Source organism: Vigna unguiculata, chromosome 5 (genome assembly GCF_004118075.2).
Source record: "Vigna unguiculata cultivar IT97K-499-35 chromosome 5, ASM411807v1, whole genome shotgun sequence".
Taxonomy (NCBI): domain Eukaryota; kingdom Viridiplantae; phylum Streptophyta; class Magnoliopsida; order Fabales; family Fabaceae; genus Vigna; species Vigna unguiculata.
In genome coordinates this window covers 7667123-7731609 of record NC_040283.1, presented here as the reverse complement: position 1 = coordinate 7731609, position 64487 = coordinate 7667123, and the positions used below count along the sequence as shown (strand labels likewise).

Here is a 64487-nt window from a genome sequence, read left to right as displayed (position 1 = left end):
GTTGATAGCTAGTAAAAACGTGTAAAAGTATAACATTTAAATACTTACAATTCAAGAACATTTTAACCTTTTAATCAGAACTTTATTTCACTATGTGTGTGGGCTGCATAATAAACTTTCTAGAATCATGTCGAAATGTGTTAACGTGATTTTAATTAAACTTTAATATGCTTGATTTCTTGCTCCGAAATATATTTTAGGTTTAGAATTAACTTTGAGTGGAGTTAATTTTAATTGAATAAAAAAATTATATTTAATTTTAAAACTAGCTTGTGTTTTGTCAAAAAATATTTAAACATAATTCATGTTACTATAAAATCCATTTATGAATACCTTTTATTTAAAACTGATTCTATTACCACTCATTCGAATAAATACTTATTCACAGAATAATACAAAAATGTCACGAGTCATAAAGTCGTGAGGAATTGAAAGATGTGAATCTTGAAAACAAACTTGTACCTTCCCACCTAACTTTCATAGATAACGTTACTATTCAAATAATTTAGTTTCTATTTGTTTTAACCTTTTTCAAAGAAAAAATGACGTAGGAGTAATGATAACCCTAAAAATTCACCCAAAGAAAAAAAAAATAGGGCATTCAAAGAAAGGAAGTGAATACTTAAAAAAAATGTTTTTCCTATATTTTAAAATTAAAGTTTTCAACAATTTTAGATAATTTTACTTTTTCATACAAAATTTTAACTCAATCTTCAACAATTGTAATAAAATGATAAAAGAGACACAAATCACAATGTGGTGAACTTGGGTTATAAACTTCACTTTTTGCTTTGGGATGGAAATGTGAGAGAAAGCATAACATCAAATATTTAAATAGTATGCATAAAATATATTCAGAGAAAATTAGGGTGAATATGGAAGTAGTTTTTTCACCTTTTGAGGAATATAAATTTCTATTTATGTTGAGTTTATGATGTCTATTTATGTTTTGGAGCATGTTTTGATGCATGATTTTCAAAAGCATTGGTTGAAGAGTGATTATTCTTTAGTCTCTCATGATTTTTTGGATCAATAAGTGATTCATTAGAATATTTTTAATAAATTTTCACGTGATGACTAATGATTGATGGACTTTGAAACTTAGTTAAGACGTTAAAATTTATAGTGATGATATGACCCTATTTGAAAAATATTCTTTTTATCTAAAGATTATAATTTAAGAAATTATCTCTATTACAATAAAAATCATATGTTATAATATGTAGCCCTCACTAATTTCTTTTAATTAAGTAAAAAGCCTTGTTTCATCAATTTTTTTATTAAAAATTAATTAAATTTATATATAAAAGAAATTTATTAAATATATTGTATTGTTTAAGAAAAATAAAACACTCTCAAAATAAATAATCCTAAATAAAAATCTATAAAAAAAAACATAGGACAATGTTACTTTTTATGAAACACTCGGTCAAAATGAATTTTACCTTTTCATGAAAAGCAAACAAGTACTCACTGAATGAAAAAATTAAATATATACAAAAAAAAAATTAAAAGCAAAAAATAAGTCATAAAAGATTTCGAAAAACACAAATCATACCTTAAAACGCGACATTTATTGAATAAATAAATAAAAGTAGTATAAAAATGCAATTTTTATCAAAAGAATAATAAAATAGAAGTAGTACATATGTATTCTCATAATCAGGTCAAAAGGTTGAAGAATATTAATTAAATTTTTTTATGTTATTCGAGTTAAAAGTGAAAATAAAAAGAAGATTGTGCATAGATTTTTTTTAGTTTTTGTAATTTTTTATTGAGTATTTAAAATATATTTTTGCTAGTATATTAAAAAAAATGAAAATACTTCAAAACATTAAAATTGATCTCCATCGATACAAATAAAGTATAAAAAATTCAAAAAAAAAAATCTAAAAGAAAATATGCATAATTACAGTTAAACATAAACTAGAAAGAAAATATGATTTCTTATCAAATAATTTGGTTTTAGCTTTTGAGAGAAAAAAAAAAAAAATAGGTCATAAGAGGTTTGATGCATGATTATACCTAACACATAATAGTGAAGTTACATAAAAGTAATGTAGACCCTATGGCACAAGCTTGGTAACAAGAAGTCTCACACCATATTTCGGCATTAACATGAAAACATGCACAGGACAATGACAGTGCAAAGGAGAAGTTGCATAGAAGAAGAAACACCACTCTCTTCATTTCTAGAAACTTCGATTCCCGAGGCCAAAGGAAATGTAAGGTTGAGAGTACTTACATGCCGCACAAAAAACCAGCACCAAACCTTTCTGGTATCTTGTCTTTATTGTTTGAAATAATTTAAGTGTGAGTTAAAAGTTTCATAATAAACAAAGTTAAATAATATATAAGAATAAAAGTTTATAACATCATTGTTTTAAAATTTTAAGATAAAATTTGTATCAAATGCTAACAGTGGTATCAGAGTTCATAGTTCAGATTCACGGAGTGACTGACCACATAACTATAACAAAAATAGATAACCATACATCTGAAGAAAAATATATTACATGAAAAAAATCCCTTATATATGTAAAACTAGTATATATATAATCACAATCTCTCGATAACTATAATTTAATCATATGAAAAAAAATGTAATTCCAACATCCGATTATGAGAGTAGTGTCGCCATTGTTGAAGGCTTGTAAAGACGAAGAGAATCTTGCATCACCAATATTGTTAGCTGCACAAGACGATACATACCACATGTCTAGCTACCTCATACTATATATTACTATTGGGAATCCAAGAATAACTATAATATTGAATTTTCCTATTTTATTTTAAAGGTTGTTTCATCGGGTTATTCTTTGTGAATAACTCTTGTATTTATTTATTTGTTTATAAGTTTTGTTTTAATGATGAGCTGTTATAATTCAAACAGCTCAAACTTAATTTTCCAATTTTACTTTTATGTAACTTACAAATTATTTAATTATTATAACTAAATACTAAACTTAATATAGATAAAAGTATTTTTTTTTAATTAGCAATATGCACATTTGTTTTTGTATTGTTAAGTCATATCCGTTTCTTCTATAGTGCCATTTGAAATGAAATAAACAAAATATACCAAAAAGCATGGGCGTTATGTGCAATCTGATGTAAAAGGGACTAATAATGTCATTCACGTGCAATTTTCTCTTTTGAGTGATGGGTTAAATAACATAATAATGTGATGTAAATATGTCACACTCATCATCCAATTCACCATTTTTTCCTTCTTTACCTACTGTCCAATTCCTTTTTTCTTTATTCTCTCTCATGTCCACTTATCGTTAAAAAATATATTTAATTCAATTTTACAAAATTAACTTATAAGATAAGATTTACATATACTTATGTATGATAAATTAGTTGTATCTCTAATTAACGTGGATTTCAACACACAACTCTTATTCCAAAAGATATATCCGAAGTGTAAGACTATAAATTAATTGTCGATCTCGTAACGAATGACACAAATAATTAGAATAGACTCATGCCAAGAAATATACATCTCGAATGTGAAACTAAACATTAATGGGTGGTCCAATAATAAATTGAATAATAGATTCAATAAAAACAAATATAAATATAACCCATGATTCTCATTAGAAACGGACTTAAAACCTAAATCAACCTTATAATAAAATTAGTTTATAAAATAATATTTACACTCACTATTATTATTATTATTATTATATATATATATATATATATATATATATTATAAATAGGTCTAATTTCTAGTATATATATGTTTTTAATGAAATACATTTTTTATTGGGCTTTATTTTTCATTCAGGGGACTAATTTAAATCTGTTTACGACAATTGAGGCTATTATTAACATTATCATAAACATGATCACATCATCATCATCTTTAATTATTCAGAAAAAGTAGTATTAGCTAAAGACTAGGGCTATTTGGATAGAATAGATTTCACCATAAGTCTATGTCAAAAAGTAAAAAGATATTAGTGCTTATCGGTATTTAAAAGAACCAATCAATGAGGGTTGTTTAGAGGGTTATTTAGAGTTAGAGCTATCATGTGACATGAATTGGCTTAATGGGCTATTAAAATAGAAAAATGATATTTTAACCAAAATTTTTTTGATTCATTTTTAATCTATTATTTCAATCACCATTAAATCATCTTTTTTTTATTCTTTGTAATGATGTAATGTAATAATCTAATAATGATCAAAATGATAAATTAAAAATAAATAAAAAATGAATTAAAATAACATTATCCTTAAAAATATTTATATTTATATTAGACAAGTTCGAATAATTCTCTAGAGACTTTGCTTCCTACACTATCCTTCTTCATTCCATCACATCACAACTACCACCGTCGTTGGTTCCATCATCATCGCTGCATGCAGCAGAGGAGAGTAGAGAGAAAGTTGCAAAGGAAAAGGAGAATGCGAAAACAGTTTCATCTCGAAAAGATTTTGAAACGTATTTTCATATGAGAATGTTTCGAAAAATTATTTGCATTTTAAAAAATTTATTCTAAAAATCCTATTTCGGAAAGCTTACTCTGGCATGCAATTCACGCATTTCGAGATTTTTGTTCCAAAAATCTCATTCTAGAAATGTTATTTCAGAAATCGTATTTCGAAAATCTTATTTTGAGAAATTTCGGAACTTGTTTTGAAATCTAGAACTCACTTTTATAGAGGATTAAATGGTCATTTGAAATTTTAGTGGGTGCACAAAGAAATTGTGGGAATGCAAAAAGTAAAAGCCTTGATTGCAGTTTTTGGGACCACCGGTTATATATTAGAATAACGGGTCATTTTGGTTCATTTAAAAAAATTAAAATTAATACGATAAATTTAATAAAAAATAAATTTTTTAATTATAGTCATGTTATCTCTAAGATGGTAAATCATCCGAGAACACACTAAGAAAGTATTAATTACTCATCAATGTACTTATTATCTGTTAGTTAGGTATTATTATGTTTGAAGTAAACTAAGATAAAGAAAGTGTAATACATCTCTCTTTTGTACTTCATAGCAAAAGATGTCATAATATTTGTACTTCATAGCAAAAGATGTCATAATATCTGTACTTCATAGCAAAAAGATGTCATCATAAAAGCATGACTTTCTAAAAAGTTCTATTACATGATTTCCTAAAAGTACCCAACCTAGGTTCTCTCTAGAAACCTATACACAATAATGATTTCCACACATAAATGAATAAAGTGGAGATACAACAAGTGAGTCAAGTGTATGTGAAAAAGTCTTTTAGTGCTTAATGATTTTCAACATAATACTCTTCATATTATGTTCTATATTAGTAAGTAGAATAAATTTTACTTTCATTATTTTGAATGAGAATCTTGCAATATTAAAATCTTTATCATTAACTTTATTATTGTATAATCTGAAACACTATACTTCACTTAAAAATATGCTCTATACTCAAAATTAAACGTTGAGAGAGTTTTAACAAATATTCTTCACTTAACAAGGAGTAACTTCATGCATTTATTATTATTCAAAAATAACAAATAATACTTATAATAAGTCTGAATAGAAAAAAACTTTTATGAGCTGAGATGAATTGGATGTATATCAATTTGGGAGGAACTGATATAAAAAGTATAGTATTTTCTTTTATTTTTTTCTTTTGATTAACACCTTTAAAAATATTTGTAAATATGTTTAGAGTGACAAACATCTGGCAATGTTAAGTGATTTATTGGATTGGCTTGGCACGGTAGCTTCACTCAAAAATTGATTTTCACAATTGTATCGTTTAGGGAATAATCAACCTTAACATGATCATTTTTATTTTGACTCAATAAAAAATTTTAAAAAAATAATGAGTTTTAATAAAGATTTGTCATGAATCAAAGTGACTATTTAAGATTTAGAGCAAGCAAGGACTCAAATCATCATTTTGGTCAATCCAAAGAAGTCTCTCAAATCCTTGACTAAATATGTAATAAGTAACTCATTCTCAAAAGCTACCAACAAAATTATGGACTGACCCTAGGATAGCTAGAAAACCGACCTTACATAAGTAATAAACAATAAACAATATTTTCAAAACAGAATTAGGGATCGATCCGAAATAGATAAAAGAACACGACTTTATATATATATATATATATATATATATATATATATATATATATATATATATATATATATATATATAAACAACCTATTCCTAAGTGCTATTAACAAAATTATCGAGTTGGTCTTAAAATGGATAGAAGTCAACCTTAAATAAAATCGTTGACGGTTACAAAACCAAATTTTAACTCCTATTCACAAGAGAAAGATAATGACATTCTTGTAAACTATTTTTCTATCCGTTAACTTTTTTTTTTACCAATGATTATTCTTTTAGTTGTAGCAGGAATCTACCTATCCTGAGAGAGGTGGAAATAAGGATGTAAACTTATTTTTTTTCGACATATAAATATGAAGGTCCTAAGGGGACAAAGTAATCTTTGACTTTTTTGTATTTTGGGATCGATTTTAACTCAAATTTGTTAAAATAGATTCGTTCAATTTTTTTTTTCAAAATAAGATCAAGTCGTCGTGGTGGAGGACGACATTAAGTCGTCCTCCACCAAATCAGTTTCCTTTATTTATTTTTTTCAGAAAGTGAAATCGTGATGTGAAAGGCAGGTTTTTATTGATGTGAAGAGTGAAGTCGATCTTGTAGATAATGACTACACTTTTCAGTATTTTTCTCTTTTTAATTTTTGTTTATTAAAGTTGAACACATCCAACTTTACAGCGGGAACACCAAAATAAACAATAAGATACCCATTGTCCCTGCTGGGATAGAAGCCTCCCTCGTGCTGCAACTATGCTCATACACTTTCCCAAGCCCAAAATCCCCAAGCTTTGCATTGAGATCAGCATCAAACATTCTGTTGCAGCTCTTCAGCATCAAACATTTTGTTGCAGCTCTTCACTCTCCTGTGAATGATTTGCCTCTCACACCCTTCATGAAGGTAGGTTACAACAGCTGCAACTCGGATAACGATATTCTCCCTTTGCCTCTACGAAAAAACAATGGAAGAATTGAAGTTGATGTACGATGACTTCACTTTTCATATAAATAGAAACCGGTGTTCTTTAAAAAGATTTTATTTTAAAAAAAATAAAATAATTCAGTGAAGAATGATTTCATCTTTAATATTGTCCTTTATCGTGATGACTTAACCCTATTTTAAAAACAAATTCTAACAAACTCATTTTTATAAATTTAAATTAAAATCGACCCGAAATACAAAAATGCCGAAATCTTTGCTAACGTCTCACTTCAATATAAAAATCACCATTTACTGTTCTCCAATTAACTATGCTTTAGTTGCGGAACAATAGTAATTAAAAGCGGTGAAAGAAACAATTTTTTTTGTTCAAAATAGATAAAATTTATTGTTGAAGTTGAGACAATGGATGTACCTATTAAGTGTCAAATCAACTATAAATCATTTCTCCAATGCAATGTATTTACTTGGTGATTTGAATGTTACATTTTGATAACTATGAATACTGTGGTTGTGCAATCATTCTAAAGCTGGACATTGCATGATGTGAGATTATGGGCCAAGAAGAGCCTCACTGAAGAATGTAGTCTCATTTACCATCGTTACGGAAAAAAAAAATTTACTTCTTGAATAACAGAAAAAAAAAAGGCATAAAAAAGGGAACAACATGAGTAGCCGCCGGTAGAAAACAAAAACTACTGCACTATTGAACCGCATGCAGCAACGTTGATTGAAACCTAGGAGTTGGAAACAAATGTTACAGTGACACAGAGATGTTGGCGAAAGAGCGAGTAGTTAATGAATGTTGTACAAACGAAGGTGGGAGGCCCTAAGATCGAGAAAAGTTACATTTAGAAACTACAGAAGAAAATCAAGAAGTGGGGAGAATGGTGGCGCGCATCATCTCCTTGAACTCGTAGAAATCGACGCGGCCATCGTGGTTGGTATCGACGGACCCAATCATGCGGTGGACATTGTCGATCATGTTGCCTTCCACCAGGCCGAGTTTTCCGAGGACGACCTGAAGCTCCTTGGCGGAGATGTAGCCGTCGCCGTTCTCGTCGAACACCTTGAAGGCCTCCCACAGGTCCGACTCCTGCTGCTCCTCTTCCTCGCTCTGGACGAAGCCGAAGTAGGTGTCGCCCAGGCTCTCGTGGAGGCTCACGAAATCGTCGTAGGTCAAGCCCTCGTTCCCGGGGCGGATGTACGACTGCGTCATCGTCTCCAGCTCCTGCATGTCCGCGTCCAGGCCCAGCAGGCTCAGCGCCTGGCTGATCTCGCTCACCGTGATCATGCAGTCGCCGTTCTTGTCGAACATGTCGAAGATGCGGCGGAGGCGGAGCGAGTTCAGGCTCTTGCACCGGAGGCGGAACGAGGGCGAGGGCGCGGCGAGGGTGATCTTCTCCGGTCCCATTACCATCCCAGATGCACCCTGCGGAGTGGCTGCGCGTGGAGGAGAGTTTTTGGGATTCGTAGTTGAGGGAGAGAGGTCGCTTTTCGTTGCGTTAATAGATCATGGATTTGTATTTGTTCGTTAAAATTAACGTTGCTCTGTCTTCTTGTTTGTTGTATAGGGATGTTCCTTAATTTGGGTGGTTAAGCTGAACGCTATTTTATATGAGACAACGCGCGTTCGGTGGCCAGCCAAACGGGACTCTTCCTTCCTTTCCGTTCTTCGCGACCTTTTCTCCATACCTTATTTATTCCCTTCCTTCTATTTATAGCATTTTCATTTAATTATTCAACATATTCTTTCTTTTTCATGGTTAGATACACGCACTCTCATCTTTTATTATTTGAAGGAAGACAAAACTCTTAAAAGCGCTTTGCATGATATACATATATATATATATATATTTGCTATTTAACAACGTGTCAAAGAGTTCTTTGCATAAATTTGTCTTGATAAATTAGTCGTGGTATTATATAGACCAGAAAAGTAATAAATAAATGAATAAAAAGAGAGGGAGGTAAAAACTCAAGTGGGGTGATATTAAAAATGGTTCACATTGATGGCTTTAATATTGGTCCTCGTTGACTTTGATAAGGCACTTGAGTTTTTTTTTTCTTATCTAGATGAAACGAGAGGCTTGAGTTGAGTTAGGTTTTTGAAAATGGGTCATTGACTTGACGTAAAGTCATGAATGAAGCTTCTCACGTTGTTGGTCAAGTTATTCATCTAAAACATTTATTGAATTCATATGCCATATTTGAATTCTCACTTATACTAAAGGGTGTATTCGTTGTAGCGGAGTTGAAACAAAACGGTAGCGATTCAAGAATGGGTAAAGGATCAAAAACAGCCCAGAAGTTGGCCCATTCTCACCAACAACTATTAACTAACCCTAAGAATATGTCAAGTTATAAACTTTATAGGAAAATTACAATAAAAAACTTTTATAAAATAAATTTAATTCCGGTACAATTTTAGATAAACTTTTGAAATTTTGTAAATTAACTTATACACAAATGAATAAAAAACTTAATTTCTTAAAAAAAATTATCCAAACATGAAAGTGGGGTTCTATGACTTTCATTACATGAAAGCAAACGACGCTTACGTGTGGAAGTGGGATAATGAATAATTTATGATGGGTAAAGGTTTTTAATCAAACGGCAAAGGACGGTGTTTTGGATGGATTATCGCATATAGTGTATTAGAATTGGCCTTCATTCATTATAAATAAATGCCAACTGTTTCCAATAATCTACCAATAAATGGTGTAAGGTGTGTATCCTTACTTAGTGTTAGGACAGAAAGTTTGATAAATTCTATAGGAGATTTGAATATATTAAATTTTAATGATTTTCATGTTCAATTGTCTAAGTTTTTAAATATTTTATTTAAATAAATCAGTTTAAATTTATTAAATTTTAATGTTTTTCCTTTGATCAAATATTTTAATTAATAGAAAATATTTACACTACTAAAAATTATCAAATTTTTCATGCAAATTTGTTAAAAAAATTTGTCTTCTGCTATTTTCTCTATGAATCTTAATTGATAAGTAATTCGTTTGTAGGTAATTATTTCCTACAAAATTATAAAATTTGTAAGTATTTTTTACAAAATTGATTGTGAAAAGTATTTTATACAAAACATTCTACAAAAGAATTGACAATAATTTCCTACAAATTTTATTTCATCATAAAATTTATAAGTATTTTTTATAAAAAATATTCAAAATAAAATTGGTAGGAAATATGAATTTTTTTAGTAGTGTTATATTAGTGTTACTTAAAAAAAATCTTGTCTTACATCTATTCAAAAATATTTTGAATGAAGTCGATAAAAAAAAAATCTTAGTTGCAATCGGTTAGAAAATAGCAGTGATAGAGTTGGTCAAGAAAATCATTTTGATAAATAATCTTGATCTATGTCATTATTTGAGAAACAATTCCAACTTATATCAATCGAAAATAATTTTAATAAGTTGAGTGAAAAGAAGAATATTTTGTATCAACCCAAAAACACCTTAACAAAGAAAACATTAGTTATACGAAAAAAAAATCTTATAACAATGACAATTAAAATTAGTCACAATCAATTTCAATCTACCTTCGTGGAAAAAAATTGTTGAATTGACAGTGTTGTGATCTTAACATCACCAACAATATTTCAACTAAAGTTGAAATGATAATGTTTCCACCAAAACAATATGTAAAATTTCAAATCCTTAGGTCTTTACACAAAATTTGAAATTCACTAATTTTAGATAATCCAAGTACTCTCTTCAATTTAAATTCTCATTACTAGAAATTCTTATATTATACGAGATTTTCTTACAAATTTATTAAAAAAATTTACAAAAGAATATTTTTTTTTCTACTATTTTTTCTAAAAATTTTGATTAACAATAATTTTTTCGTGAAGAATCATTTCCAATAAAATTTACAAATATTTTTTACAAAATTTGTTGCAAAAAATTTTTAAACCAAAATATTTTGTGAGAAAATTAATAGCATTTTTTTGCAAATTTTTATTTTCAACAAAATTTATAAGTATTTTTTATAAAATAAATTGTATTTTTTTTAAAAAAAATTTATAAGTATTTCTTACGAAAAAAAATTTAAAACAAAATTTACAGAAAATATGAATTTTTTTAACAGAGTCTCTATCGAACCACATATTTTTTTCAAAACAATATTTCAAAATTGTTTATATAACAATGAAAATTGATTTTTTATCGACTATATCATAACAAAATTTTCTATCTCTTAATAATATTTTTTAAATATTTTTTCATTTTTTATATTTCAAAATTCTTATAGTTTCATTTTAAATTAGAAGAGAAATTTGTAAAAATATTATAATCAGACCTCAAAAAAATTTCTCCCCAAACCGGAAATGAAGAAGTTATTAGCCTCATCACCTTTCTGGCGTTGAAGCTTACCCTTAAGGCTTTACCGATCATATGTGTGTTTGAGATTGATCTTCCTATCAAAATAATCAGCTTAGAACCTCATTCATTCAACAAGATTTTCCCTTTTTGCAGGAATCACATAACTATTCAAAGAACTGAATTAACAGGCACAAGATATAAACAATACTCCCGGAAACAGTGTTCTCAAAAATCCCAAAACTGAAACCAACTTCCAACAGACAAAGCATAAAACTAAAAACTAACATGTATACACATGTATGTATGCAACTATTATTTATGTAACAAAATCCTCACAGTGAGAAACTATAGTCTGAACTATCAATACGACCATATATGTGTATATATATAACCTACGAATCTGCTCATAACTTGGCCTTATTCCTGCAACTTTGGCTTGCAATCTTGAAGTCAGGAACGGTAACAGTGAATTGGCAATAGGACTTTGCGACAATATGTTTTTTGATGAATCCGAGGAAGGTAACTCTCCCAGGAATCCTAGTAACGGTGTCCATAGAGATATCTCCTCCAACTACATCCCCGAGAAGACCGGTGATGTTGGAAGCAAATTCATCTGCCTGAAGTGTGAGTCTGCATGAAAGTATTGCAGACCCTCTTGAAGGAACCAAACCAGGGTATATGTCTGTCTCTCCAACCTCTTTTCCCTTATACAGCAACACACTCTTTCCTCCATCATGCTTGAAACTAGCACGGTTTCTGTTCTCAACCTGGACCTTCAGATCAAGAGTCACATTGATCTGTATATCGATGTCAGGAAAGGAGACACGTGGACTTATACCCTCCAAAGTGGCAGACACAAGCTGAGTTCTTGGATCTTTGGTCTTGAACAAGGTAAAGGCCAAGATGATTACCACAACGACTAGCACAATCAGCAGTAACAGCACTGCCCCGGTCACCATTACACACACTCTTCTCCTCTTCAGCTTTTTCTGTGACACCACCACCACTTGCTCATGGTCCTGGTTGTTTTTTGCTTCTGTCATGATCTCTTCTTGTTTTGGTGCTGATTCGGACATTGTAACAGAGGTTGCAGATGACAGAGAAGTGTGAAGATTTGATCTTGAAATGGGACTTTGTTGGCCATGAATGGCCTATATAAGGAGTTCCAACCAGAATAATAATAGTGTACTAATTACTATATCTTAAGGTAGTTGGAAGTTGTGGGGGTCCAATGATGTTACTGCTTCGTATTAATTAGCAGTATGAAGAATTGCAGACTCAACTTAATGGCCATGCCGTGTCGCAACTGTCAAAAGAGTTTTTTTCTTTGATAACTACAGTAACAGTCTCTTCTATTATATTCATGCATCTCATCAAATTCGAAAATTTTCAACTTTAGATTGTGATTTATGATTAGAATTTAACATATTCGAATCTAAGCATTTAAGTATTGTTTAAAAGAATAAACTGAAAAAAAGGAATACTAAATACGACTTTTATGTATTCTTGGTGTATACAGAGTTTTCTTTCGGTAAGCATTTAATATGAACCTTTAGTATTTATCATTGAAATAGCATTCTAATTTTAATCAAAGAATAATAGTGAAAGTATCTAAAAAAATGTGTTTAAATTAGCAGTACTGTATATAGGTCAGCTTGTAATGAGCTTATTCGATTTCGGTTTGATCTACTGTAACTATAAGTATGGAGACGACTGACTTTTAAATATGAAAAATAGCATGAGTATTTAAAATATTAAAAAAAATATAATCAAATATATGATAAGTATTTTGGACATTGTTTTTATCACTTTACTTTCTGACTCTTTTAATTAATCTACAGGAATCAATAAATTAGTTAGTTTAATCAATGTTTTTAAATTCCTTAAGGATTTATATTATTTTTTCAAAATTAACTTTTTTATTGTTGAGACTCGTCGTCTGATTCTCTTCACTCAATTAATGGGTTAAATGTGGAGAGACTAATACTTATATAATTTATTTTATTATTTGGCTTAATTATCATTTTGGTCCCCTAATTTGTTGGGTTGGTTCATTTTGGTCCCCTTATTATTTTTAGGTTCAATTTGGTCCTCTAATTCTTTAAAAGGTTCAATTTGGTCCCTACCGTTAAGTCAACTTTAACACCGTCTTCGTACATGCCACGTGTAATTTTCAAATTTTTTTTTATTTTTCTTTTTAATTTTTTTAAATTTTTTTTTTAAATTTTCTTTTTAAAAAAATTAAACTGCCACGTGTCACCTTATGGTTGTGACACGTGTAACCTTATGGTTGTGACACGTGGCAGGTCACGATTGTGCCACGTGTCAAACTAACATTGGTTGTTTTCAATTTAGTCCCTCTTTTTACAATTTTGATTCAATTTAGTCCCCCAATTTTTTAAAATGATTTAATTTTGTCCTCTCCAATTTGAGACCAAATTAATAATTAAGCTTAATTACAATTTATACATTCATGTTTAAATAATTTTTTACCATTTGTACATCAAATCACTCCCTAAATACTCATGTTATTTCATTTGTTATATTTTTCACTTGTAATTTTTTACACTTGAAAGTTTCTATACATGTAAAAAAAATAATAATTTGAATAGTTAGATGGAGTAATTTAATCTATAAATATAATAAAAATTATTTTAATATGTATATATAAGTTGTAATTAAGCTTAATTACTAATTTGGTATCAAATTAGAGAGGACAAAATTGAATCATCTTAAAAAATTGGGGGACTAAATTGGATCAAAATTGTAAATAGAGGGACTAAATTGAAAACAACAAATGTTAGCTTGACACGTGGCACAATCGTGACCTGTCACGTGGCAGTACATTTTTTAAATAAAAAATCTCAAAGTAACACGTGTCACAACCATAAGATGACACGTGTCACAACCATAAGGTGACACGTGGCAGTTTAATTTTTTTTTTTAAAAAATTAAAAAATTAAAAATAAAAATAAAAATAAAAATAAAAATAAAAAATTGAAAATTCCACAAAATGACACGTGGCATGTACGGAGACGGTGTTAAAGTTGATTTAACGGCAGGGACCAAATTGAACCTTTTAAAGAATTAGAGGACCAAATTGAGCCTAAAAATAATAAGGGGACCAAAGTGAACCAACCCAATAAATTAGGGGACCAAAATGATAATTAAGCCTTATTATTTTTGTGATTATCATATTTTTGGTGTTCACAAGAGAATTTACAGTATTTACTATTATTTATTGAGTAATTGAGTAAAAACTATTAAAGAATTAAGAGTATAATGGTAAAAAATAATCAGCAAAGATAATGTCATAGAAAAAAAAATCCTTTATATTAGGACAGAGGTGGTGACAAAAAGAAAACGACACACTTTAGTAGGTAGCTTGTTCAAATTTTATTTCCCAAAAAGGTATGGTTCAAGTATAATATAATTACTTTGATGAGGTAAAATTTCTCTCTTTTCTCATTGGTTGGTAAAATGTATTTACATCATTTTTTAAAATTTTTCTAACAACAAATTCTGTCACGTATGTTAAAGTGGGAGAACATCGATTAAAAGAAAGATAACAATTCACACGAGGGTAACTGAGATTGAGGGAACCTCTACAGAGTTGAGTGTTTGAAAGATTACAGAATTGAGTTGTTTTTTCTTTTGTTTTCTTCAACCTAACATACAAATCAAGCTGAAAGCACTGCCTTGGATAAGCACTTATTGTCCACAATTGTTTTGTTGGAAATATTGAGGGTGAAATCACAAGATGTGGTGGAAGCCACATGGAATCTGATAAAGCCTAAGACTTTGACCATGCCAAACATTCTCACAAGGGTGCTGAGGGGTATTAAACCTGATGCAATGTCACTGGTGACCCCATTGCTGGTGGCTAAACGGTCAGCCATAATAGTTAGTGTCAAGTTCATTCCCATGGTCTCACCCCCTGATACCTCTCCATCGGGGATAGGGCCTTCTCCAATCAATAACCCCTTATATTTGAGTATTGCAGAGCTATTGTGGAACTCAAATCCAAACTTATTTCTGTTTTGAACTGAAACACCCACATCCAGTGTCACATTCACATTCACACTCATGCTAAAAAAGTCCATGCCGAGGTTCATGTCCGCAACCTTAATGGTGTCCACTCTGCTAACAGGCTCGTGTGGTCTGAACACTGTAAATGCTAAGAGCACCATTACCAACAAAATTGCAATAATTAAGCATAGTGTTAGCACCAAGCACATGGTCATTCCGCCTTTGCTGCCAGATCCCTCTTTCATTCTGCCTTTTTCCTTCTTACACCAGAGTGGATCTACATCATCATGCAAATCATCTATCAGTTATACTTGTTGCAATTTTAGTATAATTTCAAGTGTAAGAAACTTAAGAACAGTCATTTCTGCCTCAAATGCATGTTGAGAAATCCTTGTATTGTACCAAATTATTTGTTCATCTGTCAATCTACACGCACATCGACATATATAAGAGCATGATAAACTATATACCAAGCAAGTTCAAGTGAGATGAGATAGATGTGTATATTCAAATTCAGAATAGTACTAAGCATTAATATCAGTATTCATATTCTTGGTTTCTCTTGGAATCAGAGGATGAGACACCCTTGTAATTATAATAGGGAAAGTCTCAAGCCAGACCTAACTTTCAATGATCCACTCTGATATTATGTTGTCTATTAAGAACATGCAAGATTTCTTGATATATTTCGTGTGTGGCTTGATGAACAGGAGGCCTAGGATAAAATTGTTGAGAACTTGATTTCTTCAGTGACTCAGTATTTTGTTTTCTGTCCTATTATTATCACTTCGCTTGTTTTCCTGGCTTAAGAACCTGTCAAAATCTCTACTTTTCTTATGTCTCTGCTTGTTCTGTTTACCTTGTCTATTAAGTTTCGGTTAAAGTAAAAGATATCTCATGATTAAAAAATTTGCATTTTAAAAATTAAAATAATCTTCTTGAATAAAAAGGAGACATTGGAAAATACGTTATCTGTATAAAAATATGATATGATAGTTAACAACTAGATAACACAATTACATTGTAATTTTCCTTATTAAATACAGTAAATGTTATACCAAAAGTTAACAGTTTCGATTTATTGAGCATTTGGCTTACCTGGACAGCAAATGCTTGAGGAAGTTCAGTTGTCAAAAGCACCTCTTGATAACTTTTCTTCGCTAACCAACTGTATTTGAAATTAAACATCGTATAGTATCAGGTTTGGTGCAATTGTGGAACAGTAGAAGCCTCAAATTTTATATATCAAACAACATATCTGTGCATTTGTGTGTCTGAGTGTCTATACACACAAGTCAAACAGAAAAGAGAGTATGAAATAAAAAAACCTATATAATTATTTTGGCACAGAGGTGATTTCTGAAAAAAGAAAGTAAAAAAAATAACACATTCCTGATTTGTTTGTTTATGCTTCAGGGGTCATTATGATTAACACCAATGACCAACCAATCAATACTAGCAAAGATTTGAATTTGTCAAAGTTTTCCGAGGAGGAAATTACCTACCTTTTCCAATTAATGAAGCAAACCATGAATCTGAAAATGATGCCATTACTTTCCCCCTATAAAATATTACAGGATTAACCCGCATTGATTCATACACATGTGATGCAGGTTTTGATAACGTGAAAATAGGATCGCTTCCAACACGTTTTGTTACTGTTACCTTTCTTGTTCATTATAATTATGTTCCGTGTCCGCGGTTCACGACACACAGAGAACCAAATTCTTGATGTCTATTCGAAACACGAAATCATGTCGCATTGATGAAAAAATGAATACAAAATGGAAGCGAAAACGATATGTGATTGATTGCAACAATTATGTAACATGAAAAAGTTGTTAACGTGAGTACCTGTTGATTGGAGGTTGAACGGAAGAGGGTCCTCTCAGAAATGTTCAGACCTCTCTAATTGCAATTCAACAGAAATTGCAAGATTTGAATATACAATTGGCAAAACCGAACGCACCTTCGGAGGTGCGGTTTGCCAATTGCTTCAACCAATCTTTATTGGCTGGCGAGTTAGTAACAATTCAATTTAACAAATAACAAATAAAATGAAGTTATGATCATGTGAGTTGGCATTTTCTATTCTAGTCTATACCATCGTGATAAACGATTGCACTTAGGTTTAAAACATGAATCTTGTGTTTCTGTTTTGTAGGACTGTACCAACCGCAATGCATGGACAAAGAAACCACACAATCATTGGTTGATTTTTTTTTTCCATGTAAAGGAGATTAAAAAAATGTATAATTTAAACACAATTTATAATTTAAGGTTTGTCTATTAAAAAAATTCTTTAATTAATGCAATTGTTTAATTGTCGTAAAAAGATAATTTTTCAATTAGTTATATACTATGTATTATAACTGAATTGTGATAATTGTGTCGGTTATATATATAGAACTGTCAAAATGGATCGTTCGACCTGGTCCGACCCGACCCACTATGGGTTGGCCACTTAGTAGGTTAACTCAAACCGGCTCACTTATAAGTGAGCCAAAAAATTTTGAACTTGACTTGACTCGACCGACCACGGGTTAGTGGATTAAACGGATTGACTCACTAACCCATTTAATTAAAATAAAATATAATTTTTTTAAGTCATAAATTATAATTCGAATTAAAATTTATATAAACTTCAATACAATCTAAATACAATCCAAAATGATATTAAACTCCAATACAAACCAAAATTAAAAAAAAAAATACTATCTAAGATCAAAGCATCCTTGTCACTTATCCAACTATAATATTAGAGTCTTGAATGGATAAATCCACAACATTTTCATCTCTTGAAGCATCTTCTTTATCCCCATCTATTTGGAGTTGAAGATAGGTTTCCATTTGCCAACACACTAATGTGTTTGGTTAAAAAAACAGCCCAACATTGCAAAACCCAACATAATGTGTGTGACCATACGGTTGGTGGGTCAACCCGGCTCACCACGGGTTTAACTTCAATGAGCCGAGTTCTTAGTGGGTCGGGTCAAAAATTGACCCATACTGACATTTGTAACAAATTTTCAACCCAACCCGGCCCAGACTCGTGGTGAGTCAGGTTGACCCACGGGTTTTGACTCACTTTGATGGCTCATTTATATAATAATTGACATTTTAATTTTCAACATTGAAATTATATTTAACGATTCATGTACACTAAATTATTGTGATAATCATTATTTTATGAATAATTTACTCATTTTAGAACATGATTGGTTATCCTTTGCATGTATGAGATTATGCTATTTGAGAACTAGTCTTTGTATTGCCATGGTTGAAGTTTAAAACAATGAAATGTAGGAACATTGCGAACATTTATAATCATAAGCATTGCATCATGCTTCGTATTTTAAAAGTAATATTATTTATTTTTTAAATAATTACTTTTGAAGGGGAAAAAGTCTTATTATTTCACAAGTTGAACTTTCAACCCATTATTTAGATAATTGAGAACCTTATCTCAACTTTCATTTTTCTAGCAAGAATATTGTGTTAGGACTTTTAGAGATTAGTGTGAGTTGATTAAGCAAGATTTATAGGATTTTTAGTTAATAAGATGATGACAATATAATTTGTAGAATTGTTAGATACACTTCAAAAGTAGAATTCTTATAAAATACAAATTATGGTTGATTTTCTCACGAAATTGTCCAAATTCAATGAGCAACACGAATGATGATCTTTACATATGGGTGACTTCTCAAACAAAAAGGGTAGTGGAGTCAATATGATACTCAAAGATGCAGATGAGATCATCTTTGAACAAACATTATCATGGTAAAGAGATGCCCAACAATTAGGTTGAATATGAAACACTTATAACTAGATTGGAATTATCTGAGAAAATGACAGTTCAACAATTTAAATGTCAAAGTGACTAACAACTGGTCACCACACAAGTGAATGATGAATATCATGTAAAAAGTTGACATTAAAAGTATTATCATCACCAAAAATGTAATTTATCACTTTAATAAGTTCAACATCATCCACATGTCAAAAGAACAAAATTATTGGAGTTGATCTCCTATCATAACTATTAAAAAGGTGTGACAAAAACAAACTTTCATACACAACACTCTTATATCACTAAGTTAAAATTATGACAATGTATTGTAAATAAATTAAGGATAATTGAAGGTGGATGACATTATAGTCGGCAACATGTTGCCTAACAACCCACATGAGAATAGAATGATACATTAACAAACATTTTATTACATTATGTTCAACAAATATCTCTTCACAAGGGAGATTTCTTTTCTACAACTTAAATGTTTAGATGATGGTCAAGTCAAATATGTCCTAGTTGAGATGCATTGAAGAATTTGTGGAATGCATCCGGATGAAAGAAGTATTACCTTTTTAGTGCTCTAAATTGGATATTATTGATTAACTCTTTGAAAGGGTGCGACTCTTTTGAAACAAGCCAAGAATGTCAAAAGTTGAACCATTAATAAGATTAAGTGAAGTTCCTCATAGTAATTATTGATTACTTTACTAAATAGATTGAAGTTGAATCATTAGCAACAATTAATGCGCAACAAGTACAAAAGTTGTTTTGGAAAAATATCATATGTCAATATTACCTTCCTCATTCAATTGTTATTGATAATGAATGACAATTCATTGTCAAATATTTTAAACAATTCCTAAGGACGACTCAAAATAAAACATAAAATATCATCAAGGAGAGAATGACCAACAAAGATATATTGAATAAGCTTAAAAAGAAGTTTGGACATGCTAAGGGTTTATGGTAAAAGAGATATTGAATATCCTACAAAGATATCATTACACCCATCAATCTTCCACCAAAAACACCTTATTTTGTTTATATATGAGTCAAATAATAGATTTTAGTTGAACTATGCAACTTCAGGTCAAAGACAATTATTTCATAAATAAAGCTTGAATATTAGTTGATGATTTAAACTCCACCTAATCCAATAAACTCGGGAATAAACAAATATAAAAGGAGAAGAAGTAACACAAAGAAACTCACCACTACAAAACACACACCCAAAAGTGAGCCTTCCATAAGAGTGACTTTAGTATAACACAAATTTAGTGAAATCCAACATGATCAAACAAATGGAATGTTGACATAAAATTAGGATGAACTTAGTATAGTTAAGGTGTTGTCTTTTTATCATGACATTGTGTACTAATTTCCTTGATTAGATGTTTATCTCAGTGAATATTTCCTAACAAGATTTTCATGAGTTACATTTCCTGAATAACTTCTTGGCTTAAATATTTTTTTCGTCCTCATTTTCGTAGTGTTTGTTGCAGATGGTCCTCATTTTGACAAAATGTTTAAAATGATCTTCATTTGTACCGAATGTTTAAAATGGTCTTCATTCTCGCAATTCGTGTTTTATTTGGTCATTTTTTGTGGCGCCGTTTAAATCAGTAATGGAGCACTGTAAGGTACACGTAACATACTCCAATGCAACGTAATACAAACAGTGCCACTTTTACAGTGCTCCATTACTGATTTAAACGGCGTCACATAAAAGGACCAAATAAATCATGAATTGCGAAAATGAGAACCATTTTAAATATTTGGTAAAAATGAGGACCATTTTAAACATTCTGTCAAAATGAGGACCATCTACAACAAACACTACGAAAATGAGGACGAAAAATGTATTTAAGCCTAACTTTTTCTATTAAGATATTATATTATTAATGATTCATTAAAACATTCACACACATATGTATATTATTCTAATTAATAACACTAATACTTTTTACTAATTTATCAAATAAATGTTCTAACAAGTCAGATAAATCACATACATATATGCATATTATGTTGATTAATAATACTAATAATACTTTTTACTAATTTATCAAATAAATGTTTTATTAAGTCAGATAAATTTTTCACTAAGAAAAAGACGATTGAGTTGAATATTTTTTTTTATAATATAATAGATTAAAATTTCATAAAGTGGGATCAAAGTTTTTTTTAGATGTTACCGCATCAATTTTAATCTCTTTTAATGGTCTTTGAAAGTTCACTAATGCATTTCTCTAAAATGTTGGAGTCTGATATTTACATAAATCTCCATGTAGTCTAAGACTTTTTTCCATGATATCTACACAAAAAATATATCAAAACATGAACAAAGTGCATAAAAGATAAAAACACCTAACGTAGGAAATTCTTTACCCAAAAATTGGGATGGTCACGTTGAGGTTTATATAGCATGAAATTGTTTTATCTCTAATTGATGTGAGACTTACAACACACTCCTTCATGTTGAGGTATAGATATTCGTGCATGGGTCTAGAAATGAGTGGTCCATTAACGATCCAATAACGGGTGGAAAAGAATGTATAAGAAAGTTCGCTAAGATAAGTTTTAACTTGGTTCTGATACCATCTTAAAAGTGAAGTTTAAACCTAACTCAATCCCACAAAATCGGTTTGTAAGGTAAGGTTTGCATCCTTCTTATATAATATAAAATTTACTTATCTTTAGTTGATGTGAGACTTACAACGTTGACTTTGAGTAACACTCATTATAGTCAACATCTTATATTCAAATCTAAACAAAAAGAACAAAATGTAGGAATCCTTACAAAATCATTCATATACAAATGTGAATTTCTCACCATCGAGTATGTTTTGCATATACTCTGTCTAAGGTGGAATATTCCTCGACATAAATCTATTAAACCATTTATATCTATTATATTTTTGAAAAATATATTCTAGAATATATTTTTTTATTATAACATACTTATTGAAAAGTCGAAATCTAATATATTTATGGTAATTTTCTTTTCATTTTTGTTTCTAATTTTTTAATTTTTTTAGTTTACTTAAATAACTAAAAAAACAATATAAGACCGGTACATTTAGAATATCCAGCTTAAGGGGAGTTATTAATATTACTTTTATTATATTTTATATGTATTACTAAGCGATGTTCTTCTCTTTGTTTATGCTTTCATTTTAAGACTAAGAGTGGTAGACAATTTTATTTTAATTTTAAAAATACTTGACCGTTCTCAATTCTTTTCTCTTTACAATTTGATTGACTGATAACATTTCATTTCCCTTTTACACTAATATGAATCATGTCATACAGAAGAAGTGCCACCTGTTTATGTCTACACGTGTTTATTCCATTTTACTTTAATTCCCTTGATTCAAAACTATATGTCTAAAATAAATTAAACCATATATATGACACTCAAATGAATAGTTTTTAAGTAAAAGTAAAATAAATAAGTTATATATTAAACATGTTTTTAACCAAGATATATCTTTAATGGACCATGAAAATTAATCAAGCAATGTAGGTAGGAGACATATATTTATTAAGGAATTACTCCTCCCCCAATTTTTTCCCAGAAATGTCAACCAAGCAAAAATAATACTAAATTAAATTATATAAAAGACCGAATTGTTTAATAAACTAAACTAAATATTTGGATTGATTTATTTTTAAAAAATAAAATGATCTCTAAATAAAATTGAATTATTATATATTGTAAGATTGAAAGTTACTACCCGGTGAACGGAAATTGAGATTGTGATCAATATAGCAATGATTAGGTGTATTTACTAACCCCGTTCGAACGGGGACTAAAATCACAATATTACAAAAAAAATACGCAATACTGTCCCACTGCATTCGATTCCCCAACAGCCCCTAATTTTTTTTGCGGCCAGAATGAGAGCAGCAGGAACTAACAACTAACACCTACAGTAGACTAGGCTGAGTGAACAGCATGGAGTCGGAACTGGAGTGGAACGATGAAGTGCGCGAAGGGGTTCTGAAGAGGCTAAAGCTGTGGCAGCAATGCAGCAACAAAGCCGCAGGGGCACGAGTAACGGAGCTGGTGGAACACTTGAACACACTGGGCATTGCGCTTCCCAGTCCCGAGCTAGGGGAACTATTAGTCTCACAGATATGCTTCGACAACAACCACCCTTGGATGTGGAAGTTCACGCACCACGCCCTCTCCTCGCGCCTCCTCTTCCCCCTTCAAATACTCTCTCTTCTCGCTTCCAACGCCATACCTCACCGCCACTCTCACCCTCACTCTTTCGCTCTCTTCCTCCCTCTCCTCTCGCAACACGCGTTCTCCTTTCACCCTACGCCGTCTCTCTCCTGCAACCGCAAGTAACAAACCCTAATCGCTCTCTCGCTCTCTCGCTCTCTCGCTCTCTCGCTCTCTCGCTCTCTCGCTCTCGTTACTTAATCTATTGGTTTCACTTAGTTGCGTAATCGCGTTTCTGTTTGTGCAGGATCGTGAGTTCTGTGGACTCCGCGCTTCGGATTTCGGAAACCTACAAGGTGCGCGATCTGGAGATAGGGCACGTGTTCGTGCTGTTCTTTTTCGAGATTGTGATTTCGCTGCTCGATTGTATGCTGATCGATTGGGGATTTCAAGTGACGTTTAGTGAGAAGTCGAGTTTGGTTGCTGCAGGTAAGGGTGAGGATTGTATGGACATTGATCGTAATGTGACGCAGAGTTTTGAGAAGAGTGAGTACCGTGAACAGATAAGGAAGCGGAATTCATTCACCGCCTTAGAGGTATTGGATCGACTAACCGAAAGCAGAAAGGCCACTATTCTGCTGCAGTCTGTTCTCTTGAACATGTATTGTCTCCTACTTTGTATATGATTTCTGTCTTGACTGTTTTGTCCGTAATTGTTGTGGTGATTTGTATGAAACATGTTTGCCGTTGAACCAATTCACATGCTCAAATGATATGCTATATTAGTGAGCTTCAAGCAACTTATGACTTCGAGTTTTGTCACTGCCTGATAAAACAACGTGGACAGTAAAAATTGTTCTCTCTTCATCATATTGCTAGTGTAAGATATCTCTGGTTTGATGTGTATATTATATGTCATAATATGGTTTGGTTGTGCTATTTTCACTTTAGTGGCAATAAATAAATAAAGATGAGAAATCATTTATGGAAGTGGTTTCCTAGTCTTGTGAGTTGTGAATGCTTGAAGTTACTCAAATGAGTGCAAATTCCATCTGCAAGAAAAGATGGAAAGAAACACTAGTTTATATGGTAGATTATGCCAAAATGAGAATTCATTCTATATTCCTTGTACCTTTTCCTACTTTTTTCTTCCACCAATTGCTATTGCTATTGCTATTAGATACAAATGCAATCCCATTGACAATGGCAAGACAAGGTAGACTTGGATGACTTGGACTATACCTAAATGTTTTCTCATGTACAATCATGCTTTAAAGCCGCAACATCATGTGGGAGCTTTCTTCTTCCATGGAGAATCAAGATGACAATAGCGGTCTAGTAGGCAGTTTTATTGTATTAATATATTTACATGCTGTGTAGGATTTGTGCTGGGAAATTGACTAATATTTTTCCTCATTTTGTTGTTGATTATGTATAATAGGCCCGAAAAATTCAATTGCCTCCAGCAGAGGCTGCAATTTCTTGAATCCCTTGAGTTGGCCTCATCGGAGCTAAAATTAGTAAACCAAGTCCTAACAAAAGTGTCTGCAAACATGCGTGGAGTTTCACATTTTGATTACTGCCCAAGTAAGCATCAGCTGGTTGGGACGCTCATCAATATGGCATCATGTAAGATACCGTTGAGATGCAACTACCGGTTTTGTCAGTCTCCTTGTTGGGTTCCTTTTGACATTTATATGGAGAATGCTATGGATTCTAGACAAATTCCTACAAAATCAGCTATTGATGTGCTTACAGGTAAATTCTCTTGAGTGAGTTTTCATTGGATTTATTATTGCTTAATCTTAACAGGCTTATTTTCAGAAAGTTATGTGGATTCAGTTTCCTAATGTTCATCAACTACTTGCAGAAGGAATCAAGACACTTCAAATACTAAACCAGGCTAGCTGGCAAGAAACTTTTCTAGCACTTTGGCTCTCAGCCCTTCGGCTTGTGCAGCGAGTTGAGACTGGTCCACAGTAATGTTTGTTTTTATTGAAATATTAACCAAATATTTAACTTATCACCCCACCCTCATGGTTGATTGCAGGAACGTGATCCTCCTGAAGGTCCTATTCCCCATCTTGTGGCTCGTCTATGTGTACTTTTATGCATTGTCCCCTTGGCAATTGCAAATGTTCTAAGGGATGCCTCTGAACATAATTTGTCTTCTGTTCAAGTGTCTATGGAATCAGAATATACACATGAAATGAAAAGTGATGATTCCATGAAACTTGAACTGATGTCATCTGTTCAGGTCCTTGGGCACTTTTCTGGCCTCCTATGCCCTCCTACATTAGTTATTGATGCAGCCAATCAGGCAGCTAGAAAAGCTGCAAGCTTCATTTATAATTCTATGAATGGAAAGGGTGAATCTGGCAGTGGAATTCATGCTAATGCCAATACAAAAGCAGGTTAATTATTTGGAACTAGATCTTTTACTTCCATGGTTCCATCTTGCATTATATGCATTCAATTTTCTTCATGTCTATTTTTCTGCTAATATCTATGATACTTCTGAATTATCTTTCAGGTGGGAACTTGAGGCATCTCATAGTGGAGGCTTTGATAGCTAGGAATTTAATGGATACATCAGTATACTTCTGGCCTGGTTATGTCTCTACATCTGTTTTGTCTTTGTCAGATTCATCACCTCTAGAAAAATCTCCGTGGTCAATGTTTATGGAAGGAACACCGTTAAACAATACTCTTATAAATTCTCTATCGGTGACCCCTGCCTCAAGGTTTATTTCTTTTGTCAAATTTGATCTAGTTTTGGTGTTATCTTAACTGCTAATTATTGACCTTCATAATTTTCTTCTGTCCTAGCCTGGCAGAGATAGAGAAGTTATACTATATTGCATTAAATGGATCAGATGTGGAAAGGCCAGCAGCTGCAAAGATTCTATGTGGTGCATCCCTTGGTCACGGATGGTATATTCAGGTGAAAAATCCTATTCCTACTAGAGGTATTGTAAATTGCTAGTCCTCCTGTAACAAAGTTGCTGAAAAGTGCTTCAGGCTATTCCTCGGATGTATATTTCTTAAATCATGTAGTCTCACTCCCTCTTTGCCCCTAAAGTTTATCAATCTTGTTATGGATAATGTTAAAATTGTATACTTAGGTTTGTAGATTTATTTTAATATGATTATTAGAATTGAGAATGAACCGTGCATACCTCTACCCTAAAGATTAGCTCAAGGTAGGAGGACTAGACTAGTAATTTTAAAGGGTGTTTTAGCTATATACTTGGTCAATGTAGGAAATACTAATCTTGTCTTAGTCTAGCTTTTATGCATACTAGAATGATGGACTAGTTTGGAATCTGCTGGATCTATTGGCGTGGAGTTGAGGCAAACAATTATTGTTTTAATGTAAATACGTAGTTCATTGGTTTTCAACCATATTTTGAATTATCAGACCTCATTTGTTTTTCACTCATTATTCTGTACCTTACTGCATGGTTATCAAAATCACGAGTCAGCTCATTAACTCTCATGAGCGTACACTCTTGTATTCACAAAAGAGGCTAACTCGTTTGCCAACTCATTTTTGAGTAAAGGTGTGAAACTTTTGTCAAATTGCAAGTTCCATTTATGTTGAAAATGTTCCAATCCCACATGAGAGGAGCAGACCATCACCCCTTGCTCTTGAAGAACCTATCGAACCACGCTGCGATCAGTAGTGGAGATCCTGTGAAATTGCACTCCAAAAGTGGATTTTGTGACCACTCCAGCCTTTTCATGTTGAAACCAAAAGATGCTTAAAACAATTGTGTTCTGGTAGGGAATGTTTCACCTGCCGCCCCAGTCAACACGGAGGTGATGTGTCAGGTCATGGGTAGGGTCATGGGTGATTTTCCTCTCTTTTTTATTAGTTGGGCCTCAAGTTATATCTTATTTGAGTCCAGAATTTCTAATTGGCTTTTGTTAATTAAGAACTGTTATTTATTATAAAATTATATAATGATGAAATTGAAGAAGAATAAAAAAATACAAGTGTTAAACGTGTAAAAAAATAAAGAATAGCATATACTAATAATAATTTTAAACTAAATAATGCATAGTTTATGATATAAAAAATAAAATATAATAAACTGGACAATACACTGGTTTTGTTCCTTCAATTTTTGAATGTAATGTATTTATTGTACCAGGATATTATAGTTTACTATTTTTCTTTATTGAAATTAAAATGTTTAAATATTATATTGTTTATTAATACTCTAATATGTTTTTATTAAGTAAACTCTAACGAGTTTATGGAGCCTGCATAAGTTTATGTATACTCGATTTTGACAACCATATCTTATTGCATGCTTGGTTTATTCAAATTTTGTAGATCCCATTTGATGGCATGGCACATTGACTAGCTGGGACCATTAATTGAAAATTTCATTTTATTCATTAGTTTAACTCACTATTTTGGTTTGACTTTTAACAGTTAATGGACCTGGATTTGAGTTTGACCGATTTGAACCTGCTTTTGTTTCTCCTGTTCTCTAAACTGGAAAAAAATGTTATGCTTTTGTTCTTTGCTGTGTCGACTGACGACAAAACCTCGCATTAACACTGCCCTTTTCAGATATTAGTTTTTTCCTTTGGTTGTAGCCTATGATTAATTTATGGTATTGCATTCTTGAATGTTGTATCCCTCATTATTTATTGTTTCTGATATCAACCATTGTCTCCTCGGCAGGAACATGTGATCCACTATGTGGTTAAGCTTCTTGCTTCTCCGTTACCTACAAGTCATGCTGGATCTCGAAGCCTTTTGGTCGATAGTATGCCCATGCTATGTGCTGTTCTCCGTGGTGCTTCCTCTGTTGATACTGTTCATATACTTTCTTTACATGGTGTAGTAAGTGATTCAGCTCTATAATTTATTTGATGGCTATAAGAATATGATAACTCTTAGATTCTTTCTAAAAAAGTTATAAGGATGGAAAAGTATTTTTGCGTTAACTTGTCAGTTGACAGATTTTATCAGTCCCTGCTTTGTTCTTGGAATTGACCTCCAATTCAACCTTGGAATCAGAATTGGACTATCAAATTCTAAATTTCATGTTTCATATTCCTTTTAGAATGGAAAATTTTATTATTTATAAAAATTCCAATTTCCATGGTTGCAAAAACAGTTTACTAAATCCATTCCAATTCTTTATTTGGGTGGTAAAATGTGCAATTCACAGCTACTGTTGAAGTGACATGTGCCTATGCCCCCCTTCTCCAATTCTTTTTATGATAATGAAGTGAACATTAATTTTGTGTTCTTCCACAACTGAAATTAGGTAGAAAAGATAGTTATCGAGAGATCAGACAGCATTGAAAACATGTAGGATGAATGCTGTGTTATTGGTGTCCTGCACCTCAATTTATGTGGCAATTAGTCAGTCGTTCCACTTTAGAATTGCATCCTTTCAATATTCCTTGTGTTAGGATGGCCCTGTGTTTTTGTTAGAATAGGTTAAGGTAGCTATATTCAAAAGTTGTTACCTAAAACTCTCAAAAGTAGGCTAAGTAAAAGACATTGTATCACACAGATCTGTTGTATATAAATATGACCACCTAAAGGAGACCTTTATAAGCTCTGAAAATATATTTTCTCTATTTTTTTTTATTTACTCAGTGCTTTAATAACTTCTTTTTTTCCGTTAAAAAAAGTAACAGAAAAGTTTATATAAGTGCATTTAAACGAGCTGAAGCACCCTTAGATAGTTAGTCTATTTCAAGAACTATTTCTTATAGCAATTTGTATGCAAACTTTTTATATTTTCTTTACCATTCATACTCTAATGTCAAGTATTTTTATCGTATATTCTTTGTGCAGGTCCCAACAGTTGCCGCTGCTTTATTGCCTCTCTGTGAGGCGTTTGGCTCAATCAAACCGACTTCAAATAGCACCGGCGATGAGTCTTCAACAACATACATGGCCTTTTCGTTAGCGTTTCTTTTCCTTATTCGATTATGGAAATTCTGTAGACCCCCTCTTGACCTGTGCATCACTGAATTAGGAGTTGCAGTTGGAGGTTTGGAGTATATCTTATCATTGCACAATCATCGTGTTATGTATTCCCAAGATAAGCGGAAAAGCAATCCAAATCTCCCCGAGTCTGCATCTGTTAAACCTGTGTACATTGATTCGTTTCCAAAATTGCGGGCCTTGTATTGTCAATACAAATCATGTGTTGCTTCAGCCCTTTCTGGTATTTCCACTGGAAATTCCATTCATCAAACTGCTAATATGATTTTAAGCATGATATATCAGAAAATAAGCAAGGTTGGAATTTCATCAAGCAATTCTTCGTCACCTACTAGTAGTAATGCATGTAGCTCTCTCATAAATTCTGGTGATGATGCTTTTCAAAGACCTATGCTTCCTGCATGGGAAGTGCTGGAAGCTCTTCCTTTTGTCCTTGAATCAATTTTAACTGCTTGCGCTCATGGGAGGATTTCATCACGAGAATTGACAACAGGTTGGCTAGATGCTATCTTTATTTCTCTATCAATCAAGTTTATTGTATCCATCAATTTGGTCCCACCTTTCTTGTGTCTTTTCTAATAGTTGATTAATTAAATCATGAAAATTTTGCTTTAATGACATAGAGTTGTTTACTAATTCCTGATTATTTTCATCAAGAAATAATTGTTTTGATTTTAATATTGCAATACTTACGGGGAAGAGATCACATCAAACTAGGGCAATTGGGGAGCACTGATTCTTAATCAACTACATATGCAATTAACAAGTATTTAATTAGAAAATCTTTGTTGTTGAGTCTTAAGAAAATTCTTTTTGGACAGAAGTACATGTATTTCTGGTGTTACATTCATGTAATCACACTTGTGTCATTCACTTGCAGGTCTGAGAGACCTTGTTGATTTTCTTCCAGCATCGCTTGCTGCCATTATTGATTACTTTTCTTCAGAAGTTACTCGTGGTGTATGGAAACAAGTTCCCATGAATGGAACAGACTGGCCAAGTCCAGCAGCACTTCTTCCATCAATTGAATTGGAAATAAAAGATATATTAACTCATGTTGGCGTTGAGGTTCCTATCTGTTCTTCTGGTATTTCTTTGGTCCATTAATCTTATTTACATGTTTGATACATTATATGGTCCAACGAAAAATAAAGTATGATACATTATAGATGGAAGTCACTCAAGATACGTGAACTGCTCCAGCATTTTATATGTTAAGTAGTTGCAGTGACTCATTGACCAGAATAATTCATGTGTTTTTGATCTTCACAACTTAAAGAGCGGCTTGATATTATTCTCAGCAGATTACGAGAAATATGAATCCACTGTCTTGCTTATCAGCAACAAATTGAATTCTCTTTCTATCAATAAGCTATTTCTATTTATACGAGTGATATATTTTACATTTGTTATTCACCCAATGTAAATCTAGATAATGTTGAAATGATGTAGCATCATTTTCCACTATAGCAAGAAGCGCCTATCCCCTATGTCAAGGACTGTACACATCCATGTTGGCCTGTTTCATTTGTCACCACCCAATTCAACATGATACAAGTTATGATCACTTCCCTGAGCTGTTCAAATCAATGCTGAAATTTGCTATTTTTAATTATTGAACATAATCGAGTTGAGTTCCTAAATGCCTAACTAAAGATGTTTTTTTTAAAAAGAAGCACATTCATCACATTGTAGGACAATGCTGTTAAGGTCATTGAATGCTTTCAAGTCCTTGTACATCACGGTAGTTTTGTTATACAGTGTCATTTATTAATGAATACAGCCATTTTTCAGTGGTAAACCTCTCAATTTTATCGAATAGGCCATAAATACATGGAAAGGGTTAATGTTTTTTTATATTTATTTATTGACTTTGCTTAGACTGGTGAATATTTTAATTAGCTGCTTCTTCTCTTGACTGGAGAGCTCTTTAGATTTGAATTGTTTGACAAGACTGGAGTGCATCTTTAAATGTTGTCGTAACTTTTGTTTATTACATGAAGGATTTAGGGTAATTCTCTTGAGAAACACTTGACATGATGCAAACTGCTAAGTGAGAACACATTTCATCCATATATGTGGCAAGAGACGGTGGTGTAATTTGGGGGATGAATTTATCCTTAACATTACTGACATAAATCTGCAAACTTAATTGTTTTCTAATATTTTCTTTTAATTAATAGGGATTCATAAGCTTAAACAATATGATGATATTATTTTATTTGTATTGCTTATGAGTTACGCCTTTGTTGTGTGGCAGGAGGTTCACCGGTAACGCTGCCTCTACCAATGGCAGCTTTGGTCAGTTTATCCATTACTTTTAAACTTGACAAGAGCCTGGAGTACATGCATGCTATTACTGGAGCAGCTTTGGAAAATTGTGCATCTGGTTGCCCTTGGCCTAGCATGCCTATAATTGGCTCTCTGTGGGCCCAAAAAGTTCGCCGCTGGCACCACTTCATTGTTGTATCAGGTTCCCGATCTGTGTTTAGACAGAACAATGAGTCCGTTGCTCAGCTGTTGAGAAGTTGTTTCACCTCATTCCTTGGAACATTGTCTGTTTCAACCTCAAAGCTGAGTGATGAATGTGGTGTGAATGGCCTGTTGGGTAACACTATTACTACCCCTGGTGCTTATCCGTATGTTGCTCCTGGATTCCTTTTTCTTCGATCTTGTCGAAATATACACAATGTACAGTATGTAAACGATATAATTGTAGGTCTTGTGACAGAGTACTCTAATGAACTAGCTGGCAGACGGTCGGATGCTGGTTCGCGTCACATAAAATCCAACCAATCATCACTATCCCTGGCCGCCCAAAGTGCAAAAGAGGTGGCAACACTTGGTGCAAGTCTTCTATGTGCCGCAGGTGGTATGCTACTGGTCCAGGAATTGTACAAGGAAACGATTCCTACCTGGCTGCTCTCATCAAGAGATGTGAAGAAAAACAACGATAGTGTTGCGTCGTATATACTAGAGGGTTATGCTATGGCATATCTGTTGATATTGTCAGGGTCAATTATATGGGGTGTTGGGTCCAAACTACCACCAGGGACTTTCTCCAGAAGGAGTCGTACCATTGAGGTCCATTTGGACTTCTTAGCCGAAGTCATGGATAAGAAAATTTCACTCAGTTGCAATCCTATTACATGGAAAACGTACGTCTGTTGTTTCGTAGGATTAATGGTTAGTCTTGCACCTGTATGGATTCAAGAAGTGAGAGTGGATACTTTGAGGAAATTGGCGTGTGGATTAAGTAGATGGGACGAACGTGAACTTGCACTCTCTCTACTACATAGAGGGGGCATGGCAGCTATGGGAGCTCTTGCTGAACTTGCCACTGTGATTGAGTGTGAACGTATGTTGAACTCCTCATAATTTGTATTAAGACGTAACAATATAATATCGAAATTGCTGGAGAGAAAATAGCAAGTCTAGTCGTGTATTCTTGAAGCGAGATAGGACTTGCTACTTTATCCCAATACCGCTAGTGTGGACTGTGAAGTCCCAATCTTAGTGCTCCACAACTCTAGTATCTCATGATATTTTTTGTAGAAAAAGTAATTATTGCTGAAAAATTTATACTTCTGTTCTCGTCTGATATTTATATTTAGATGTTATGTATCTCATCAGCATAATATTCGTGTTCAAAGTTAAATATTCACATTATAATACAATGATACAGTAATGATTAGCTAGTTTTCTTTTATTTTCTGCAAAACAAATTTTCAGAAAATGAAGTATTATCATTATTAAATACTATTGAATTTACTGAGGAAGATATAAAACTATAATAAGAAATTTTTGCATTAATTACAATGAGAGTTAAATCTTATTAAATAAGAATAAATTAAAGAGAAAGTTGTGAAAATTTGTTCAAATTGACAAGATCTTTATGTCTATTAAGTTGATTTGTATAATAATTTACTTTTGTTTTTTGTTTTTTTATGAAGAAAACTATTTACTTTGATTTGTAGGATTTACTAAACTAACGTAGATGCATTTTACAGGATGGGGGCTGGATATAAGAAAAAGAAAAATCTCACTCAAAAAATTAGGGTTTTTGTTGAGTTTCTTTAAACTTTTTAACTAGCCTGATTAAAATTGTTTAAATTGAGTTAAAGTTGAACTTTTGTCATTTTTCGACTAAATTTAAATTGAACTAACCCGATCAACAATGATATATATATATATTTAAAATATTTATATTGTATACATATGTGTGTTAAATAATACATTTAAACAAATTAAATCAAAAACTTAAATTATAAAAAGAAAAGAAATTGGTGCAAAGGTGGGAAGAGTTAAGGTATGCTTAGACAAGAAGGTTAAGACAAGGAAAAAAAGTATTTATCTAATATATGTTTTTTTTTCTCAATCCTTCTTTTTTATAGAACATATAAAAATAATATATTAAATCTAAAAGTATATTATACCAATAAATAGGTTGAGTTGGATTCAACAAATCGAACATCAAGATTTAATACTCAACCTAATAAATAATGAGTTTTATTACACTGATCTAATTTTGATCTACATACTCAAAGTACTTCACCAAAAACATGTAAACTGAGTTGTATCAATTTGGGTTCATAAACTATATTCATATCAACAACAATTTAACAATAATAAAACAATAACAAAAACATGAAGTTATACTAGATATTTTATATTTAGATTTTTGTAAAAGTCTGTTTAGTTAAAAAAATTATACTTTGTACCATACAAATCTTTAAAATTTTAGTTGGTGGGTCTAAAGTAAATATCAATAGAATTTTTTATAATGTTTTTTGTTATAATATTTTCATAAGATTATCATTATATTACTTTTATGATATCATTTATTATATTATTTTTATAATATGCTAATGTCATATATTTATGTATCTATCTTAATTATGAAGTATCCTTGACCAACAAAAAAGGTCACGATTTTAAGATTATTGAAATAAATTTGTATTTCATTTAAAGGTGTCATCACAAAAATTATTTTAAATAAATAGTTTATTATGTTATATTATATATGCATAATCATATTTATATATATAAACAATGAATGCATTACATTATAGTATAAAAATTGTAATTATTGATTGGAATATTTAAATCAGTAGTATATTACAAATCTAATAGTCTTTTGAAAATATTATAATAAGAAACACTTTACTTTTGTGCTTGTGATGTGAAACTTAAAAATAAAATAAGAGACAAAGAAATTAAACTCAAACTTTTTTTTCAATCAAAAGTGAAAAACAAAAGCTGACCAAATCAAACTTAGTTGCACCATATTAGTCATGCAATGTTTGTTACCCTAACAACCAACGCAACTTGGCAATTAAATTGTAGTAATCATTTTAAGGGTGTTTTCACTTACATCACTCTATCAACCATTTTGTATAACTTTGAATCAAATCTAATGATTACTTTTTTAGATTTAATCTCACTATTTGTAGGTTGGAGTTACCATCATAGCTTTATACCTCTATTATGGTTTCAATCACTCAATAGTTACAATAATTTTAGAGTTCTTCTTTTTTGTTTTGAATAGTTTTTTTTTTTTTTATAAAAATCTAATATATGAAACTATATTTTGCTTACTATTTCTCTTATGTTTTTTTATAAGTTTTTTATTTTTGAATATAAATATTGAATAATTTTATTCTTAATGTATTTGAGAGAATTTTATATATATATATATATATATATATATATATATATATATAAAGGTTTTTCTTTATAGTTTGAAAAATAATATTTCTTTCACCAAAATAAATATATTTTTAATTTTACAAAAGATAGTATGATTAGCTATAGTTTAACACACTGTAAATTTGACCAATGAATATATATTTTTATAGAATATGAAAGTTTAAATATGTGTTAGTTTAAATTAGATAGATAAAATATTAATCACCTTTCCCAAAGTTAAATTTAAATAAGTTTTTTTATCTGTAAAAGCTAATAAAATAGAATATAATTAAGTCTAACTGTAAAAACATATAAAGTTTAATACATTTCATAAAAAAAAGTAATTTTTAGGTAAAAAGTATGGTTTACATATCATAAGAAAATTTTGTGCTTATTGAAAATTTTCAATGAAAATAGTTTTGGTTTGCTTTCAAAATGATTAAAATGTTAAATAACTTATAAAAGTTATTTTGAATGACATAAACTCAAAACTAGTGTGATATTAATTTATAGAATGTAACATTACTAAAATATGCTTTTGAATCAACACTGACACATATGGCACATTACAAAAATAAATTTACTCCAATGATTTTAGCTAGATCACATTGAGCTTTCCTAATTTATTTTTCTGTTAATATGAGTGAAAACTTGGAGCAAAAGTTTTATTTAAAAGAGATTCACCACACAGAAGAAAATCAACAAAGTTTACACTTTAGTTAATGTGGTAATGATACATTAATATTAATTTATATATTTAAAAATAATAACTAATAATTTAAATTATCTGAACAGGTTCTATAAATAATAATAATCATTATAATTAACAATAAAAGATAATAAATGAATGCTCTTGTACATAGATAAGTAAGTATCTTTAACTAGTAGAAGGGAAAAATATATAAAAGAAAAAAAAATGAAAAATAAAATATCACTAATAATCCTCCAAACAAATCTTGGAAGTGTTAAGTTGAAACATTACTAATGAAACTAAATTAAAAAGAAATATTGGAAATCTTAAGGAGAGAGGAAAAAGAAAAAGAAAATAAATAAAGCTTCGACATGAAAACGGTCAACAAATCCTGTACTCTGACAGTGAAGAAAAGAAAACTAATTTTGAATGTAAGAAAGAAAAATTAGGTTAAAAATTTTGAAATTAGATGGACATGATAATGAAAAAGTAGTGTACCACATTATATTCCACCTAATTAATAATAAATATACAAAATTATGAATATTATATGAATGATTATTATCACTTGTGAGTATTTCATATCATTAGACACACTATATGTCGTCCACTATCATGTGTGTCACTTGTATAATAATAATAATAATAATAATAATAATAATAATAATAATAATAATAATAATAATAATAAGATTTAAAATCATTACAAGTTATCATTATTTTGGCTTATAAGTTTGAACATATATTAGATGTGTAAATAATATGGGAGTGAGTTGTATGTGCTGTTAAAATAAAATTATTTCTTGATTTTAGAATCATTAGTTTACATTTTCCATTAATCTCTTGTTTTTTTATGTGAATTTATTGGTTATTTTTTAGATATGGATAAACACATAAACTAAAACATATTCAAATATTGGCTTTAGAAGAATTAAATATGGTACATATGATTAAAATACAAGACAATGATAAAATATCATCTATGTTGTCCCACAAATAGCCTTTTCTTAATCTTGGTAGACCAAAGTTTATAACAAATAAATCATTCTTCACATCCACTATAATAATGCATATCAATTGCTGTCTCTAAAAAGTTCCTAGGCAATCTCTCTCAATAACAAATCCTAAACTTCACTAGAAGTTTCTCAATAACAACATTTTTTCATCAAGTTTCATTTCTATGATAGAAGGTTCTCATCAACATAGCCACTAGAACCTTATATCTATATTTTCAAGTCAATTTAGAAAAGTTATTTTTGTAATATAAAGTTAACATACTCTTAAGAATAATAAGAATGTTAACTTATAATTATCATAAAAGGACAATTCCATTTGATGATTTAGATGTCCTAATAAAGTTAATTAATAATAAAGAGATAAATAAAATTAGATGGTTGTACTTGTAAAGAAGTTATACAAGACTTGCACTTGTTTTAAAAAAATCTGAAAAATGTTTGCTTTTTATTATACAGAGATCTATGATAAAAAGATTACCATTTATAAATATATACACTTATATATATATAATTCTTTACAAATTAATTTTGATAAATAATTTTCAATCGGGATGAACATATCACTAAAAAACATTCATTAGTTTCCTTTTTTTTTTCATGATTTTACTACTAACTCTTTAAATCTCTTATTTTTTATATTGAAGAAAAGAAAGCATCATAACCTTGTTTTTTTTTTTGTCTGTTTTCCTCTCGCATACGCTACCTTGAAATTTTTTTAATAATTTGAGTAGATTTATTCAATGGTTTTAGAGATTGAATTAAATGTATTGAAGGCTTTCTGAATGTATTGGGCTATTGGTATTGATGTGTATTAACTGGTGCAATAACTTTTTTATTGCTATGAAACCTATGATATGATGAAGAAGAGCATAGTTGTTTGGTTGCAATGGTGAGAATGGAAGGGAGAAGGCGTGGAGGTTGCAGTGGTCGACGCATAGTGGCAAGCAAAAGAGGGAATGGCAACGGCAATGGCAGCGGCAATGGCATCAACAGCAACACCATCACCAACAGCATCAGTGTCATCAAGAAGCTTCAAACCCGCGAGATTTGTTCCAAACCTCATCGTGCTTTTGCCTCAGCCACTTCCCCTCACAGATTCCGCACTATGCGTTTGACGCACTACTATGACTCTCATGATCCCTCCAAGTCTCGCTCTTCCCTTTTGCCCTTCTTGTTGAAAAGAACTAAAGTTGTCGAAATTGTTGCTGCCAAAAACCTGATTTTCGCTCTCTACCATTCGGGTCTCTGTGCAGCTTTCAGTAGAGGTCAGCCTTCCCTTACGGCTCTTGATTCTTGATTTCTGGGTTTGAATTCCCATTATCCACTGCCCCGTTTGTTAATCGCTGTCTGGTTTGTGTAAAAATCAGAACTTTTTACAGTTTCATGCATGAATGTAATTGCTCATCGCCCATTTGATAATCAAGGCATATTTGTGTAAAAACCTTATTGTTTGATTCTCTCATGTATGTTAGCTATTACCCATTTACTAGGCATTGTCATGTTTGTGTAAAAACCACAACTTTTGATTCTTCGATGTGTGAATTGGTATTGTCCATTACTCATTTGTTGATCATGAGCAATTTGGTGTGAAAACCTAAACTTTTTATTCTTTGCTGTATGAATTGCCATTGCCCATTATCAAGTTGTTATTCATGGGCACATTTCTGTAGAAATGAAAACCTTTTGATTGGTTGATGCATAAATTTCCATTCGTGAACCATGAGCGCTTTTATGTAAAAACCTGAACTTTTGATTCTTTCATGTATGAATTGCCATTGTCTATTATCCATTGTTAATCAGGGGCGTATTTGTGTTAAGATAAAAAACTTTTTGTGCTTTCATGTACGAAATGCCATTGCCCTTTACCCAGTGTTAATCATGGGAATGTTTGTGTAAAAGCCCCATGTTTTGATTCTTTCATGTATTACTGCCCATTAGGCATTTACTAGTCATTGTCATGGTTGTGTTTTGATCTAAACTTTTGATGGACTCTTTCATATATTAATCCCGTTGCCTATTACTCTTTTGTGAATTGTGAACACTTTTGTGTATAAACCCAAACTTTTAAGTTTTTCATGTATAAATTGCCATTGCCCATTATCTGTTGTTAATCTTTTCATGTATGAGTTTCCATTGCCAATTTGTATGAAAACCATCTTATTGTTTTATATATGAATTGCCATTGCCTATTGCCCACTTGTCAACCATATGTATGCAAACCGTGTTCCTATTTGGGTATGAATTTTCATTACAACTACAACTCCCCCTTATCAGTTATTGTACATGTCTTTTGTGTATGAATTATCATTACAGAGTTACCGCTTCCCATTTATTAGTTATTGCCCTTTGCACATGGACCACTATTTTTTGTGTTAATTGAGACTACCACTTCTCATTAGTTGGTTATTGTCAGATTTTATCGAATCCATAAAACTGGAGTTTTGTGTGTGAATTCCTTGCAGAAACTGATGAGAGGATTTGCTTTTTGAATGTCTGTCCTGATGAAGTCATCCGCAGCCTCTTCTTTAATAAGAACAATGACTCGCTTATTACTGTATCCGTTTATGCTTCTGAGAACTTCAGCTCTTTGAAATGCAGATCCACAAAGATTGAGTGCGTGCATTTTATGATTGTTCTTTCAAATCCTCCTCTTCAACATGTGAAACCAATTTTGCTTATGTGATCTTTTGTTTATGTTCTTAGATACATACGTAGGGGCACCCCGGATGCTGGGTTTCCTCTTTTTCAGTCTGAATCATTGAAATGGCCTGGATTTGTAGAGTTTGATGATGTCAATGGAAAGGTCCTAACATACTCTGCACAGGATAGGTACCTTCCTCATCCTCTTGTCTTTCTGTTCCAGCTCTACTGTTTTGCAAGTGTTTACTCTGCTCATTGGTCATTCTATCTAACACTTTGTTTGAATGGTGTCAGTATTTACAAGGTTTTTGATCTCAAGAACTATACCATGCTATACTCAATTGCAGACAAGCATGTTCAAGAAATCAAGATCAGGTACTTTCTCTTTCTCACGCTAACTTTCTGTTTCATAATTACAGTTTTTGCAAAAGCACTATTTATTTAATAAATCATGTCAAGTCATGAGCATGATCATGTCACAGCCATCGTGATTTTATCCTATTTGTTTGTACTCCTTGCTACATATTTAACATTTTATTGTTCACTGGTAAAAATTATTCAGGTTCTTATTTTGCTGAGGGTTGGGATGGTTATATAGTTGAGAAACCTAGTGATCGAGTCAGTTCAGGTCTTATTAACAAGGTTCGAGAGAAAATTGGGTTTTGCATCAGATGAATAAGTTGAATATCTGCATGTCTCGCATCTACTACATTCGGTCAATAGAGAGCTAGAAGCTTTGTTTCACAATCAAAGAGGTGTGAGGCAAGGAGATATGTAATCTCTTTCTTTGTCTACTTTGGTTTTGGATGTTTCCCTGTCTTATTTCTTGGTCAATTGTGAGCAGCAAGGACTAAAGGAACCATAGTGGTAGAAGGGGTGGTAGTACTGTTTTACTCTGTCATTTGCAGTTTGCTAATGAAATCAAAATGATTTTGATAGTAACATGATTGCTCTCTCTCTATTCCATTGAAGTTCTGGCATGTTGTCGGATTTGTACTGTTAGTGACCTCTTGTTTACTTGTGAGTTCCTTTGAGTGGTACTGTTTTTGTTGGGGACCTAGTTGTTGTGAAGATTTCTAATCACCTAGCCAGTTGGAAAGGAGCCTAAAGTCAAATTTCTGACATTCAGATTAGTCTTTCTGGAGCATTAGTCTCTGCTAATTCTCTTTATTCCATATCATTCTATGTATGAAGTAGTATTCATTGTTTCACCTCTCTTTTCATCGTGACATTTAAGGAAGCCCAGTTCTGGAAAGAATAGGGTCTCCACTGATTGTGGTTCTAAATTCCCAACACCCCAATTGTTTACCACCTATATTCATGCCCAACCTCTAACTTAGTATATACCCTTTGGTTGTCTCTGGTTGAATTCTTGACGTCTCACCTGATAAGAGGATAAAACTATTTGAAGCACCTGAATCTGCTAGCACCATCACCTTTTCTTTGATCACTCATTCCTTGATCATGGATGTCTTTGATGTCATACCAGTAATACTGCTCATGTTCCATTGCATGGAAGCTCCACTGACGAAATTCTTTCCTTTGCTCTCCTAAATTATGCTCTCTTTGTCCTTTCGAAAGATCAACGTGTGTGTAATCCTTTGGTATTTTTTGTAAAAAATAATTTTCATCACAACAGAGACATTATCTCCTCCACACCTTCTCTAAATTTCATCCTTGGTTAACTTCTTGAACCCAGCATTTCTTATATTTCCATCACCAGAGAGATGCTAAGTACTAGCATGCTCTGCTTGCGGACATTGACCATTGTTGCCCAGTGCTTAGATTTGTGTCTTGTGTCTTTTCTCCCAAACCATTGCTCTTGGGTCATGACCTAGTTGCTATTATGTGCTTATCAACTAGAAGCTTACCCAACCCACCTAGTTGATTTCCAATCGAATGGATCCAAGCCAGTCCTGATGACATGACATCACTCCTGAGTTTCCAGAACTGCTTGATTAAGAGACAAAACTCCCTTCAGAACTGCCTGCTGCATTCTCAACATACTTCCATTCTTGTCCCTTTTTCTTCTCTCACACATCAACCCTTACTGATATGACCATCTTTTGGCTTCTTTTCTCTCCTCGGTGCATGGATTGGCTCATCATCAGGAGTTGCTAATGATATTGAAGATTTTGAAAACTTTATTCCACATGATTATACACGTATACTACATTTTAGTCATTGCATTCTTGGAGGACAATTTGATATTCATCTTTTACTTTGGCTTTCACAACTTATCAGCTACCACCTTTACACAATTTTCCTATCCACTTTTTAGTATTCAAGACTCCAGTAGTCCTTTATAATATTTCTATTTCTGTTCTGAACTTCTGAATCGGAGACAATCTTGGGGTCTCCTTGAAAGGGATTTGTTCTCTTAATCATCTTAGGTTGCTTATGTGCAAATCTTTTTTTCAATTACAAGCTCCTTGAATATACATACACATTGATAAACCTGTTTGTAAGTCCATTGCCCCCTCTAAGGTCAACTCTTTTATTCGGACTATGGTGCTACCTTAGAATCCTTTTATACATATTTCATTTTTGAATTCTTTATTTTGTCCTTGAACCTTTTTCTCATACACTAGCTTTACTGATTTTTGTAGAAACACAGTTTACTGACACTTTGGTGTATTTGATTGGAGAGTAATTCTCTCATCTTTAAGTAGATCTACTTGGTGTAAAGTACATGGTCTTTTTGAAAGGAATCTCTTACTCCTTTCCTTTTTTTTTTTTTTCTTTTTTTATTTATGTATGATCTTTTCCTAATCTTTTAATTTCGATGGATTTCTTCTTCTGTTACTTTTCCTATATACTTACTAGTTATTTTGTTACAGTCCTGGCATCATGTTATTGATTTTCAATAGAACCAGTGGTCATATTCCCCTCAAGATTATATCCATTGAGGATGGCACAGTTCTGAAAGTATTCAACCATCTGCTACATCGAAACAAGAAGGTGGACTTCATAGAGCAATTTAACGAAAAGCTTCTAGTCAAGCAAGAAAATGAGAACCTTCAGATTCTTGATGTGAGCTTCATTTTCCCCCTATCTTTTAATATTTGCGTCTAAAAAGGGATCCACTTACTCCTTGAATAAATATTCTCTAACTGTAATAGCTTTCTATGTGCTTTGAACTTCAATAATCTAACAATTAATGTTGGGAGTTCTCATTTAGTAGATCAAATCTACAAAATTTATATAATTTAAAACTAATTTAAATTAAGCAGATCCCTTTCTTCATGTGTATGTTATTTTCACGTCTGGTTGTGTGATTTTCCTAGGTTCGAAATGCTGAGCTGATGGAGGTAAGCAGAACAGAGTTCATGACTCCATCAGCATTTATCTTTCTGTATGAGAATCAGTTGTTCCTTACTTTCAGAAACCGAACAGTTTCTGTTTGGAATTTCCGAGGGGAGCTTGTCACTTCATTTGAGGATCACCAATTGTGGCATCCAGATTGCAATACCAACAACATATACATAACAAGTGATCAGGATCTCATTATCTCTTACTGCAAGGCAGATTCTGATGATCAATGGATGGAAGGCAATGGTAATTATATTTGAGTTTACTTTTCATAAGCAGCTTTCAATTTGTTTCACTGGTCTTGCATCTTTATAATTTGCTCTTTTGGCACAGCTGGTTCAATTCATGTCAGCAACATCTTGACTGGGAAATGTGTTGCTAAAATCAATACAACAATTAGTTGTGCCAGGGCCGACGAGTGCAGCCGCAGCGGTTGTAGCTGCCGGGAAAGTCTTTATCCATGCCTAATGAGGAATTCAGTTACAGAGGCTTTGGAGGATATCACTGCCCTCTTCTATGATGAAGATAGAAATGAGATTTATACTGGTAACAGACACGGTCTTCTCCATGTATGGTCTAACTGATGAGTTTTCATGTTTCTTCTGGCTTCATGGGCCAAAAAACTCCATCTTTGGGTTTTCCCTTTTGATGATGGAACCATTTCAGCTTTGGATTTCAGAAATACAAGCTACCTCAGCATTGTAACATTAGTTTATGTGAAACTATAATCTAGGACTCTGCATTGTGGATTTCATAGTTTATGCAGAGGTAACCAGTTAAAGTGTTTCAGGTAAACTTGATATGTATGCTTTTCTTAGGCCCTTATATTTTCTGTATAGTACAATCACTACTGAAAATTGAGGCAGATGAGACGTATTACTTGTATTAAGTTTGTTCTGGAATTCATAGGAGAACAATGTGGGATGGAAACAAAAAGGGCATATTTTTATGGAGTTTTCTTTTTTTTACCTCATCCATTGGTGTAAATCTCTGTACAAATCTGTTTTTATTTTTATTTTTGGTTTATTTTGCTTTCTTAGAACGAGTAGAAAATAAGTTCTAGGTATGATCTCATCACTGTCTTGAGCAAATTCAACCACGCTTGTTACTTGATAGGATGGCGTAGGTTTGTTTCATCACATCCTGCTTCTGTTTGTATAACTATTGAATCAAATAGGATCATTATAGCTTAGGTTAATGTCACATGACAACTATACAAGGTTTTTTTCTTATTTACTAATGTAGCATAAATCAAAATATATAATTTGAAAACTGAGGTTTTTACTTTGGTAGTATGTTTTACCTTAATTCTATTTGACTTTAATCCTGACTTCTTTTTTGTTGATGTTAGATTTCCTCTCAATCATTAACTATCAGCTTTGGCATTAAATAGAAAATATTAATTAAGAAAATTGAAGTAAAAAATAAACAAATAAAGATAATTTGCTTATCTTTAGATGCATAATTCAATTAAGTGGTGAATATATATTTCAAATAAATCATTAAATAATTATATTTAATATTTAATGTACTATTAACAGTGATTTTTATTGTTTTATAGTCTATATTTACTTTTTAGCATTATAATTTAAAAAAAAAAATCTATTTTTTTAGCAGCTAAAAAGATGATAATAATAATAATAATAATAATAATAATAATAATAATAATAATAATTTTTTCTTTTGGAAGTCATGTAATATTGTTCATAATATACTAAATATATTTGGGTGCTAATATTTATTTGTTTAAAATGATAAATACGTCTATTATGTAATATAAAATAGAAGTAATCTATTTAATTAATTTCTTTAAATATTTTTATTAATAAAAGTGATGATTAGTTAATGCTCAATGTAGTGGTGGAGGGTTTAAGATAGTTAACACGAGATCATTGTTAGAGTCTTATTCCGGTCATTAAATAAAAAATATTTGAATAGACTTAATGGGTGAACGAAAAGATAATTGTTTAACTTCAAAGTTTTAATTGAAGCTTCTGGAAGAAGACTATATACTATATCAACAGTGGCTGGAATCAATCCCTTTTCTATTCTAACTAAAACACAAGTGCCAAGTTAGAACATAAAGTACGAATCTTGTAGAACTTTTCAATCTTTATGAACATTAAATATCATAATTATGTGGTTCAACGCATTACAATAGTCTAAATAAAATTAATGGTATTGGATTCCCTTCATCACCACCATAGGTGTTTAATCAAAGAATAATTTTCTTGTGTGTATAAAAATTCTCTCAAACTCAAAGTATACTCTTTATGATGACGGTTGTAACCAATAAATTCTAAATCGTTGTTAACTAACCTATTTGTAATGGTCAATCTATTATAAGATCCTATTTCAAAATTTTACTAAATCGCAGTAATACTTCTGTAAGTGGTTAATGTTATATATAAAAATGATCCTTAACTAATGGTAATTTTTTGTAAATGTTTCTCAGCGTGTAAATGGCTACCATTACTTGATCAAATCAAATGTTTAATATGGATAAACACAACTATATTGGTATTTATCATATTGCTAATTAAAAGCATTATATAGAGATACGACCAAGCAAAATTCCTGATTCAAATGTAATTCAGCACAATAAGTGTCAAAATGGCAATAATTAGTTGGTACTGTGCTGTCATCTGCAGACTGAAAATGGAAACTCTTGAAAAGAACAAAACCAGCTCACATATGATGTATGTGGAGGGAAGAAAACTTTCAATTATTTGAGCTGTATAATCAACAGCATTCCCTGTATTTTTGCAAAATATACTAACTCTTCCATTGGTTGTTCCTATTTATCTGCTACTTCTATGAGAGTTGTCTCATAGTCGCTGGGAGCCTCAAATCCATGAAGATTCATCACAGTTGCAGCAACGTTGGCCAATCCACCTGATGGAACATCATTGCGGAATCTGGCACCAGGGATCAATCCAGGACCTCCAATAGCAATTGGCACCTTAACCAGCACCAAGAAAAAGTATGAGATTTTGAACCAAAATTATGATTCATTCAAAGAGTTTCATTTCACTTTGTAATTGTATTTGTGGAGATTCCACAAGTTATCCAAAGCTCTTTGAAAGTAGAGAATATTGCAATTCATGTGAACTTGTTATTATCAGTGACTGATATAATTTGTAAAACTTACAGGCTCAAGAGTATGAGAAGTAAGAATCTGGATTTTTCCCTCCTTGCTTAGAAGTGGCTTTCCAGATTTATCCCTCTTCACCATATCCTCTGCATTTCCATGGTCAGCTGTGACAACATAGATTCCACCCACTTGCTCTATTGCATCAAGAATAATCTGTGCATTTACATAAGTAAACAAAAAGCTTAATAAATGACAAAAAAAAAGACAAATTGTGAAAATATGATAGAATAGCAATTGTGAATGCTTGACACAAGAAATGGGTAAAGAAATTATATTTCATATCAAAGGAGATAGGTAGAGGTGATGATCTGAATCCCTTAGTTGACCAAACAATCTTCCAAAATAATTTAATAAAGGAACTTGGATCCTCTAATTTTAGTTCTTAACATAACCTAGTTCTTAATTGCTCATTTAAATCACACAAGATTCATTCCTATATAAGATTAGATTTGCACCAAATCCTTGTAAGAAACACATAAAATCATACCTTCACAGCCTCATCAGCAGCCTTGCAAGCCACAACTGTTGCTTCGATGTCACCGGTATGCCCCACCATGTCACCGTTTGGCAGGTTGACACGTACCTACACAGCAGATAAAATAAAAGAGTAAATAACAGACCATGATTCCCGAAAATCACCTGATAAACCATTTAATTACCTGATCAAATTTCTTGCTAAGAATAGCATCCCTAGCCTTTTCAGCAATTTGCAATGCCTTCATTTTTGGTTGTTCATTGAATGTAATACCAGAGTCACTAGGAATTTCCACATATTCCTCCAAGTCTGCATTAAAATACCCAGACCGGTTTCCATTCCAGAAGAATGTGACGTGACCAAATTTAACAGTCTCACTGTTGACAAAAAAATTGACACTTGTGACTGTGATGGCTATCATGTAACAGGTAAGTACTAGACAATGAAGATCACATAAGGTAAACATTGTAAAGGACTCTCAAATGAGAAACATTTGTTCCCTAGATTGGGTAAACAATATAGTGACTTCTCATGTATGACAGTTCCATCATTCACCATCAAGAACAAAATAAGCAGGTAGAACTATTATGGATTTCCATAAATTACTATATTACGAAAAACCCTATTAATGATTTGAACAGAGAAAATTTACCTGCAAGCAAAAGTCCGAATACCATTTTTCACCAAATATTCACCAGAAGTCCTATCAATCTCGGGCGGAGAAACAAGGTAATGTCTTGGAAGTTTCAGTTCACCATCATATTCAAGCATTCCAGCATACCGGATTTTAGGAACACGAACTCTATCAAATTTGTCAAAATTTTCATATTCAAGAGACTTTGCAATCATGACCATACGATCCGCCCGGAAATTGAATGTAACAACAGCATCACCATCGACTATTGGACCAACAGGTTTCCCATTGTCATCAACAATAACAAAAGGAGGCAGATACTGGTCATTGGCCTTTGGTTCTGCCCTCAGCGTCTTAACAGCTTCAAGAGCACTTTTAAACTTATGAGGGGCTTCACCAAGAACTTGAGCATCCCATCCTCGTTTCACAACATTCCAATCATTCTGCAGTTTTTTTGAAAACAGTGAATCATAAGTAATAGAAATACACAAACAAGAAAAGAAGAAAAAGATCAAGTCATCCATATCTATTTACTGTATAGAACAGTATGAAATTGAAATGCAAGTTAACCATAAAAAGGCACTTTTGTTACTATGAATTTGCAACTAAAAGAAATTAAATAATAAAAGATTTAAAAGCAATTTATTTTGTTTTTCCTTGTCAAATTACAGAGGTAATATGGCACTGCAACAATAAATCTCAATAGACAGAAAAAATTGGTTGGAGTACAACCCAGTAAAATCAGTGACAGACTTGTTATGAGCAGCATAAGATGATAAAATACAAAGCAAAATTTGAAGTGACCCCATCATGGTCAGAGTACATCTAATGAATAATATAATTGACCAAAACATTATCAAATTTAGCGAGAAGTTAAATGAAGAAACAATCAACATATGCAATCAGGCACCCCAAATTGAAGGCCATTTCTAAGTAATTATACCTCATAGCGGTCCATTGTGACATTCATACGACCTCCACCTGATGCTATCTTAGCATCAATTCCCTTCTCCCGCAATTTTGCAAGATCATTTTCAAGGGTTTCGACAAACCCTATACTTGAGCCATCCAAAACATCACGGCCATCTGTAAGAATATGGACACGGACTCTTTTAACACCTCGCTCACCAACTCCTTTAAGCAACAACTGTATAAAAATAGCGAATTAGAAAGATTGAGTTGTATACACAAAAAACAAAAACAGCTCCAACCCCAAGTACCTGCAACTGATCAAGTCTGGAGTGAACTCCACCGTCACTCAGTAACCCAATGAGATGCAATGTGCCATTTGCAAAACTTTCCTTTATGTAATTGAAACCTTCTCCTTCAAAAATTTTTCCAGAGGCCAGAGCAAGGTCGACAAGCTTGGCACTAAAATGAACAATCACAGATCAAGATGTCTCAATCATCAAACATGCTAGAAATAATTTTGAAGCAAGAAAAAGTGACTCAATAGTATAGCTCGTAGTAAGCAACAAATATAAATTCCAACTCCACTGAAGAAATCATCTGAATTACTAACTAAACATTGTGAACCAAAACTTGATACAAATTCCTTGGGAAAAGCGATACACAACAAGAAAAAACCGCAACCATGTTGTTGATTGTTGTATTACATCCTAAAACAAGAGTATAGAAGTGTCTGGAGCATATTTAACCCTATTGATCACATACATCTATGATCATCTAAGAAACAATGCAGACCAAAGCAATATGTTGTTCAGTCCATGACATAAAAAATGCAGGCACAACTAAACAAATACAAATGTTCACAAGCAGAACAAAGTAAACGTAAATTAGTTTAAAAGAACCCACATGCAGTTCATGATCACATCAATTAGTAGATCTGTCGTAATTTATGACAATAATAATAAAAAAAAAAACTACAGCACGCAACCTCAGTTCAAAACCTTGGTAGTAACAAATACATGGCGCTAAATAGATGAAAAAGAGAGGCTAGTTTCAGTTTACCCCTGAGCAAATATGCGACCAGCTCCAAGGGCATTGTGACCAACTTCACTATTGCCCATGTCATCTTCTGTTGGAAGGCCTACAGCGGTACCGTGAGCCCTAACCAATCTCCATTTTTCAGGGGCACCCTGTAACACGAAAAAACTCCTGATTAATGTCCTCCAACCCAAAAAGAAAGATCTTTTTTCGCCTCCTGACAGGTATCTTTCTTTGGAGGCAACCCTTAAAACTATCATATACTACACAAGAACACCTCATCCAACGTAGATTCGAACCTTGGTTCGTCACTTTGTAAAGGACCAGTCACTATTGCTACACCCAACCCCATCGGTTAAATAATAACAGATCTTTGAAATGTATAATCAAAGATTAGATCCAAAAACGTGCAAAAATTGAACCTTTTTAAGAGAATCCATGCAGGGTGTCTCAGCGGTAGCGATGCAGTTGTACTCGTTGGGGTTGGCCTCTCCCCAACCATCCAACACCACCACAGCCACAGTCTTCCCCTTAGGGAGCTTTGGATGATCCGCCAATTTCCATGAGAAACCTGAGCTACCCATCTGCGCTTCCTCCCTTCTTTTTTCCTATCAGATTCAGATTCAATGGCAAAACCAAATACAAAAATCATTCACATACACAAAGAATCATTCATTACCCATCTGGGTCATGGTTCTTTTTCCTTTTTCGTTTTTCCTATCATATTCAATGGCAAATCTAGATGCACAAAATTCAAATACACTGATAACCATTCATACTATGAAATAAACGTCACAGTACTACGACGTTACACAAACAACGAGTTCATACCTTTTCGTTTCTCGGTGTCAGCCGCAACTAACAACACAAATGTCACAGAGGTAACCTAAAAAGACCGAACTGTGTGCCTGTTTAGTCTGTCATGTGTGGTTTGGTTCGTATTTATAAATAGAAGTTGGTTGGCCAACTGTTAGCATTAGTCTAGTAGAGTCTCTCTTTTTTTTTTTTCACTTTAATGGAAAAAAAAAAAAGGTAGCACGTGAATCCTGAGAGAAGTTTACGAGTAACCACGAGAAGATGAGAAGAAAAAGGAAATACATAAATAATTTAATTTAAATAGATTAATGAAAAAAGTTATTGTTTTTACAATATTTCGTTCAAAAGTCTTAGTTGGACTTATTTATAATATATTGAAAATAAAAAATATTTATAAGAATATATTAATATTCGATTAGATTCAGATTTTTAAATGATTATTAGGATTTAACGTTACAAATGATTTGCATTTAATTCACTCTTAATATAAAAAAAAAAACTTGGATTTTGTAATCTTTTATTAAATTGAAATAATCTAGTGTGAATTGAGTAAGATATTTAGTGATAAAAAAAAACAATATTTAACTTAACTCGTATAAAATATTCGTATTTTATATTTTATTTATTACGTAATAACGTCATTAACACATTATGTAGATAAGGCTTAATATTAACATCAAAAAGATTTTAATGTCGTATTAAAAAGGAATTAGACTTAATTCGTTCTCAAAAATTCGTTTTAAGAAAAAATAAATGATCTACTTTTATTCTTTTTCAACTTTTATAAAAAAGAAAAAAAAAGAGGTATTCTGATCAATGTTCTCTTTGACAATATAAAGAAATGTCTTGATAGAATGTTCCGAAAACAGTTAAAGTTATATTTAATTAAATAATATATTGTTTTGCTTTCTTTATTTTTAAATTAGTTTGTAAAATAAATATATAAATATCTAAACAAAAAAAAAAATATATATATATATATAATTGTATTTTTTAAAAAAAAAATTAATTATATATTGATTGAATTTAAAATATTTATTTTACGTATATGGAATATTCGTGAAGATGTTTGGTATATTCGCGAAACATGAAAATAGCGACGGTATTTTCAATTGCGGATCAGCGTGCCCTATTACTTGATGCTGCCGTGGGTTGGTAAACAGCGTCATTCTCCACGCCTTTTTTTTTCTTTTTGACAACCGCTTATTAACATTAATTTTAAAAAAGTGCTTTTCACCTAATTATATAAAAAATAATAAATAAAATTAATTAATTGTGTACAGTACGATTATTAATGTTTAAATAATGAGATTTCTTTAAAAGCATTCAGTCAAAAAAGAATAGGGTCACTTTGTTTATAAAAATAAAAATATGAGTATAAAGCAAAATATAAATTAATTATATACAGTAATATATACTTCATATTTAAATAATGGGAATATTTACAGAACAGCTTTAACGATTTTGATGGTTTTGTTTGGACTTGTGGTCGCTAACTTGAAAGAACAACTTTTAAGTAACTCAATTTTCTTTCTCCTTTATGGAAAACGTGCCTAGAAATTATTGTCTTATAAACTCGAATTTATTATGTCACATACCACTCTTTTTCACTCCTTTACACAAAAGTTGAACAGGTTTGGAATGCTTAATAAACTGTGATGTTTTTTGTTTTAAGAAATGGACGAAAATTTTGAAGTAGAAATCTATAATATAAAACTTTATGAATAATTTAACTGATGTGATGGGTAAAAGAAATGTTTTAGTAGATAAAACGTATTGATTACTATATTGTCGTTATGTTTAAAATGAATAAAAAATAAAAAATATTAATGATGTTATTAATATAATTATTATTATGGTTATTATTATTATTGTTATTACTAATAAAAGTAATTAATAATATAATTAAATATGTTTTTGTTCTTAATTTCTCGTGAATCTTGAAATTAGTCTATTTTAAAACTTTGGACATATTTAGTCCTCTATCTTTTAAAATACGTGGATTTAGTCCTTTTAATCCAATTTTGTTAGGTTTATTTAATCTTTCGTACACATTTTAGGATTGTATTTGAGTTGTTTATACTGTTTGATACATTTTTGCTTTAATGTTAAATCAAATAATATTACGAAACACGCTTGAAATGTCAAATAAACTTAATAAAATTTGATTAAAATGACTAAATTTACGTATTTCGAAAGATAAAGGACTAAATTGGTCCAAAGTTTCGAAACGAACTAATTCTAAAATTTACTAAAAAGTTAAGAGACAAAAACATATTTAACCCTTAATAATATTACCATTCATATCATTGTTACTATTATTAATAATAATAATATTATTATTATTATCAATCTTACTACTATTCTTTCACAATTATTAAACTTGGTAATTAATATTATAAAATTTTAACATTATAATTAATATTAGTATTATTAAGCATGATTAACTCTTGTTTGTTGTTATGGAAAAGGTAGTTTAGGAGATGGTGCAGTTTTAATTTTAAATGAGGATAGGGTTATTTTGGGGTTTATGTAAATATGAAAGTTATTCTATTTTTTTTATTCATGTTGCACAATAAATTCGCGGTCATCCTTTCGATTTGTAAGTATGATTCATGCATCACATCCATTGCAATTCGTCTATAATAGACATTTCGAAATGATATTATGTCAAAATTGTTAAATAATAATAAATTTTAATAAAAAAAATAATTAATCATAATGACCAATTTAAAATTAATTTATAAATTAAAAAATTATTGGTAACTAAAATAGTTTATAAATTGGTGATCAAAACCTTGATAACTAATATTAATAATTAATTTAGAGACTAATTTACTGTGGTGACCAATTTAGTAATTATTTTAGCTATCAATACTTTTTCGTTTATAAATTGTAATCAAAATTAGTCACTATAGTGATTAATTATTTTTTATCACTAAAATTAGTCATTATTTAAGAGTTTCTTGTAGTATGCCAAGTCCATATCATCCGTTACAATAAAGAAAATAAAAAAAATAAAACAAAAAAGTTGTTTATAGTTGTGAGGTTTTCCAATAGACAAAAGTATGTTCTCCATGAATCGGTCATTACATCAAGCATTATTCCAGATTTTCGAATCATATTAATTGTATTAGAAGAGATGAAATGATCGTAATGGAATTTCTCAAAGCTACTTGGTTCCTTAAAAGCCTTTTTCAAATGCAGGAGTAATTCTAAATAATCGGAGTTCCACCCATTTTCTTGATTCCACTAAGATTCACATTGTTTTGTTGCATTATTTTGTTTTTGAGAGGGATAATGTGATTTAAAAGAGAGGAAGCAGTGGCAACTACAAGGAGAAGTTGTGAGGAGTTTGGGGAGGAGGAGAGAAGAGCACACATGGACACATAATGTTCTTTAAACTCAACATTTGGTAAACTATCAAAGAGTTCATCTTTAAGCGTGTGTTATTTTCCATGAATTTACTATTCAAAAAGAAAAAGAATGGCAAGCGTTGATTTGCAAGATTATTCGTGTTCTTTTCCAAAGATACGGAAGCGATGCAGAGCGATGATTTGAGGGATCAATGGATTGCTCGCATCCCTCTGAGATGAAGATATTAGAGTGATCCAGGGCCATTTTACATAATTACCCTCAATATTTTATTTCAAATAAATTAACCATGGCTTTCCAGGAGTTGTGTAATTCAAACGAAGAGAAGTACAATGCAGATTCAGATTCCTGATGCATGAACAAGATAGATTCCTTACCTGTTTTGACCATTGAGCGTGAATGAAGCATTCGATTATCATTAATAAGTTTGAACACAATTGGTGTATTATATTTGTATGAATTGGGAAGAACTTTGGGACTCTCGCGGACAGTGTGCACTTCAGCTGTAGGAGGTGAGCTTTTTCCCTACCACTCCCATGCATTTTTCCTTTCTTTCTCTTCGTTTGAATACCATTGTCTTGCATCTTTCGTTTCTTTATATTCATTTGAATACTATGATGCACTTGGTACCTTTCCATCACCATTGGTTGTTGAGAAGACGGACGGTGGCCAACACGAGGAGGTTGACGGCTCGTCGGACAGTTCACAGTGCAGTAGTCCAGTGTTGACGTAGTGGTGAATCCATATTTGTTTCTGGAATCAGATCTATTTTTGTGGTTGTTTTCGCAGCTAGAATGGAACCTGTTAACATTTTTCTGGATCTGATTCCAACCCATTGTACCATCCTATTTAACCGGTTCTTTTTTTTTTGGAATCTATTCCATTTCCCTGATCTGCATTTGTGTGGTAGGAACTCATACGCGTTTTGGTTGGTGAACGACTTCACGACAGCGGGAGGAGGAGCCATCGTTGTTGGAGCAGCAACGAGTTGAAGTGGGTTCCGAAGTTTGGACGTGGTGCAGCGGTGAGTTAAAGTGGGTTTGAAAGTGGTGAATTGCTGCAGCGATGAGTTGAATATTTATGCGTATTGGATTTTTTTTGGTGTCTTGGTGTCCATTCTTGAACGGGTTCGTTGTGGTTAGCTATAAGAAACACATGCTTTTAATATAGATATAAGAATTGGTTTGTGGTTGGTGGTTAGCTATAAGAAACGCATGCTTAATATAGATATAATAAATGGTTCGTTGTGGTTGGTGGTAAGCTATACAAAACTCATGCTTTTAATATATATATATATATATATATATATATATATATATATATATATATATATATATATATATAAGAAATGGCTCGCTGTGGTTGGTGGTTAGGTATAAGAAAACATGCTTTTATGCTTTTAATATAGATATAAGAAATTTGTAATAATTATTTAAAGAAAGTTCATAAATATGAATAATTATGCCCCTGTAAAGTAAAAATGAATATTTAAAGAACAATCCTAGAACATAAAAACAAGGAATTAAAAAGTTGAATATTGAGTTAGCTGATACTTTACAGAAATTATTCATATAATTGAATGAATTGAAATTATATTCATCTTGTATTATGTGTTTATCATTTTTATTTTAATTGACTCTTATGTGTATTTAAATCAGATGGATTCCAAAATACTGGAGTTACTTGAGAAAACAAATGTTCTTGATCGACGAATGCTTGTAGCTATTAACCGCCAACTTGTAGCTATTGAACGACGCAATGCACTACTTAATGACCAATACAACCTAGTTCTTAGAACACCTTCAGCTCAATATAGAGGAGACCAAATTTCTGAGTTACTAAGAACCATGAACATTTCAGATGACAACTTATTAAGAGAGTGCTACGACTTTCTTTGTTCACATCCACTTCATACCAGACGTCTTATGGAGATACCGGTAGAAAATCGTTGGAATAGGTTGCAAACTTATATGAGTAGAGAGGCTTGACTTTGATTGTATCATTCATCATATTGTATGTTGTCATGTGTGTACTTCTTATATATTATGTCATGCTTGGAGTTGACTTTTTATTAATGGTGTTGTTGGAAATGTTTTTCTTTTAAATTAAAATATTAAATTTTCTAAATCAACTATATTTTAATATAATTTTTTTTCAATTAAAAAATATTTAAAATATTTTTATTGATAATAATATATGAGAAACTAATTACAACTAATCTAAATATCATTTTATTATACTTTTTTAACACCAAGGACAATTAGGTCATTCTACATTTTCATCTATTAAATTTATTTATTTTTAGTCACATCGGTCAAATCCTTCATAAACTTTCATAAAAATTATTTTCAAATTCACTCCAATATCACCCTCAAATCCATAAAAAAGAACAACATAAATATCACCTTCTAATTAATCCAAATCAATCATCTCCCTCTCCCTCAAATCATCACCCACAAAAGAACACACCCTAAGAGATGATGAATTATATATGTTTATTGTATGAAATAAAGAATTCCAATTTTCAAGAATTTGTAGTGAATAATCTTTAGAATTTTTTTTTATAAGGTATTCATGTACTATGATATGAGTTAAGATATTCTTGGAATGTCACAAAAAGTGTATATATTAATGTGATTGTAAGCAAATTCAACTTTAAAAATGATAAACTAAAAGTTATACTCATTATAAAATTAACTTAAGCATAACATACCATTTGTCACTATAAAAATATATAATAGATAATGGAAAAGTGAAGTTAAAACCAAAAGTTTAATACAATACGAGAACACACTTAGTTATAATTTGATAGGTATGATATTTAAGTGCCAAATAATATAATATGATTCAACAAAATAGATATAGATAACATTCAACATAAAATTATCGAGGATAAAATTTACTTATAGACATCTCATTGATTGAGCCTGATATGAAATTGTTAGCAAATTGTCTCAAGCTTGGGTTCTGTGAATTAGTTGGATTCGTTCTTCGATCCAAAGAAAATGTTGGTTCTAGGGGAGAAGGCAATTCAACTAAGTGACCATTAAGATATGAGACAATTGTCAACATTGTAGGTCTAGCATCTGGATTTTCTTGAACACATAATAAACCAATCTTAACACATCTAATGACTTCAATATTAGAATGATTTCCTTTTAACTTTGGATCTAATGTACTCAATGGTGTTTCATCCCTCCAGTGCTCCCAAACCTGTAACAACCAGTAAGCTTAGCCAAATCATTACACCTTTTAAATTGTTAACTAATCACATTTATTCAACAAGCATAAATGATAATAAAATAAAAATATGGAAAAAAGGATATTATACTCACAAAATTTAAAAGATAATTAACAATACGATGTGGTTCATATGAACCCATGTTCTTTTTCCCACTAATAATTTCGAGAATCATAACTCCAAAACTGTAAACATCTGATTTCTCAGAAAATTGTCCAAACATAGCATACTCTGGAGACATATAACCACTGCAAAATTAGAAAAAATGACAAATAATCATAAACATGTTGTTAAGGGATGATAAATGTAAGAATGGATATTCAAAACTTACTATGTTCCAATAATTCTCTTTGTACTTCCTTCTTGTTGGTCTTTTTCAACAATTCTAGCAAGTCCAAAATCTGAAATTTTTGGATCCATATTTTCATCTAATAATACATTACTAGGTTTAAGATCACGATGTATTACTTTAAGTCGAGAATGGTCGTGTAAATATAGAATTCCTTTAGCAATCCCTTCTATGATTTTGTAACGCTCAGACCAAGTCAAACAATCTTCTTGTTTAGTATCTACAAGAATATTCGTTATCTGAGAAAATTAAGTGATATATCTTGAGGGTTTAAAACATAATCAAATCCTTGAATGTTTAAAACACAATATATTAAATATCTTAAATATGTAATACATACATGTTAAACTTAAAAGAAACCAAGGATGGATGAAAAGAATCAAACCAAATAAGAAGTAGTCCAAACTCTTGTTTGGTACGTATTCATAGATAAGTATTTTCTCTTCCTCATCAAGACAAAATCCCTTGAAAGCTACTAAATTTCTATGTTGGAGTTTGGCTATCAACATAACTTCATTTTTGAACTCCTCTAAACCTTGTTTAGAGTTTCTTGAAAGTCTTTTTACGGCTATAGATGTTCCATCAATAAGAATACCCTAAAAAAATAGATAATTATTAAAGTTAAAAGTAAGAGCATATAATAAACAAGAATAACAATTTTTGTTACCTTGTAAACTTCTCCAAATCCTCCTTTGCCTATCTTATTGTCATCTGCAAAGTTGTTTGTTGCTACTTCAATTATTGCCAAACTGAATTGCAATGACTCTATAGTAGAACTTCCAAGTCCAACTAAAAAGAACTTCAATCATTAATCCAAGTTTGGAACTTCATTAAGTCTTCTAAATGAAAAGTAGGTATTAGAGTTTATTTTTCTTTACCATACTTACGATTTTCTATAAGTATAATGTTATTACTCTTTCTTGTTTTTCTTCGCATCAAAATATAACAACAAATGCCAAAAAGTAGTCCCACCAAAGCAATAGCGAAAATAAGAATCAAGATAATAGTTCGTGATAGACCTTTTCCTGTATTAAAAAAATATTAACATGATATTAGGTCATGATATATTGATAGCAAGCAAAAAAATGAATTGTTAAAAACCCTATCCATTTTTTAAACAAATTGTTCATAATTTTTGTTATTCCAAAAACCCTAATAATTCAAAAAAAAATCCTATAATACACATTATTCACAAAACAACACCTCATTGACTCGTCTTGCATAACGTTTGGCACGCGGATCTAGATCTACAGACTAGATCGTGATCCACATAAGAATTTTAATAACTTTATTCTTATTTAATTAAATTAGTAGAAATAATAATTTCTATAAGTCTATTTCTTAAAATAAGTAATATTCATAATTTTATAATTTATAAAATTTTTATGTACAAGCCTACTAAAAATAGAAATGGTTTTGAACTGCACTAAAATAAGAAAGAAATACGAACGAGAAAACTATTTTTGGATGAAATGAACACGAATATGACTGAGGTCATTTTGGATGGACTGGAGAAAAAAATGTGAATGAGCAAGTTGCTTAAAAAAAAATACACACGACCGTGTTGTGGTGGTGCGGCTAAATTTTAGAAATTTAAATCAATGCGGAGTGTGGTGGCCAATGCGGACCAACCCGTCCTTGACCCACGCAAATGTGAGTTATGCGAAACGGGCTTAAGCTCGTTAAATACTTAATCCGTCCTACATTTTTTTCTTGTGAACTGATCCACATGACTCGTCCACAGTTTTGTCTCTACATCCAAGGACCCTTATTTATATATATATATATATATATATATATATATATATATATATATATATATATATATATATATATATATATATATATATATATAATATTTTTGCTGATAAAAAAATGCGAGGAAACAAAGACAAAAAAGGCTTCGGGTTAACCCTTCATAATTTCAAAGATATGGGACCTTCCTATGTAAGTCAATAAAAAGGGAAATGTTTTGAAGATTTTATTCCTCAATTAATTTATTCTTTTATGAAAAATGTGTTTTTACCCAAAGTTTATTGGTTGTTTGAAATTTACTGTATTAGTAGGGTTTTTATTTTTTGATCGTTTTTGTATATATGTGTCAGGATAATTCAATTATCTCATTTTGTTTTTACTAATTAAAATACAATTAAGTCTAAAGAAAATTATAATACTTTTATATCAAAATGAAAAAAAAAACAACGAAAATGATTGGAATTATTTTACCAATTTCTTTGAACAATTATTTGCACATTCAATTGTTTTTTTAGACATCTATAGAACAAAATAAAATAGCACAAAATTTATTTCAAATGTTGGACTTCACCACCTTTGCTCAGGGATCTTTTCCAAGTCTTATTTTTTCGACCAGCTGCAGCAGATCAAAACTTAAAAACAATACCTTTGCAGTCCATGTAATGAATATTCACCCGATTCACAAATGATACCTTGATTTTTTATTTTTTTTTCTTATAAATTTTGACAAAATTTTCTTTTCAAACTATATCAAATTTTTCTCTTTTTTTTTTTCACGTCAAACTTTTTTTCATTTAATAAGAAGTTGGCACGTTTACATTATTAAAAGTTTATGAAAAATAATTTTCCAATTCATAACATGCTTTCTTGAAAAGTGATTTAAACTAATTAGGGAAATATGAGGTGCAAATTGATGAGAGGTGATGAGTTTTGTTTTTTCTCTTTTGCATGGAGCATGGCGAATGATATGTAAAAACCTATGAAGCTAAGTGCGATTTTTCACGTATCTGAAGAAGTCTTTGTTCAAAAGTAAAGAAAAGAAATTACCTCTATCCTCTTTCTAGTGCTATATTTCAACACCACGACCACAAGAAGATGAAGATGAAGAAGAAAAACCTGATGATGGAGCGAGTCTTTGTGGTGGATTATCAGTGATGAGGCCATAGAAAAGGTACATCTCGTACCAAATGTTACAACTCGGAAACACAACTCTCCCTCCTTGTTTTCCATCACAGCACGTTGGAAGATCTTTTATTGCTTCTGCAAGACAAGTTCTGCAGTTCTGCGGAGACAAATCTTGCGTGCACTGAGCGAGAGTATAAACAGTCTGAGAATGAGACAAGTTTGTTTCCTTTGTCGAGAACCTCGCATCCGAAACCGCTGCTGCTTCTGCAGTTCGGTTCATTGCGTCGCGCAAGAAGATCATGAAGCTGATTGTGGAGTTGGTGGTGACATCGCTAGGGCTGACAAGAAAAATTCCTGGAGACGTGGCCACGACGGAGAAGAAAGGCACATTGGAATACCGAAGCTTGCATTCAGCGTACCACATCACAGCCTCTACGGAGTTCTTACATTCTGGGTCTGTAGATAACTTCTCGGTTGCGTTGGCCACGCATTCTTTGCACAGGCGTAAGGGTATGTCACCCCTACACATGAACAAACCATACACCGTGTTGTTTCTGCTGAGGATGGTGGTGTTGTAGAATAACGTTGCAGATGCGTTGGAAGTGAAGGAAGAGAGAAGGGTTATCAAGTTGTTTTGATATGCGCTGGTAGAAGATGTTCTGTTTGGACTACAGTTTTGGTACTCAAAGTAAACCCTGTCCTCGTTCTGTGCTTTCGTGGTTGGGAAGTTCAACAAGGTAATAACAAAGGTACAACTAAAGATAAGAAAGACGAGGTTGTTGGAAGCCATGGTTCTGTTCGTGTTCAGGGATGGGTGGTTTCTGATATTAAGTGCTCAGGTTTTCTTCTCTTTTGTAATGGAAAATAGGTGAAGTTGAAACTTCGGAAATAGTGCAAGGGATTCGTTAGAAGTAGATTATAAGAACCCCATAAATTAGTTTCTAAAATAAGTATTTCACCCATTTATATATATATATATATATATATATATATATATATATATATATATATATATATATTGTGAATTAATATTATCTCTAATTGATGTAGGACTTCCAATACACTCCTCACACCGAGGTATATTCATTTCGTGCGTGGTACTAAAAATTAGTGAGTGATCCGTTAATGGTCCGATAACGGGTGAAATATAATGTTCAAAAAAGTTCGCTAGGATATGTTCTAATTTGACTTTGATACCATATTAAAAGTGGAATTTAATTTTAACTCATTAGACTTATTTTTAGTTGATGTATAACTTCCGGGATTGGTATCTGTATGCATTAGCAAGTCAATGAACTGGTATAGTCAAAGTCAACCACTCATCCCGTTTGTGATCATCTGAAATTGTTACAATTTTTTGAACATCATGCGTTGAAAATGTCTCCATGGAAAATGTCAAAGCATGTATGAAAAATATAAGTGTTCATTTCACGTTGTACGTGGGATGAAAAGTAATGTGTTGGGACGATGATGTTTTGTATTTTAGAACGATGAGGATATATAACAATTATTTAACTAATTAACTATCAAATCGATCTCTAACTAACGAAACTTATGTGTCTCTACCGGTTTCCCACAAACAGGAACATATCTACTTAGAACTTTCAGTTTAGATAACAGTACAAACAATGTCTTTCACACCAATATTTGGTAGCAGTCTTCAAATAATAACATGTTACATTTAAACAATATAACATAAAAACAAATAAACTATACAAAGAAATATATATTAGAAATTATTAAATTTAAATTAATATACACACCAGTATTTAATTGTAATAAAATAATTATAAAAATACCAGCAATGTCTTTCTTTTCATTTTTATATATAAAAGTGAAAAGATATATATATATATATATATATATATATATATATATATATATATATATATATATATATATATATATAAAAGAATAAAAACAGGTAGACTTAGGTTGTCACAATGTAAAAATCAATATTTAAGTTTGAATAGTTAATAAAATTTAAAAAAAAAACACAGACACGTAGTATTCTTTTGATGGAAAGTGATAACTATGTCAAAGTATATGTGACATAATAATATGACAAAAGAAAAGCGCATCGTCATCTATAAGTTTACATAATATTAGTATGAAAAAATATATTTCGACAATGGGAAGAACTTGACAATTAATGAAAGATAATTATTTTTAATAGTAAAAATTTATGACAATGGAGTATAACATAGGGAAAGTATTACAATAAATTGTGTAATTAAAAAATTAAAAATGCAAAATAGTTTTTTACATCAATATATTACTATTATAGATTTTGATATATTATGATTTTCAATTTGAAAAGAATAGCGTATTGAATACAATTAAAATGTTTGTCTAAATTTCACATTTGATAAAAATAACAAATGTAAACATCATATAAAAAAACTCATAAATTTAATATTTTAAAATGTTGGACTAAAAATGATATTAATAATTTATATGTAGATTAACTCATGTCATTTATATATAATATCTTCCTAATAAGCTTCATCGAAAAAAAAATAATAAAATACCCATCAATAATTTCATATTTAGAATATAAAAATTTCAATTGGAATTAGTCATCAGTTATAAATGTAGGGTTTTAGTCTTGATCTTTGCATTAAGAATTGATTGTTTGAAATGATTGATATTTATGATGTATTGAAGTTTTAAAATTTAACAACTAAAATGAAAAGTGTGTTGTTGAGAAGTGACGCATTTTGGATCCTAGTTGAAGTCATTTACCAACAGAATTTAAAATCCAATAGTTTTATTGGAGAATTCATCAATCTGCTGGAAAAATTGTAGTGGAGTCAAATATATTGACATCATTCGAAGGTGCAATGAACCAAATAATGTAATGTCTTGTGTTGGAAATATTGAAGATGAGTAGAATGTCAACGGAGGGCTCATTATCTCATCTTTATTTTTAATTTTTTTTTCATTCATCTTTGTTTTTTGTTTTTTAAATATAATCTTTTGTTTCGTTTTCATTTGATAATAGATGGTACTTACTTACACCCATATCCATTCATTTTGTATTTCAAATAGTAATTACAATTTTTTAAGAAATAAAAATTATAATAAATAAAATAACATTATCAAATATTTAATATTAAATTAGTATACATTTTTTTCAATATCAAATATAAAAATATATAATTATATAAACATCTGAAATAATATTTAGAAAAATCAAATAATAATGTTAAAAAAAATTAAATAAATGTCTAAAAAATAAATTATAAAATTAAGGATTTAAAAACTTAATATAAAATGTTTAAATTAAATTTTTTGATAATTTAAAACAAGAATTATATTTCTATGTCAATTTAAAAAGTAAATTATTGTCTATACTCTGTCTATAAATTTTTATCAAAATCGAATTCAAACAATGTTAAAAAAACAAATGATTTGATTTTTTAAATTAGTAATTTATATATATATATATATATATATATACTTTTTTATTTTAATGTAATTGTTAATAAAAATTATTTTTAAATTACAATGAAAATTTAGATTAAATCATCGACGTGACATTACTTTTTTCTAGAAGTGAATAAGTAAATTGTAATAGTTTTATCAGTTTTTTTAAAGTACGAATTTCAGAATATGATACTAATTAAACATGAAAAAGTTAACGCTAGTTTAAAATAATGATAATCTTAATTTATTAATCTTATAACGTTTTTTTATTATGTTTTGTAACAAAATTTATAGAAAAAAAATTATATTTAACAATTCAGTTAATGAATTTTCCTCAATTCCAAATTCACTTGAACTTGGATGGAACTAAAATTTCACCTGGATTAACAATTATGAAATATGGATGTTTAATATGTCTAGAATTGAAGGATGGCAAAACAGGGTTAAAATTGTAACCTGTCCCGCTAAAATAAATTAATATTTTTTATGCTAAACAGTTGACAAAGTAATGTTTTAAATTTCAGTGATTAAACTTTTAATTAAGTTATTTAAAATGTAATTTATATGCGGAATTGTCTTCTAAATTTATATTATGATTCAACAATCCGAGATGTAACCTTCCAAAAGAACAAAAGCACTACATCTGATGATCTAATTCAAGGAATATAGACAAATGAACTCTTAATGTATGTATTAGATGATTTAATCACATGTTAACGAAGATAGACAAATAAACTATTAGTACATATTAGACTCTCAATGTATTTAATGATCTAAACATATCTCAAATTTGTATGTAAAAAATCTTAGTTTGAGCATTATACCATTACTTGCAACTTAATTATCTCACTTTATATATTATATTCTTTCCTTTGATTTTATTATCTCTGTATACTTACCTCTAACTTTCCATATGATTAAATCGTTCCTACTCTTATTAACATGTCCATTACTATCTTCTAACTCAATATCCACCAAATAAGGGTTAATATATAATACCTTAATCAATGAGAAAACTCTAAACGAAAAAGTCTGAGTGGAACTTGAAAACCATTTTATAATAGAAAAGTAAGAATCATGAATCAGCATATTATTAAAGTGTAGCAATAAATTCGTAAATATTTGTTAAAGGCTTCTCAAGGTTTCACGAGCGGAACTCATCTATCAAGAAGAACACAGACATTCCTAATACGAAAATTCAAAGTATCTTTTTTATTAAAATAAGAATTCTCTATCCTAAAAGAATCATCATCACAGAAATATAAAAAAGATGTTTGGGGCATAAACAGACAAAAGTGTCGAACGTGTTCATACATAAGATAGTAACAATTGTTGTCTACACAGAACCAGACTCTCAACATCGCAACTTGCAACCACCAACGCACATCGCATTCATCTATATTTACAAACTACATAACAAACCAAAGCAAAACACTGACTATGGATTTCAAATATTCTAAAACCACTGCAGAAGTTCAGGGTAGCACAGCAAG

At 31.1% G+C, this 64487-nt stretch overlaps 7 protein-coding genes across 12 annotated transcripts; 2 read left to right on the top strand and 5 right to left on the bottom strand.

Moving 5' to 3' along the window:
* Positions 1-7624: 7624 nt before the first annotated feature.
* LOC114183744 (calcium-binding protein CML42) lies at positions 7625-8722 on the bottom strand. The gene has a single exon (XM_028070875.1). The coding sequence runs from the start codon at positions 8440-8442 to the stop codon at positions 7894-7896; it is 549 nt and encodes a 182-aa protein (XP_027926676.1). The 5' UTR covers positions 8443-8722; the 3' UTR covers positions 7625-7893.
* A 2917-nt stretch (positions 8723-11639) lies between these two features.
* Positions 11640-12537, bottom strand: LOC114184054. Its single transcript, XM_028071291.1, has one exon. The coding sequence runs from the start codon at positions 12439-12441 to the stop codon at positions 11770-11772; it is 672 nt and encodes a 223-aa protein (XP_027927092.1). The 5' UTR covers positions 12442-12537; the 3' UTR covers positions 11640-11769.
* A 2382-nt stretch (positions 12538-14919) lies between these two features.
* On the bottom strand, positions 14920-17506 carry LOC114185991. Of its 2 annotated transcripts, none has more exons than XM_028073982.1 (3): positions 17249-17506; positions 16493-16562; positions 14920-15671 (listed from the first exon to the last, which is right to left on the bottom strand). In XM_028073982.1, exon 3 carries the CDS (start codon positions 15637-15639, stop codon positions 15046-15048), a length of 594 nt encoding a protein of 197 aa, XP_027929783.1. In that variant the 5' UTR covers positions 15640-15671; positions 16493-16562; positions 17249-17506; the 3' UTR covers positions 14920-15045. The 2 variants fall into 2 exon arrangements, with proteins under 2 accessions (XP_027929783.1, XP_027929784.1); XM_028073983.1 differs by lacking the exon at positions 17249-17506 and adding an exon at positions 16900-16970.
* A 5504-nt stretch (positions 17507-23010) lies between these two features.
* Positions 23011-32976, top strand: LOC114186074 (mediator of RNA polymerase II transcription subunit 33A-like). 2 transcript variants are annotated; one of them, XM_028074087.1, is made up of 12 exons: positions 23019-23546; positions 23672-23720; positions 23854-24025; positions 24806-25122; positions 25235-25326; positions 25415-25778; positions 25898-26108; positions 26194-26308; positions 28064-28225; positions 29195-29840; positions 30228-30434; positions 31608-32976. In XM_028074087.1, exons 1-12 carry the CDS (start codon positions 23223-23225, stop codon positions 32723-32725), a joined length of 3777 nt encoding a protein of 1258 aa, XP_027929888.1. In that variant the 5' UTR covers positions 23019-23222; the 3' UTR covers positions 32726-32976. The 2 variants fall into 2 exon arrangements, with proteins under 2 accessions (XP_027929887.1, XP_027929888.1); XM_028074086.1 differs by having other exon boundaries at positions 23011-23546; positions 23672-24025.
* A 4456-nt stretch (positions 32977-37432) lies between these two features.
* On the top strand, positions 37433-43667 carry LOC114186331. The gene is made up of 7 exons (XM_028074396.1): positions 37433-38007; positions 39205-39355; positions 39446-39571; positions 39677-39757; positions 42223-42415; positions 42670-42940; positions 43028-43667. The coding sequence occupies exons 1-7, from the start codon at positions 37629-37631 to the stop codon at positions 43276-43278; spliced, it is 1452 nt and encodes a 483-aa protein (XP_027930197.1). The 5' UTR covers positions 37433-37628; the 3' UTR covers positions 43279-43667.
* A 1557-nt stretch (positions 43668-45224) lies between these two features.
* On the bottom strand, positions 45225-49897 carry LOC114185029 (2,3-bisphosphoglycerate-independent phosphoglycerate mutase). Its single transcript, XM_028072516.1, has 10 exons — positions 49736-49897; positions 49327-49512; positions 48929-49056; positions 48178-48328; positions 47901-48104; positions 46976-47400; positions 46508-46700; positions 46336-46431; positions 45846-46001; positions 45225-45656 (listed from the first exon to the last, which is right to left on the bottom strand). The coding sequence occupies exons 2-10, from the start codon at positions 49486-49488 to the stop codon at positions 45492-45494; spliced, it is 1680 nt and encodes a 559-aa protein (XP_027928317.1). The 5' UTR covers positions 49489-49512; positions 49736-49897; the 3' UTR covers positions 45225-45491.
* A 6018-nt stretch (positions 49898-55915) lies between these two features.
* LOC114183114 (cysteine-rich receptor-like protein kinase 25) lies at positions 55916-60484 on the bottom strand. 4 transcript variants are annotated; one of them, XM_028069998.1, is made up of 8 exons: positions 59557-60484; positions 57573-57710; positions 57353-57474; positions 57071-57281; positions 56805-56905; positions 56668-56737; positions 56431-56567; positions 55916-56308 (listed from the first exon to the last, which is right to left on the bottom strand). In XM_028069998.1, exons 1-8 carry the CDS (start codon positions 60353-60355, stop codon positions 55979-55981), a joined length of 1908 nt encoding a protein of 635 aa, XP_027925799.1. In that variant the 5' UTR covers positions 60356-60484; the 3' UTR covers positions 55916-55978. The 4 variants fall into 4 exon arrangements, with proteins under 4 accessions (XP_027925799.1, XP_027925798.1, XP_027925800.1 ...); XM_028069997.1 differs by having other exon boundaries at positions 56431-56584; positions 56668-56905; XM_028069999.1 differs by lacking the exon at positions 57573-57710 and having other exon boundaries at positions 56431-56584; positions 56668-56905.
* Positions 60485-64487: the final 4003 nt, after the last annotated feature.

Bases quoted from the DNA above. Each gene is read 5' to 3' on its own strand.
- LOC114183744 (XM_028070875.1), bottom strand. From the start codon at position 8,442: ATGGTAATGGGACCGGAGAAGATCACCCTCGCCGCGCCCTCGCCCTCG.
- LOC114184054 (XM_028071291.1), bottom strand. From the start codon at position 12,441: ATGTCCGAATCAGCACCAAAACAAGAAGAGATCATGACAGAAGCAAAA.
- LOC114185991 (XM_028073982.1), bottom strand. From the start codon at position 15,639: ATGAAAGAGGGATCTGGCAGCAAAGGCGGAATGACCATGTGCTTGGTG.
- LOC114186074 (XM_028074086.1), top strand. From the start codon at position 23,152: ATGGAGTCGGAACTGGAGTGGAACGATGAAGTGCGCGAAGGGGTTCTG. The intron at 25,779-25,897 runs GTTAATTATTTG...ATTATCTTTCAG, and splicing joins TAATGCCAATACAAAAGCAG to GTGGGAACTTGAGGCATCTC. The intron at 30,435-31,607 runs GTATTTCTTTGG...GTTGTGTGGCAG, and splicing joins GGTTCCTATCTGTTCTTCTG to GAGGTTCACCGGTAACGCTG.
- LOC114186331 (XM_028074396.1), top strand. From the start codon at position 37,629: ATGGTGAGAATGGAAGGGAGAAGGCGTGGAGGTTGCAGTGGTCGACGC. The intron at 39,356-39,445 runs GTGCGTGCATTT...TTATGTTCTTAG, and splicing joins TGCAGATCCACAAAGATTGA to ATACATACGTAGGGGCACCC. The intron at 42,416-42,669 runs GTGAGCTTCATT...TGATTTTCCTAG, and splicing joins AGAACCTTCAGATTCTTGAT to GTTCGAAATGCTGAGCTGAT.
- LOC114185029 (XM_028072516.1), bottom strand. From the start codon at position 49,488: ATGGGTAGCTCAGGTTTCTCATGGAAATTGGCGGATCATCCAAAGCTC. The intron at 48,105-48,177 runs GTACTTGGGGTT...ATTTTTATACAG, and splicing joins CCAGACTTGATCAGTTGCAG to TTGTTGCTTAAAGGAGTTGG. The intron at 45,657-45,845 runs GTAAGTTTTACA...GTGCTGGTTAAG, and splicing joins CTTCTCATACTCTTGAGCCT to GTGCCAATTGCTATTGGAGG.
- LOC114183114 (XM_028069997.1), bottom strand. From the start codon at position 60,355: ATGGCTTCCAACAACCTCGTCTTTCTTATCTTTAGTTGTACCTTTGTT. The intron at 57,711-59,556 runs GTTTTTCTTCTT...TTTTTAATACAG, and splicing joins AAGACTCGCTCCATCATCAG to GAAAAGGTCTATCACGAACT. The intron at 57,475-57,572 runs GTAAGTATGGTA...AGTTCTTTTTAG, and splicing joins CATTATACTTATAGAAAATC to TTGGACTTGGAAGTTCTACT.